Source organism: Adiantum capillus-veneris, chromosome 13 (assembly GCF_014529385.1).
Source record: "Adiantum capillus-veneris isolate H3 chromosome 13, ASM1452938v2, whole genome shotgun sequence".
NCBI classification, from domain to species: domain Eukaryota; kingdom Viridiplantae; phylum Streptophyta; class Polypodiopsida; order Polypodiales; family Pteridaceae; genus Adiantum; species Adiantum capillus-veneris.
This window is the reverse complement of record NC_140943.1, coordinates 153,655,337-153,727,425: the sequence shown is the minus strand read 5'-3', so window position 1 is coordinate 153,727,425 and position 72,089 is coordinate 153,655,337. Positions and strand designations below refer to the sequence as shown.

Below are 72,089 nucleotides of genomic sequence, written 5' to 3'. Positions count from 1 at the left end.
TGGGCATGGAAAGGGTTGTGTAGTACATGATAAAGATGCGTGAAAAACCATCATATTGACTTCCGACAATTGCATGGGAGGCAAGCAAAAAAGTTCAAAAGACACATGATTACTCCCAAGTGAATGAAGCTTTTCTACAATGCCAATGTATTACGGCTTGGGAGAAATCCGGTGCATCATGCTTCATACATTACACCACCCATATTGACCCCAACTACAAAACCATGTTCTTTGCTGAAAGAGGAAACCGTGCTCACCCTTACATGCTTCAACCTATCCCCTTGTCAGTGATACTCCCTATCGCAGTCATTCGGCTTAGATCCCACTCAATGCGAGATAGGGCGTTCGGACAATGAAGAAGAGTCAAATTGATTGTGCACATTATGCTCATTGCAAGTTCAAGAGTATGAGTACCACACACTACAAGAGTGCTCAGCTTTTGGTCACATTTGAACTTGCTTCCCTGACATTTTTAGCCGCCATGACATAGACCTACACACTTTCCTCTCCGAGCCACAATGTGGGCTCTCCTTTGCGACTCTCATCACCACAAATTTGGAGCATCGAGAATCACTCATCAGCCACACACATACTACATCACATGTAACTTTGGTCCCATAGGTCATATTTGACCTTTGAGGACAATAATAAAATCTCTCTCTCTCTCTCTCTCTCTCTCTCTCTCTCTCTATTTTTATCTCTTCATCTCTCTTAGTATCTCTCTATCTATCTCTTTCCCCTTTTCCCTCTCTCTCTCTCTCTCTCTCTCTCTCTCTCTCTCTCTCTCTCTCTCTCTCTCTCATGCTCATGTGAAAGTGGGCGCCGGGGATTAATATATACATAATTACCTAAAATTTTATGTGATCACAATGATATATTTAGATATTAACATCATCACAAACAAACCAGTTGAGAGCAACCTGAAAACCCATAAAAAGCTCGTCGGGCTCCCTTATTTTCCCTGCAAGCCCGCTAGGAAAATGAGAAAGCCCAACAAGCCTACAGGAAAAATAAGGAAGCCTGACGGGCCCACAACTAAATATAGACACATGCTCGATCGGTCCCATTGGGTGTTATTTTGTGAGCTACACACACACACACAGACACACACACACACACACACACACACACACACAGATGAACTCCTACGTAGGTACGTCGAGACTCTAGAGGAGAGAGGGAGCGAGGGAGGGAGGGGGTCGTGTGGGAGCGTGCTCTACGTCACAGTGCGCGGTAGTATAGCAGAGTACCTAACCACACAACTCGAGTGTGCGTGTTGTGTGTGCGTTGTGTGGTAGCGTCCCTTTTGTTGTATTGTGTGACAACAAGGTACCTTACCACACAATGTGAGTGTGTGCATAAGCTGTTCCACAGAAAAGTGCTTACCACGGGAACATCACCTCGGTTACGCGAAGAATATGATGCCCTTGTGATAAGTATTGGCTCACCGTTTGGGTACTACGTTGATAACGCGGCGATATTGGTATCCTTATGGTGAGTCAACTTCCCTTCCCCTTGTCAAAAAAATATATGGGCATCGGTCGATAACGCGGCCATATGATGCTAGTATGTAAACCATTATTGCTCTTTAGATTTGAGCGGCACTCGATCGGTAATACGGCTATAGAGTATCGTTTGTTAGAAGCATTTATTTTTGCATAAATGTGGCATTCATGTCGTTAACCCGGCTGTATAAACACCATATGATTTGTATGTGCACGTGCATTACATGTTTTTCAAGTATATGAAATGCTTGGTCGATAAGGCGGCCGTGATGAGTATTTCATATACAAATGTTTGAACTATTTGTTATTGTTATTTTTAAGTGTTCTTGTCAAAAGTTACACTATCTAATCATATTCAAAATAAAATGTTATTCATCAATCGTCGTTGCTTTATAAAAATGCTACATGCACAGAAGTCATACAAATTATAACATATATGATATCAGAACACTACACTAATGAATAACGTCTTTGCAAAACCAAGTCCTAAAGTTTCACTGAAATTCATAATGTGATGTTTTTCTATGTCTACAAATAGCTAACATACATTTAATTTAAACGGTATATGCACACTTTTTGGATGTAAGACGTTCTATTCAATTTATGAATTGTTTGTTAAAATTGCACCAAATTTTCATTTTAGTTGTGTGCTTTCACTCATAGCTCTGTTTTATTCACAAAATTATACATTATGAATATTTTAAGAAGAGCTAAAATGAGCTTGGCAATATGTACATTTCAAATCTTGATGTGAGATGTTATATTTAATTTATGAGATCTTCGATAAAGAAAAACCAAATTTTCATGATTTTTTCACCTTCATATTACTAATTGGGTTAAGGAGCCACTATATCATTTTAATTGTGGATTTCACCTTGTCACTAAAAATATGATGCACATGTCTTTTATTGTAACATTGTTTTCTGAAGTTGTAATGTGCAAAATGTGATCTCGCGTCTTATGGTATATCATAATATTTTGAAATGTTTAGGGTTTTTAACGTGTATTGTTCAATCTGGGTGGTTTTCTTAAGAGTTACTTTTTTTTAATACATTTTGCACGGTCAGACATAGCTTTTTAAACTGAAAATGGTTATCAATATGGGTTAATATAATCTTGCACAATTTTTTGAAGTCGTTAGGTCATGGTTATGGTTTGTATGAACTAGTGTAAGAGTGTCGGTTGCACCCTGAAACTGTATTTGATATGTTGTTTTTTATTGTCCAAGGCAAAAATGATGCCAGAGCAAAAGAAAATTATCATGCTTGCCATTCGAAAAGAGTGTATATTGGCAATATATTCATGTGCAGATTGCTAGATTGTCACATACAATAAATAAACAAAAGTGACGTCTTCATTAAAGATCTCACTAGCGCTATTTGGGAGAACACAAAGTGCAGATTGTGAGCCGAAGGCCAGTTGGTAGTATGAGTTGCTGATTCCTACAGGGATAAGAGAATTTGACACCCCCCCCACCACAAGATCAGGACGGTGTTGGGCAATATGAAAGTGTGTTGCAAAGACCTGAAAAGAAGATCTCCCTCCCACTTGCGATATGGTCAAAATACCGACGTGGGATAAACAATTGGATAAGAAGAAGATAAAGATAAAGTGAGTAAAAGCTCAAGATCAATCCACCTTACCTAAGCATCTGAAGAAGGCCCAAGAAGCGCAAACGGCCATAGGTGGTCGAGATCATATGCCAACGGTATCGGCACAATCATGCGCACATCATTGAATTCCACGTGTGCACATCCAATTGGAATTTCTCACATGAAGCCTTGGTGGAAGGTGTAAGGATTGGAGCAGGCTCTTTTGGTGTATGCACATTACACACCATTAAAAGAATTTCTTTCTTTCTAGAGCACATCACATATGTAGGGAAATGCTACAAGGGAGGGACTGAGGCAAAATTTGGTATCTTTTAGACAGAGCAAGGCATGCAAACACTTCACCCCTCCATTTTAAGATGTATTATCTTTATCACCGTGGCCCCCTGGATCACAATCTTCCCATACTACCATGGGGGTACCTTGGGAGAGATGATGTGTCGCGCCCAAGAAGCATCAGATGTTGCATGCACATGCTATAGTATGGATGGAGGAATTTTCCACCAGGAAATCAACACTTATTAGAGATAGAGACTACATGGCTCAAAGCAGTGATTGAATAGATGCCAGTAATTTTACACGCTCTTATTGATGGTGTTGCAGCAACTCACTCTGCTGATATAGTGCACAACGACTTACATCCCTACAACATAATGCTAGACTTTACTCGTGCAAGTAAACCCTACGTCGACATTATTGATTGGGGCATGATGCTTAGAACCCTAGCCAAGCGTGTATCAAATAACTTTTTGCATCCTGCAGCTCAATCGGACTTTGCAATTTTGGAGCCAAAGGAAGCCAGGGAACGAGAGGTCGCAAAGAGGCTGTGGATTGCTCCATAAATATATGCTCCACTTTGCACAAATGCATACTTTAAAGCTAGCGACATTTATGCATTATTGTTTCTATTCAACATGTTAATAGACTTTTGGAGTGCAGCTAGGAAAGTGTACTTCCCAAAAGAAGTATTTTACCACCTTGACCCAGATGCCATGAGAGTTGTTCAACAAAAAGTGGTAAATTGGATGAATTAAGAGAGCACAAAGCAAAAGAAATGCATTTGATACTTTCTATTATTTAAAGAGCATTTAAAGAGAGACCCTAATCTTGTTCAGCAAACCGCTCATTTAGCTTATGTCGTCTTTTTATCCGACTTGAATATTTTGTACTTTGCTATTGACTTGTCATCTGGGTATTTATTTGATCTAGATGTTGTAACTTGTGGTTCACATCACTTGAAATATATTTGGATTAGTTATCTTTAGTCAATTGTTAAATTATTGCTCACTTTCATTAAGTACATTTAGAGTTGCTATCTTTATTTAGTCAATTGTGATATTGTTTCTCACATCAATCGCAAAATATTTGAATAAAGTTTCTTTAGTCAATTGTGGTATCTTTAGGGATACCGAATCAAGAGAATAAATGTTTGTCAAAGATATTTAATATCTGTCTATTTGGACATTGCAGTTCATGATGCCATGACTGAAGAGCAAGCATGTGGTATGCAAACGGTGCCAGCAGAACAACAAAAAATGGTTGTTAACACTTTTCAGTGCATGAAATCTCTAGCGCACGGTATGTCGGTGCAACAAGCAACACACACATCTCATCAGCTCTGTCAAAATGGGCAAATCCAAACCACGTGCAATAAGAAGACATCAACAAAGAAGTGACAAAGGCTATTATTAAAATAATATGGCCATGTGAAGACGTGGAGATAAAGAAAGGACGGTGGAAGGTTTTGAAGTGCTTGCACCAAGAAATCAAAGACAACGCTGAGAGAATCTACTTGGAGGTTTTTGGCCATCCATTACGCAATGCAGATTGTGCGCTTTATTTTGTGAAAATGTTGTATGTACATTTTGTCCAGCAACGCCCAATAGACTTTTCCTTGAAGGAGACAACTATGGCCACCCATGATATTAGAGAGAGTTGTATCACATTCACATGGGAGGAGCTAGCATTGATAGTTGAAGTTACCGACCTACAATTAAAAAAGGATAAATATATTTTAATGACACAGCTAGCAAAGAAAGATGCAAAAATAACACGGTTGCTTGAAGCAACCCAAACACCTCAAGTGTCCTAGGCCCGAATGAAAAAAGTATTCATCGCCTAAGCTAGGATGTTTATAATTTGACACAACAAGTGAATCCTCCACCTATACAAGGGACACACATCAGTCACCTTGTTTTGTATCCAGAGTTAGTTTTTGCGTCACAATGAGATGCATCTTTGTCTACTCAGTGTCTAGTATGCTACACAAATTTTGATGGATGGAGTGAATATTATACATTGGCATGTGGCCGTTATTATCACATGGTGTGTTTAATTATTTTATTGCAAAACAATAGCCGATATGGAATTTGTTCACAAGACATTCCACAAGGGATATATTATATGTTTGGCATGAAAATGAGTGTATATTCAAGAAAGCCCACCAAGACACCCCTAACACGATTAAAAGTATATTTAGTGAGATGAAGATGCTGACTCTGAGCACAACAATTGATAATAGCAGATATTTTGATTTTGCTTCTATGGAGCATTGTATAAAAAGTGAACACGTTGGATACAAGCTCTTGAATTTCATAATTGCAATGTTCATTCTATTGTCAAGCTACGTTGAATTTGTGTAGGTGTTATCTTGTTCTGAGTCTGAGTATTGTGGGTCTTCCTATAATTGAACTTCCGCATCTATTGTCAAGTTCTCTACGATTTCTTCTATAGTGCATTGAGATACACCGCATTTAACTCTTCTTCATCTTTTTTTTGACAATCATACACCCAGATAGGAATTTATTCCTCGTAGCCACCACTTTCGATGTGATGCAATATCTTTTTGTTGCAAAACATGTAAATAAATTTTTTTGCTCTTATCTGCTAATAATCTGTTTTGAATAGTGCTATGGACATTCTTGTACATACCACATTTTCCCTTCGAGCTTGAGATTTGCTGCACATTGCACCAATACTTTCATTGCAAGAGGACATAAGGTCGAGTAATACTCTCCACCATTTATCATCCACCACTTCCATGCAGGTTGCTCTTTTGCCATCAATTGTACAAAAGCATTTGCAAAAGGTCCTTCTTTTAGTCTAAATACACTCATTTCTTTGATACAATCAATTCGATCTTGAATATTTGAGTAGAACGTATTGACCAAGTAATAGAAATTATTGACCACCTCTGTATTGGACATCATATCTAAATTCCAATACTCTGGATTGAGCTACAATGTAAGCCACACTATGGAGTGGACTATGAGCGCTCTTCCACCTTGCAAGAAAGTACTTGGCCAAAATTCTTCTTTGTTTTGAAGAGAATGGTAGTCGCCACTCCTTCTCCACTATAGACTCTTTTAACTCCTAGGATTTTTCAGACTTTGTTGAACTGACCACCAGGTCATCCACACTTTGTCCACATTTGGCACCTTCTGATCAAGGTTGCAAATTAGGAACATAACGGGCATCATTACATGGTATGCATCCATTACACTCCTCCACCAAGCAGTTTTGTTTATAGATCCACATAGACATGTAGTTTTCTCTTTCAATTTTTTGATCTGCTCAAGCTACCATTCATCAAACGTCGTGTAGTTGAAAGTGTCAATAACAACGCACTTATTGCGTAGAAATTATTCCAATGTATAAAAGTGTGTGCAAAATCAAGTTTCAACGGGTAATTTTTACGTAGTTGACATGATGTACAAATCGAGAACTCTTTGTCCTTTCAAGATGAATTTCACAACTTGTTGTGCTATGTCAGTAATTCTGGTGACCCATATTGTTTCTTCACTAGTATACTAATCCTTTCGCACCAAGTTTAAACTGTGCGTATTGCAAGCATTGACAAAGATGCATGGAAAACACTTTTTTTTAATTTGCTAGCATTTTTATAGTTCTTTACATTGTCCATGACTACTTGAACGATATGTTCAACCCCAATTTCTTTTATTACATTAATCAAGACCTCAACAATGTATTTGCCACAAGAACTATCAAAATTGCCTTTATGAACGTTTCTCCCCTTGGACAAACTAGCATCACATTGATCAGTGACCTTCTTTGAACATTAGACCAACCATCACTCATCTTGAAATTGATATATTTTTAAGTATTATTTTGGAAACATGTTCTTTGACTTTGATGTAACATTTGTCCAAGATATCATTTCGTATTGTGTGATACGAAGGGGCTAAAAATCCTTGGCCAAACTCACTGATTGTCTTTCATACATGTTTCCAATGATTTCTATCTACCATGACTAGAGAATTCCCAATGAAAAAAATTGCTTTGGCAAGTGCACTTTGTGCTTCTTCTAGAGATTGCATTCAAAAGCTTTGATGCAATGATTTTTGACGCATTGCCCAAGTCCACCTTCATTGTGGCGCTTAAAATGAACACTGCTTGGCATTTCCTCTCCTTGCACATGTTGTTCTATAGGGTTGGTTGGTGTCACCACAGGATTATGAGATTTGATATTAAATTATGCTGCTCTTTGAAGGAGATCGGAGAGCACCACAAACAAAGAGTGAGAGAGAGAAGGAGACACACAACACACAGATATAGGTGGGGAGACTCAAAGAGTGAGCATCCCCCTATACACTTATGCTATGTATAAGGTATACAAGTTAGTGGGCGCCCAGACTCTGGGCGGCCGGGCAAGGCACAGGCGCCTATACCCCAACAACCTCCCACTTAAAGGCGATTGTGCCTTTAAGGAAGGGAACCTAGTCTAAAGACTACAAAAGGCGAGAGGAAATCTCTCTCAACCGATGCCCACTGGCTGCCTGTGATCGTGTGCATCTGGCTGTCCTGCTCTCGTGTAAGTCCATACACCACCAGACGTACCGCACACGTACTGCAAGTATGTACACAATACCTGCATATCTCCCTCGTGCACTATGCCATCATCAGTCAACAAACGACTGACAAGCCCAACTGCAAATGCTCCCACTGCAGCTGCGATATCCGATCTCAAGATCAGTATCTCATACATGAGACCACCGAATGCCGATGCAATGCTAGCGGGCCCTGCTAGCTCTACAGAGCATGCATCAACATATATATCACTGGCAATAGGCATCTCTGACTGACAAGGTGTGTCAGCCACATGCATCTCCTGTCTGTCTGCAAAAGACGCATCGACCTGTCGTGCAACCTCAGAGCAAACCAGCTGCTCTAGGTGTATGCTGGAAGACATATCCTGCATAACTATATCCACATGCTCATCGTCAATCATAGAAAGGAATGATTGCATAATCGCTAACATCTCAGCCTCCTCTGCAATCATCCAATGCAAACATGACCACTCAATCTGTTGTGCCTCACTAGAGCTCTCATGCTCTAACTCCTTATGCATAGACTCTTGCACAACTTCCTCCTATCGTGACTCACTAGAGCAAGACCGCTCTACCTGTCTATCCTGCATAGAAGTATCGCACACAAGACTCTCTGCTTTGCTCAGTCTCTAGCAAAGCATGCATGTCTGACTCTGTCACCTCTCTGTGTGACTGCTCAAGTCGTGCCCCAACTGTGTGCACAACAAGTTCACTACTCTGCACTCCATGCAAAGCACCCTGCAACCCATGAGCAAAAGAGACTGTCCGGGTCTCTCGCTTTGTGCATGGCTGTAACAAGATTGAGACTCAACCATCACGCACTAGTACTATGTGCAATGGGTACCATGTGCCAACTCTAGCACCTCTCGCAATCACTAGCGAACCCAAATGCAACGCAAAAGATCGCTCAAGCAGCGATACCCGACATCCACTATCCCGTAACTGTATGACTGAGATCAAATCCCATCTGAGATTTGGCACATAACGCACATGATGCAGGGTAAATCTCATACCACTGGGCAAGGACAAACATACGTCTCCTGCACCCTCAATGTCATACACAACACCATCAGCCATGTGCACACAACCAAGTCTCCCACTAGAAAACGTGCTAAACCACTCACGATGCGACGTGACATGGAAAGTAGCATCTGAATCTAGTAACCAATGTGAAGACAATGTGCAATCCGTAGACATAAGATCGTCTGAAGACAAGCTAGATGTAAATGTGACATCGCCGTCACAAGCATACTTAGTAACCACCATACTGATCTCACTAGCATCTGTCATGCCCAAATCTGCATCACGCATCTGTCGCCTTTGTTGTCTCAAACGCCTAAAACATTGACGCCTAATGTGCCCTCTATGTCCACAATGCCAACATGTCAAATCTCTATGCTGTCGAGACTTGCGTGTGGGACCAATCTCTCCCATGGACATAGAAGTGGGACTAGAGTCCCCTGTAGACATGGATGTCGCGTACATAGCATGTAAACTCTGCCATAAAGCATGAGTTGTAGTCTCCCTCGAGACCTGCCAGTAAACAGACTCAACCAGATGCAAATGAATCGTAGGACATTGCTAACTCATCAAGATCCTGCCAATCATCATCACGCATAGACTTGGGCTTTGCCGATAAACCACGCAAGGGTTTATCCTGCCCCAAATCTGCCAATGCAATAAGCATATGCTCCTTGCAAGCAACAAAATCTGCACCATCAAACTGTGTCAGACCATAACGCTGGAAGTCAAATGAAAAATCAGCCATAATGCTCGCAAAAGAGCAACCAACAATAAGTAGCAAATGTCAACCAAATCAGCCCTAAACTGGCTCGAATCGCATCAACAAAAGTCTGCAAATATGGCTCAAAACTTGATGCAAAATTGCACCAATAACAGTGCAAAACCTTGCACAAAATCACAAGTCAATATGACTCGAATCCGGCTACCTAGCTTGTAGCCACACAAGCATACATCACAATATTCACTCCTGTGAGTGTGCCAAGATAACTGTACGCCTGTCAAACCGTGAGCTAATCACCAAGCCCACATTGTGCGGTATTGATGCATACACACGCACAAATCTCCCATCTGCAGAGAACACCGCACGCAAATGCTGAGTGAAACCAGCAATCTCTACCTAGATCGCATAAATGATGCGCATAAAACTCCTGGGAAAATTTCACCAGAGTTTCGACGCACAATGGCTATCAACACAAAATAACCATTGTCCTGCAAGCTCAATACAATGAGCAATCAATGCGCATCAAACTACACTCAACATACATGCATAAGCTCTGCGAACCTGTGTCCAACAAATGCTCACAAAGAGTACCACAGGTGACCATACATGTCATCCACAACCAACCTCTGCACTTGCTCACAAGATCTACTGCTCACCACATAAGCATACATAGAGCATTACCAGCTCAAAGACCATGTATGCAAGCCACAACATTGCAGAAGAACCACTCAAATGCAACTGGCAACTCCTGTGGGATTACTAGACTCAACCTGTACCTGAGAGTCAAACCCGATCTTGTAACACATGATATGTGTCTGCTACCTGCAGTGTGCACGGGTAAGCTGTCTGCAACAAAGAAAACAACAGAGCCCAAAACTGTCCTGAAAAACAGTCTCTGTGTTTTTAATTTCAGACCCACCTGCACTTCGAATCAAAAAATGATTCCTTATACAAAGTTGTAGAGATTGAAGCCAGCTCCGTTTTGAACCAAAAAGTTTTGGAATCAGAGCTTTGTAGCTCAAGTTATGAGCAAAACAGTAGACTGTTGTCAAACTGCCAAAAACTAAACGACTTTCTTCTATGCTTCTTTGAGCTTATAGAAAGGCTCAAACTCACTTCCCACCTCGATGCGTGAGCTGAATGCATCAATCTCACAATGATTCCATGTTTATGGAAACTCCAAGCTCCAATCTGTCGCCGATGTAGCCGTTGCAAAGCTTGCCGAGAAGAGGGAAGATGTTGTACACCGTGGGCTGATCTGTAGAGGAACTGTGGATTGATCTGTGAGCACTAGGAAGCTCGTGAGAGCTCTCCTACAAGCCTCTGTATGGCTGTCCACAAGCCTCCTCTATATCTTTGCTCAGATCTGTGACCTCTACGCCATAGCCGACGAGTTCATCGCGAAGCCGTCCATCTACGCTCTCACACCTGTCACTCTGATACCAATTGACGGGGATCGGAGAGCACCACAGATGGAGAGTGTGAGAGAGAAGGAGACACACAACACACAGATATAGGTGGGGAGACTCAAAGAGTGAGCAGCCCCCTATACACTTATGCTATGTATAAGGTATACAAGTTAGTGGGCGCCCAGACTCTGGGCGGCTGGGCAAGGCATAGACGCCTATACCCCAACACTCTTGACATGCATACATTACAGATTATGTACCCAATGTCTCTTGACACCCTTTTGGACGAGCTCTTCTCTTAAACGCTTTGCAATTGCAGGCGCTTGGGGATGATCACATTTCTTACAATTCTTTGTAAGGCTACCCAAAAATGGTCCCTAATAGGTAGTGCACCGCTTGATTTTGTGGTGAAGAAAAATTTACATTGCCACTCCATATATCGACCGCATATATTGTAAGCATAATCCCACTTTTTGTTAGGGGCTTTTTTATTTTTTTCCTTCTTTGTACTAGACGAATCCACAAGTATAATGAAAGAGTCAATCATAGACAAGTACTGTCAACGACCACCACATTTAAAAGATTTCACATTAGCAGACATTACAGCTGAATATAATTATGATCAATATTTTAAGAAAAGGAAAAAAGAAAAAGTAATTAGATCAATAAGATATAGCAAAGCACGAGATCCTGAGAACTACTATAGAGAAATGGCACTTATGCACTTACCTTTTCAAAACAATAAAAATACTCTTATGAATGGATATATGACATGGAAAGAAGTATTTGAATCTAATGAGAAGAAAATACAAGAAAATTATGATAAATATAACTATCGATTAAGTAATACAATACAAAACCAATGGAACAATATTGAAGAACTAAATAGAAATACAGAGAGTCATTCAGACTCTGATAATGATGAGAATACCTACATCAAAATTACGAATACAACGGACATAGAAACTGTCGATATCGACACCCAAATTGGAAAAATAGGATATAAAACATATAAAAAAGAGCAGCACCAAATACTAACAATTCCAGGTTCAACTCTTGAAACATCTCAACACCATATGCAGATACGAAATCTTAATGCACAACAACGACACTTCTTCGATGATATACAATACAGATTGCATTATGACTCTCAAAGCCAAATATTTGCTTTTGTAACAGGTGGAGCTGGAACAGGTAAAATAACTCTCTTGAGAGAAATCAGTGAAGAACTTGTTAGGTTTTATAATTCCAATAGTAATTGTGAATTGATGAAGCCAAAAGTCCTTAGACTAGCATACACGGGTAAAGCAGCATATAATATTGATGGAACTACAGTTCATTCAGCTCTGCATATACCAATAAACCAGAAAACTCTAACACAGATTCCAGACTTATATCTAGACAACCTGACTAAATCATATAACGAGTTGAAAGCTGTCATTATTGATGAAATTTCATTAATAGGAGCACTCATGTTTTCGTACATAAATAAACGTCTCCAAACAATCAAACATATTTACCATCTACCATTTGGAGGACTGCATATCTTTTGTTTCGGTGATCTATATCAGCTTTCTCCTGTAAGAGATAAATGGATATTCTTAGACACTAATCCACTTACACCAAATATCTGGAAAAATTACTTTTCGCAATATGAATTAACACAAGTTATGCGGCAAAATGACATGATCTTCATAGACATATTGAATAGAACCAGAATTAACCAGCAGACAGAAATCGATATCAAAATTTTGAACACATTGTGCTTAAAAAAAATTGAGCATGAGATTCATGTGCCTCATTTATACTATACACAACAAGAAACTAAAAAATATAATAATGATGTTCTTGAATTGACAGAAGGATCAACCTTTACTCTTGTCGCAGTAGACATACCCCCCATAACTAATCCTACAATTTTAACCAACGCAAACAAGACTACAGGACTACATACCATTATAAAAATAAAACCATCAATGTTAGTTGAGCTATGTGCAGGAAATTATGATGTTTCTGATGGTCTCGTAAATGGAGCAGATGGATATTTTAAAACTATTACAACATACAACGCCAAAAAAAATATATGGATTCAATTTTTAAACCCAAAAGTAGGACAAGAAACACGCACAAAGTATAAACTTCTTTATAACTCTACCATCGATCTTACATGGACATGCATATTTCCAACAACAAAAGAATTTCAGTTAGGATTAAACACTAGTAAACGAATATACAGAACACAGTTTCCAGTTCAACAAGCTTCTACTCGAACAGTGCATCGTTCCCAAGGACTCTCATTACATGCAATGGCATTTTCTCCAAAGAAATGTAACAAGCATGGATTAACCTACACGGCTTTGTCACGTGTACGAACACTGGAATACTTATATTTATTAGATCCTCTGTACGAGAGAAACTTTGTTTTGGACAAGTATCTCGCAAATGAAACCCATAGGCTTTCTACAGAAGCAAAATGGAATATGATAATTCCAAAATTGAACTCTCCAAACAAAAATAACATCATGGTAACAACATTAAACACTAAATCATTCTTTAAATATTATGATGATATACAATTACATCCTCTGCGACAATCAAGTGATATAATTTGTTTTCAAGAAGTCAACACAATGAATCTTGCTTTACCATTTTGGAGCAGAAAATTTAACTTGATCTCAACTGAAACTTTGCACAATACAACAATTATATATGATTCATCTATCATGCTCAATTCAAAAACTATATACACATCTACCTTTTATGACATTATCAAAGCAACATTTACAGTTAATGAAATAAGACACCTACATATAATAACAGTTTACCGATTTCCAAATACAAATATATAGCCATTTCTTAATACACTTGAGACAATTTTACTTACATTCCCTCATGATATGCAATTACTTATTCTCGGTGATTTCAATATCGACATGCTCAAACCATCTCATCAACGACTAAGCTTACAACAATTAATGAACAAGAATAATTTACAGATTGTAAACAAATTACCAACAACTACATATGTAAGCTTGCTTGATCACATATGGACTAAAAAAACACAAACAATACTCGAAACAAATAACTATCCTGTATATTGGTCGGATCATGATGCTGTTTATATATCAATGTAAAAACAAATCGCTTTCTTACACTAATTAAAATAATACAACAAGACAAAAAATATTTTTTTCATATTCTTACAACACAACATTTTTGAGAACAAAAAAGTCTTGATACATATCAAAATCACAAACATTTAACAATATGTATTCTGTCATATTATTAGAAAAAAAAAACAAGATCTTAGACTATCTTATCAACAGCCAAACTTACAACCGTTTAAGACTACAAATTACAGTGTTGTATACTGCCAACACAAAAGAAAGACCGTTTTTTAACACTACCTAAAACAGTACAAAACAAAAAGAATAATCCTTTTTTACTCTATGAGACACTGTATTTTTGTTTTTTTTATAAAAGTGTCTTCGATCAACTTACTAAACATATCAAAAGTTTTCGAAAAACAATAAGCAAGTCTTTTAAATATAATACAGACTAAGACAAATAGAAATAACACTCTTTTAAGCTACTACACAATAAACTTCTCGAGGTAAATACAACATTACTATTATAAAAAAGAAACTTTGAAATAAACTAAAAGAAAAAAGAAAATAGCTTCAATCAGAATACAACAAAACAACGAGTAATACTCCATTTTCCTTACTATATTGCTAGACAACCTTTGCACGACAAAAAAAACTCAAAAAAACATACATGCTACTTTATTCACTGATACAATATGTACAAACACCGTTCGTATCCCATCCTTACTTATCTTACTATTTCCATCCCAAGGTAAAATTACTTACTACTCTATATTTTATTTCTTCATTTGGATTTCAGATGTCTCAAAGCTACAATACTAACTATCATGTCCTTCCTATTTTAAAAATATTGCAGATAGATTCTTCTCAACTATGCATATTCATATGCATAGAGCCATGCAAAACGCAAAGTACACATTGTCCTCAGAAATATAAACAAAGACTCTCATAGTGACGTGCGGGTATACAAGTGGCTCCACCATTGAATTAGAACAACTACCTTCGTAATGTACCAATTACGAAGAGACAACAAAACGTAAGCATCAAAGAAAAGCCCATTCTCTTTTTTAAACATTCTCTCGATCGTGCTTTAAAGTGTTTACTACAATTCTCATGTAGAGTCTAATAATAAAATCCGTTTGTCTCATCATGCAAGGTTCGACTATCAAAACAAAGATGTCATCATCAATTAAATCACTTCCCAAGTAAAAACTTAATGGAGAACGCACAAGTGTTGATATTTGGCATGACAACTGGCCCCCATCAAAAAATCCATCTGCCATTTGAAATTGTATAGCCCAAGCGACCGAATGTGGAGGACTAACAAAAATTTCAGAAAGCCACCACGACCAAAAAATCTCCCTCAAGAGATTACCGATCTTACCATTGAGTCCATACTCAGAATCAAACTATCATCTGAAGATACAAAGCCTTGAATATTGGTGCCCCAAAAAAAAGCTTAGCTACTACAGCTCACTTTTTCCTCTACAAAACGTAGAAATAGTCTATGCAAAAAAGTCCTCAAACCTAAAAGAGGTATCACTTTTGAGGCACTTTCTTTGTCGCCAAAGAGAACAAACTATAAATAGCTTACGTATAGATATCTGATTTCCAAATTCCTTGTTATCCTACTAAAACAAAAATTTAAATATATTGTTTTTGTCAATTGATTTGCTACAATGCTTTTTGACAATGTCTTTTTGTTCATATCATTTAAAAAATAATTATTGACAAAATATAGTAGTTGGTTATATAATTTGTATTTTAAACTCTTTTCGTGAAAATTTTATGTAAATAGTAAAATAATCCAATGTCGCAGTTGACTATGTTGCATACTATATATGTCTAATTTTCCACAATATTGGAGATACATGACACATATTCTACAAAGTACATCGTTCATATTGACCACTCCTAGATATGTCAACCAATCCTGCGCTTGTAATACACTCAAACCTATAGCTACCCTTCTTTGATATGCCCTTAGCATTCAGAAATATTGATTCAGATCTTTGACTACCTTTTTCCTTGCATTACATTTTCCACATTTATATTACAATCCACATATCTTCCATGACCCAAAATTTAGTATTTTCCTAGATCACCATTTACATTACTTATTACCACAAGCTACCGAGCATAATTCAATAACATTTTGAACCAGCAATTTTGATTTTACTTTTAGGCAGTGAGGTTCGTATCCCATCCTTACTCGTCTTACTATTTCCATCCCAAGGTAAAATTACTTACTGCTCTATATTTTATTTCTTCATTTGGATTTCAGATGTCTCAATGCTACGATACTAACTATCATGTTCTTGCTATTTAAAAAATATTGCAAATGGATTCTTCTCAACTATGCATATTCATATGCATAGAGCAATGCAAAACTCAAAGTACACATTGCCCTCAGAAATATAAACAAAAACTCTCAGAGTGACGTGTAGCCTTGAGTATACAAGTGGCTCTACCATTGAAATGAGCACAACTACCTTCGTAATGTACCAATTATGAAGAGACAACAAAACGTAAGCATCAAAGAAAAGCCCATTCTCTTTTATTAACATTCTCTCGTACTTTAAAGTATTTACTACAATTCTCATGTAGAATCTAATAATAAAATCTGTTTGTCTCGTAATGCAAGGCTCGACTATCAAAACAAAGCTGTCACCATCAACTAAATCACTGCCCAAGTAAAAACTTAATGGAGAACGCACAATTGTTGATATTTGCCATGACAACTCGCCCCCAGCAAAAAATCCATCTGCCATTTGAAATTGTATAGCCCAAGCGACCGAATATGGAGGACTAACAGAAACTTCACAAAGCCGCCACGACCAAAACATCTCCCTCAAGAGGTTTCTGATCTTACCATTGAGTCCATACTCAAAATTAAACCATCATCTAAAAATACAAAGGCTTGAAGATTGGTGCCCCAAAAAAAAGCTTAGCTACTACAACTCACTTGTTCCTCTGCAAAAACATAGAAATAGTATATGCAGAAAAGTCCCTAGACCTAAAAGAGGCATCACTTTTGAGGCACTTTCTTTGTCACCAAAGAGAACAAACTATAAATAGCTTATGTATAGATGTCTAATTTCCAATTTCTCTCTTATCCTACAGGATTTTAAATATGTTGTTTTTGTCAATTGATTTGCTACAATGCTTTTTGACAATGTCTTTTTGTTCATATCATAATTTATTGACAAAACATAGTAATTGGTTATATAATTCGTATTTCGAACTCTTTTCATGAAAATTTTACGTAACCAATAAAATAATCCAATGTCTCATGCTGTATATGTCTAATTTTTCACAATATTGGAGATACATGATACATATTCTACAAAGTACAGCCTTCATATTGACCACTCCTAGATATATCAACCGATCCTGCGCTTGCAATACACTCAAACCTATAGCTACTCTCACTTTTCACATTTATATTACAACCTACATATCTTTCATGACCCAAAATTTAATATTTTCTTAGATCATTATTTATATTACTTATTACCACAAGCTATCGAGCATAATTCAATAAAATTTTGAACCAGCAATTTTAATTTTACTTTTAGGCAGTGCCCTCGTCTGCTGTAGACGACCTTGTTTATTATGGTATAAAAGAACTTTGAACCCACTGCCACCTCAGTAGCGCAGCTGTCATGCGAAATGGAAAGGGTGTCTGCGAAGGGTAGGCCGTTGGCAGCTCATTTGTCTGACGAGTTGGGCCTCACCTACTGCAGCGCCGTCGGCAGCGCTTGCAACATAGAAATGTAGAGCAACGAAAGCGAGGTCATATCCCCACAGTTACCGCTTGCATTTCTGACTTCTTAATGAAGTTTTCGGGCGTTGTTCCAAGGGAATCTCGTTAAGATGAATGCATGCAGCTGTTGGACAGGGCCTGATGCACGGGACACAGCCTCTTCGTGCAAAAATGCCCACTTTGGAGAATTAGCAGGACAAGGTTCTGCTTGATGTTTGCAGAATGGATATGCAAACAAGATCTCAGCAGACGTTCAAAGGCTTGCCCAGGCCTGCCAAAACTTCAGTTGGTGTTAAGCGTGTCTATCAGACTTGGAAGGGCAGCAATGTGAGTCTCGCTTCTGTTCGCTGCTTTTTGACTTTAGCTCTCTGTAACCTATGGTCTGCTATTTTATTTAACCCCTTGCAGAAATTCAAGCAGCATTGTCATTCTACAGAACCATTTTTTGCAGCCAATCTGGCTGCATTTTTCTTTCTGGACAAGGGCCTTACGGATTCTGTACTTTAGGTGTTAGGGATCTGCCATTAATCTGAGTCAAGAATTCTGGCTATTAGATCTTGTGCATAGAACCTTTACATATTTGTGCACGTGTGTGTGTATTTTCAAGGGCAAACTTGTCTCTACCAAGCGTGTTTGTCCAAGAAAAAGAACATAGTTATACTGGGAAAATTAGACTTAATTGCGGTGCTTAGGCTTGGGAGCATTCATGTCAGAGCTGTTGTGACGGGCTGTAGTGTTAGGGTTTATATCTGTATATCAATCAAGCAGCTGATCGCTGGCAGTGACCCCATTCCTAGCCCAATGCAAGGATTGTGTACCGGCCGTGCAACGACTTCCACTAGACACGATGTTCTCTCTTTAAATAAGGGCCGATTTTTCTATTCTAAAACATAGAGCTGAATCTATTTATCCAGAACATTTCTCCCCCTTGATTTTTGTGCTCAAAACGCATTTGTGAATTGTAATCCATCTGGCTGCTTTTTCTTTCAGCTTTATGTGAGTGCTTTTCTGGGTTTTGAATTGTACAAATATTTGGTAATGCCATTTGGCCTTGCGAATGCACTGGCTACATTCAACCGTATGATGGACAGAATTTTCAGAGAGTACCAATCATTTGTGGGCACTTTCTTTAAAGATATTATGTTTTTCTCCAAGAATGAAGTAGAACATAGACCCACCTATTTCAAGTCTTCCAGGCATTGCGGAAACATAGATTGATTATCAACACCAAAAAGTGCGAATTTTTCTTGCTTGAGATACACTTCTTGGGACACGTTGTCTCAACAGAATGGGTAAAGATGGATCTGGCCAAAGTTGCGACTATTCATGATTGGCCTGATTTGAAGAATGTTCACGAAGTTTGAAGCTTTTTGGGCTTGTGCTCTTACTACCGGCAGTATGTTTCATTCGGAAGTATGCAGAGATAGCTTCACCTTTGCATTTACTGACTCAAAAAGGAGTCCCTTTCACGTGGGGACAGACAAAGGTGATTGCTTTTCTCACTTTGAAAGAAAAATTGACTACTAGACCAATGTTGGCTTTGTCAAACTCGCGAAATCCATTGGAAGTCTATTGTGATGCTTGTGATCGTAGTCTTGGAGCAGTTTTGATGCAAGAAGGCCATGTCATTGCTTATGAAAGCACGATGTTTTCATGGTCAAAATTGGTAGCACAGATATATTAAAAGGAGCTTTTGGCAGTTATCCATGCTCTTACGCAATGGCGACACTATCTTCTTGTTTACACTCTTTACAAATCACCAGAGTTTACGCTACTTCTTGTCGCAAAAGCAGCTTTCGGAAAAGTAGATGCGGTGGGCGAATATCTTGTCATAGATTCACTTTCAGATAGTCCATGTTTTAAGGACAAAAAAACTTTGTGGCAGATGCGTTGTCTTGGAAGCCCTTGGTTCTTGCTATTTCCGCGATTCATCATAGAAGCCTCGAGGATATGGTTGACCAGTACGCCACAATCCTGACTTTGCTTACATTTTTACCAACATACAGAATGGGGGGATAATTTCAGGCTATTCCATAAGGGATGGCTATTTGATGTTGAAAACTATGTTGTGTGTTACACAGCCTTTGAGGGAATTTTATTTGACAGAGTGCTATTGTCGACCTTTTTCCGGCCACTGCGGTATAGATACGGTAAAGAAGACGGTTAAGCCCGATCATTTGGCGAAACTGTTTGTCTCACAGATTTTCCAAATATCTGGCATGCTTGAGTTCATTGCTTCGGACAGAGATCCCCGATTTACTAGTTTGTTTTGGAGGGCAATCTGGGAGAACATTGGCATGCGGTTGCAATTCCCGTTCTCATTCCAACCGTAGACAGATGGGCAATTTTAGATAGCCAATTCAATGGTTTTGGATTTATATTTCAGATCAAAAGACTTAATGGGAAAAGTATTTGCCCTTGGTGGAGTTTGCCTTCAACAACACACGGGGAATGCGTCATTCGAAGTATTCGAGGGTGCTAAGATTCCTGAATTTCTAAGCACCAAAGACAAGATTCCTTTTGAAGAAGATTTTTGACAAAGTCTAGAAGGCGTGGAATGTCACAAACCAGTGACATGGCATGCCCGGACACACTCTGCAACCTACAGGCCCGGAAATGCGGCGGCATGACACGTGGCAGTCCCGTGATTTGTGGCGCAAATTCTGCTGACCTGTTTGACGTGTATGGAAAAAGAAGCTTTTACGCTGGCTGATTTGCGTGGGCTGAAATTGGCAGCTTTTGGGGCTCAATTGCTTTATTTTTCAAGGCTTTTTACTGATTGCTTCTGGGGCTCTGCTTTTGGGCATCCCTTGTAATCTATAAATTAGTGGGTAGGGCCCTCACAACTCAAAGCATCTGGACGCAAAGACTGAGAGTGAGAACCCTCCCACTCTTGTACTTTGAACACAGATTAATACAAAAAGAAATACCGAAAGGGGCGCCAGTCTTTGGGGCCAATATCTCTAGGCACGGAACTTTGCCGGGCCGTGTCGAAACAATTGTGAACTGTGAATTGTTTTGAAGAGAATCTCTGCTGTGTCATGGTAGAATCTTGGGGATGCGGGAAGAGATCACGAAGAAGATTCTCACGAAGAGTATGGCCCACCTCGGCCTATTCAGGCGGAGATTGAGGAGATGGAACGTCGACAATTGGTTGACGATGCGACAAAGATGATGATCAACCTTGCGAAGGATCCGAAATTTGCTAAATTTTTGACTCAGACATCCTTCGACAAAGTTCACACCCAGTGGCAGAAAGCCACAGAGCCACCCCTCAAACCGGCTCTCAAGAAACCTCCTACTCCGAGGATGTTTACAGAGCAAGAATTGGAAGAGGTAGTTGGGATTACTCAGCTTTTTGACGCGAACAACAAAGCCAAAAAGCACGACAAAAAGCAGAAGAAAGGAACTGACTTCCTGGGTTATTTGGGTCCTCAATCTACTTTTGCCTCGGCAAGAAAGCAGAAGAAGCGTGTCCGATTTGAAGGAGTATCCAGTTCTTCTTCTTCTTCTTCTTCTTCTCCTGACAGTTCTTCTAGCTCTTCTGACTCGAGCGAAGAAGACAGGAAAGGGAAAAAGCGAAGCAAAAAGCAAAGCTTTGGAAAGGGCAAGAAAAAGGCAAAGAAGCCTAAGTTTCGCCCAGTTTTTGACAGTTCTACAGAGGACTCGTCTTCAGATAGTTTGGACTTCGACGATGACAGATTTTACGCAAAGAAGAAGCATTTCTATAAAGCCAATCAGTATGATACATATCAGTTAAGGACTGAGGGTCCATCGAGTGGTGTGAAAAAAAGATAAGGTGGGATGGGGGATGGACAAAAACCTAAGATGAGATATGTGAGGAGGGGGGAGCTGGTTTGGGAGTTCGAAACTCTTGGATGATGGCTTTACCTCCACTGCCCATTTCCCTGCTGTGCGTGCTTCGCGCATCTTTTGGAGTTCGGCCTTCTTCTGATTGAGTTGGGTGGGTGTGAGATCTTCAGCAAACCAAATTTTTGTGTCCTTGAGAAGCTTCGATTGCTCAAGGAGCTTGACTCGATCCGCTTTGGTCTTGAAGGTAAGAATTGCATGGTTGGTGCGATGCTCGTGAGCGAGAGTGGTGATTTGCGATGGATCCCATTGTATCATGGGGGTTGTTGTTTGGATGCGAGCAAAAGACTCGTGGAACTTGGGGTTCTCCTTTCCTTGCCAATCGCTTGGGAGCCCCCCAATGCGAACATTGAGACCAATGACCTCTTGTCGTTGTTGTTCGCGTAGCGTAGACGCCACACGGTCTTCTACTTTGCGGAGGATGACATCTTGCACTTTGGTCTTGACCTTCTCGGTGAGTGTAATTTCTGCCTCCGTATTGAGCTTGATTTCCTTTTGTTCCATCTTCTCCTTGTTGGAGTTCTCCGCTGTGGTGAGGCGAGACTCAATGGCTGTGAGTCTTTCCTTCAGAGCGTCGTTTTCCTTGCGAAGTTTTTCGACTTCATGTTGAAGCCGGGCTATACTGTCCACTTGTGAGGGTGTTGCCATGACACCGGCGAATGTGAGCTTCCCGCGAGATGAAGCCCGAGTGGCCATGGTGGGCACTCAGTCCAGGAAGCAAATTCAAAATGAAGGCTTGGGCTTCGTTTAATTAAAAGCTACTTGTGTGTGGCACGTCGAGAGCAGCAAAGCGAGCATCGCGAGAGTAGCAAAGCAAGCCTTTGTCCGAGTCTACAGAGACCGAGTCTGGGCGCAATCAGGCAGAGGTCAAGTCATCAGAGCCTGAGCTTGGGTGGCTAGGGCCGGGGCAAAGACGATCAGCATCGTACACAGCTTCGAAGGGGATCTCACTGTTGAGGGGGGTTGAGCTGAGGCTTAACGCCTCCCCCAAGGGCAACCCCTCGCCCAGGGGGGGCTGAGGAGGACGTTGGAGCTAGGTGCTAGGGTTACGAGCTCTGAGAGAGAGAGAGAGAGAGAGAGAGAGAGAGAGAGAGAGAGAGAGAGAGAGAGAGAGAGAGAGAGAGAGAGAGAGAGAGAGAGAGAGAGAGAGAGAGAGAGAGAGAGAGAGTCACGAGGCTAGCCTACAGAGTGTTGTTGTCTGCTTGGTAGCACTCTAGCTGCCAAGCCGTGCTTTGTTTGAATTGTTAATTCTAGTCCCAATTTTATTCCTGAGGTTTTCCTCTGTGTCGTAAAGTCAAGTAAAGTGATCATGTAAAGAATCAGGTGAAAGCTAAAATCCTACCGCCCTACAGGCCGGTTTGAGAGAGAGAGAGAGAGAGAGTCCCTTGCCCTAAGCCTAAGCGCTGCTCTTGCTGCTTCCCGTGTCTGCTTGCATTGCACTGTCTGCACCTGCTTCACTCCATCGTGACCCTCGTTCTTGCTTGCCGTAGCTGTTTCGTCATTTGCGCTGCCCACCTGCCCGCGTCTTTGCCCGCGCTTCCCCTTCCCTGCTTGCCTTGCCCCCGCCCTGCCTAGCCTACCAATGTTGTACCCCTGTTGTGCCCAGACGACCTGCACTATCTCCAGTTGCCCAAGCCACCAGAGCCGCAGAAAGCCTCTGTGTTTGCCTCTCTCACACACACTCTCATTCATTCGGTGCAGATCGTCATACCCCTAAGCACACACTCCAATTCTTACCACATTCCAACTAGCCATACTTATTTTGGGTTGAAGATTGGTTATTAATTTCATCGCCTCTCTCAAGTATCATGGCACCTACTATGGTTATTTCAGAAGATCTACAACGCAAGATTGGTGATCGAATTGAAGCTCTCTCATAGAGGGGATGTTGGCCGCTTGGTGGGGTGTATCTATGCTCGTGTCAACATCCGGAAGTGGCTCATGTGCACTCTAGCTAGTTCACATGAAGGCAAAGTGGAGGATATTATCGTGCTCGACAGAGGTACTTTCATTGCTATTTTCTCATCAAAGGAACTTGCCTCTAGAGTCATCAGCTGCACTCCTCGGCTTCAATGGAAAGCTAGTGACTCAAAGCAATGGTAGAGTGCGAAGCTACCACTATGTCATTGGGACAGGGTTCACACGCAGGCAATACATGTGTCGACGAGGTGTTGAATACACTAGGGTTGACAATGAGCATGTATGTGTCGTACATGTGTCGACAAGTGTTAAATGCATCAGTGTTGACTGTAAGCATGTATGACATAGATGCAAACGAGGACGTTTGAGATTTCAAGAGGGGGGTATGTCACCAGCGTGTGACTACTGTCTATCTTTTTTGTTGATTTCTTTCTTATTATTTATTTACTTTCACTTTTTGGAAACACCCCTCGGGAAATCCAACTGCCCTGCATTGCATAGCTAGTGTGAAACTGTCCAGAGGGAGTCCAGGCCTGAGGGCAAGAGAGCACTAAGGTTGGACAAGGACTATGGTTAGCCAAACTGGGGTCATTGACTAGCCAAAGTGGAATCCTTTGCTACAGAGGCTACATTTCAGTTATGGGTGTGGCTGCAGTGTACAAAGGGGGTCAAATGACCTAGAAAGATACAATGGCAGCATCTCCTAAAATTTAGGGAACTGCTATTTTGGGACCTGAAAATGTCTTCACGTCATTACGTGCAGTTTGACATGGGGATCATTTTGTTACTCTGTGGCCAAGTCAACAGAGGCTGCAGGTGAGATATTTTTAGACTCGAGGGTCTAAAGCGGGAAAATGCACAAATGAGTGACACTTGGCACTCTGTGGCCAGTTTACTACTTATAGAGAAGGCAAAAACGTGATTTTCAGCTGAGAGCTCATTTTCAAGTTTCCTGTCACAGGTTAAGAGCTATGGAGTGCTTGCTTTCCCTCCTATGTACAGTGCGGTGCCAGTAGTGATGCCCTGCACGCTACGCACTGCCCTCTCTCTCCCCTATGGCAGTATGTTATGCCCCTCTAGTGGGCTTTTCAATTGACCAATGTACAGTTGTGTGGGTTCATGCGCGATTGCCGAGGCAAGAGCCTCTTGCACAGGTACTGGATTAGCTAATAGCTAATCCCCCCGCAGGTACAGGTGAATTCGGAGAGGTTTCACGCCAGAAATCTCGTCCGATTCAAAGGGCAAGTAGCCCTACAGGTGCGGGAGCTCGAGGACTTGCTACGGATGCGACCGGCACGCGAAACGGAGCCCGAAACAGTGAATTACAGCCTGCTGTGTATTTTTGCAGGTTTAGGGTTTTGCCCCTAAACGGTCCCTAATACCCCCAGGAGGTTCGGGGACGCGAGAGGACCGCTGTACAGGTGATCTGGCGCATTTTCGGGGCTGAAAACAGAGAATTCAGCGTGCTGCAGATTCTCACCAGGTTTTGCAAAGTGCCCGTATGCGTCAGGAAAGTCGTTCAATGCGTTGGAATACTGACTGTGAAGGGTCCTAGTACAGTTATGCTGCCGAAATCGGGCCGGAACAATTGAAATTCAGCCAAGCTTGTGCGGGGCAGCTTATAGGGAACCACAACGTTTATTCCCTCTTTTAAGCAATAAAGAAATACCGAAAGGGGCGCCTAAGTTAGGGGCCAATCTGGTGTTGGTCTACTCATACAGGTGCAATCTAGTTGCCTGTATCCCTCTCCCCTTTGTTGTGTCTTGAAAGTACAGGTAAAGTGGGCGACAAAATAAATGGGTGAAAGCAAATAAGGTTTAAGGCTAGAGTCTACCGCCCTTTTTGGATTGAACATGCCGGTTTCATGTTTCCATCCCCGGGATTAAATCACTTTTTCCCATAGAAGTGAGCCTTGGTCAGGTTGGGCTTGAAGACACAAGGGACCATAGACACAGGGAATTGCAATTATGGCTGACAAACCAGATGATGTGACTGAAGAGGTTTCCTCTTCACAGGGTCAACAGACACATGAAGTGGGTGAGTCTTCAAGACCACCACAGACGGATGATTATATATTCAAGACCGAGTTGGCTACTGCTGTGGCTATGTTTACACAAGTAATGCAGAACCCGAGGTTTTTAGGCTTTCTGCAACCTCCTCTTCCGTCTCAGCAAGTTGGGTCACTGGATCATATTCAAAAGCCTGTCAAGGCTCAAGCACAAGTGATTCATACTGCACAGTCAATGGAAACACCTGTACACTTGACGGAGAACATGCAGTCTCCACAACCTGTGCCTAAGGTGCAAGAACAGGTGGTTGAGATGCCAGTCTTTCAAGCTATATCAGTTCAGCTAGCCACTTTTCAGCAGCCTATAGCTGGTTCTAATGGGCAGGGAAGCAACCTACAGGCTATGCAACAAGTCTTCCCACCACCTTCAGTACACCCTGGCTATTTTGGAGGTGGATCGGTATTCCAGAGCATGGCTGGTCATGCACTTGGAAATCAGTTTTACACGCCAGGAACAGTGTTTGGGGGTGCTCAAACGATGATGCCTAACCCCATGTATGCTGTCACGGGCATGCTACCAGGGTTTCAAAGCACTCAGGGCCAATTTGGGATGCCACGGGCAAATTTTGGTATGGCTGGAATTACAAATCAGCAGCCAAATATGGCATTTCCAGGTCAACTTAATTGCGGTCAGGGAACACAAATGAACTTTAACAGTGTTCCCATGTTTCGGTCACTTCCATATGACAATTTAACGCCGCTAGAGAGGCCAACTCCGTACAAAGAAGGTGACAAAGGTGACATTCACGACCTTTACAAGGTTTGATGACAGGAAGAAGGCTCTCTCATTCCTCCAGCAGTTTGACAAGGCCTATGCAGGGGGAAATTTTACAGAGGCTTCAAAGGTCCGCAAGGCAGCCACTTTCTTGACAGGGAATGCGGGACAATGGTGGACAACTTTATTGCTTCAAGGGCAAGCTCCGTCCACATGGATTTACTTCAAGCAAATTTTTGCAACAGCATGGTTATCTGATGACTTTGAAGCAGATGTCATGACGAAATGGCACCAGCTTAATGCTGCTACTTGCAAGAATCTGGATGACTACAATCGGAAGTTTTGGAAAGCTCTACTTCCAATAACTTCCTATAGGTTTGTGCCACTGACAGAACAGATTGAAAAATACTGTTGTGGCCTACCCAAAGGATTGAGAAAGTATTGTACGAAGACTAAAGTCACTACTTTGACGCAACTCATCGAGGTAGCAAACACTGGCAATGGTTTGCTCAAGGGAGAAGATTGTGAATTCAATACTGGCGTCAAGGAAGGATCAGCCAAGAAAAATTCAGCGAAGAAGCACGTTCCCAATGAGGCTCCAAAAGGGACTCAGGAGCCAGCCAACGCAGGGAAAGGCAAAGCTTCGGCTGAATCAGAAAAGGGACCAGTAAAGAAATGGAAAAGACGTTTTCCTCGCAAGTCGAAAGAGCAAAAGAAGGTCCTGAGGTCAGAAAACAAATGCTTCATCTGTGAGCAGCCTGGCCACATTGCTTACAACTGTCCTACAAAGAAAAGGCCAGCTGATTCTGAAGACAAGGAAGACAAGAAAGGAAAGAAGCCCATTGCTGGTCTAGTGCCAGATATGGTGGGCGACAAGCCAAATTCAGATGCAAGTGAGCTTTGCAGAGCATGGGGAAAGGTCAGGGATCAAACAGTTCTTATCTTCTTTGATCCAGGTGCCAAAGCCAACTTCATTTCCCCAGAATTGGCTTCCAAGTTGGGAATCAGACCTGAAGAGATGGGGTATACAACAGAGGCAGGTTTGGCATGTCCTGGCCATACAGAGGCTGTGACACCCATCATTGGAAAGTTGCGCCTACATATCCAATCCTATGTAGATGCTGAAGAATTTTACATCATGCCACTGGACGGATGTGATGTGTTGTTAGGTATTCCTTGGTTGTTTCGTGTACAGGGAATCATGGATACCTACAACAAAAAGATCACTGTACAGAGCAGGGGAAAGACTCACATTTTGGATGTAAAGCTTAAAGGGGAGTCTATTCCCACTGTATCAGCTTCTGCTATTACTTCTGTAATGAAAAAGCATCTTTCTGCGTACTTGGTTTTTGCACATGAAGTGTCAGATTGTGATGAATCAAATTTATCTGTGCTAGATAAAGAAAGGTCAATGTTTTTACAACAGTATAGTGACTGTTTTTCCGATTCATTACCATCTCAATTACCGCCAGAGAGACCCGAGGACCATGCGATAGATTTGGTGCCAGGCAGTAGCCCACCAAATAAGCCTCCGTACAGGGTTAGTGCGGCTCAGCAGAAAGAGATAATGGGCCAAGTACAAGAGCTGTTAGAAAAGGGGCTGATTCAGCCCAATTCATCCCCATTCTGTTCTCCAGTGTTGTTGGTGCAGAAAAAGGATGGCTCATGGCGTATGTGCATCGACTACTGTGCACTGAACAAGAATACCATCAAGAATAGGTTCCCTATACCTAGAATTGATGATATTCTAGACAAATTAGAAGGAGCAGCTATGTTTAGCAGGATAGATCTAAAGAGTAGGTACCATCAAAACCGCATTAGATCAGAGGATGTGCACAAGACTGCTTTTAGAACGACGTTTGGCCTTTACGAATTTTTAGTGATGCCCTTTGGTCTCACAAATGCTCCTGCTACGTTCAGTAGGATGATGGACAGAATTTTCCATCCACACCAGCAATTTGTTGGTACATTCTTTGATGATATGATAGTCTACTCAAAGAATGAAGAGGAGCATAGGCATCACTTGGCCATTGTGTTCAAAGAGCTACGCAGTCATAGGTTGCTCATCAATGCAAAGAAAAGTGAATTTTTTTTGGAAGAGATTCACTTTCTGGGACACATTGTCTCAAAGGATGGTGTCAGAATGGATCCTGCAAAAGTTGAAGCGATCAAGTCATGGCCAGATTTGAAGACGGTGCACAATGTCCGAAGTTTCTTGGGACTATGTTCCTATTACAGAAGGTTTATCCGAAATTTCACTGAGATTTCTTCACCTTTACATGCTCTTCAAAAGAAGGTAGTCACCTTTAAATGGACACGGAAAGAGATTTCAACTTTTAATCTCTTAAAGGAAAAGATGACTTCAAATCCAGTCATTGTGTTGCCAGATCTTAAGAAGTCATTTGTGGTCCAGTGCGACGCCTGTGGTAGTAGCATTGGTGCAGTGCTAATGCAAGATGGCAGGGTAGTAGCCTATGAGAGCAGAATTTTGCAAGGGCCAGAGATGACCATGCAGGTCTATGAGAAAGAGTTACTGGCTATGATTCATGCGCTCTTAAGCTGGAAACACTACCTGCTAGGTGCAGACTTTGTTGTCCAAACGGACCATCAGAGCTTGCGATACTTCTTGACACAGACAAAGTTATCTGAGAAGCATATGCGATGGGCAAATATCTTGTCCATGTTCCATTTTCAGATTGTGCATGTGGAAGGCAAGAAGAACGTTGTAGCTGATGCCTTGTCAAGGAAGCCACAAATTCCAGCTGTGTCAATTCCTTATCATCATGCACTTGATGATATCAGGGAACAGTATGAAAATGATGAAGATTTTGCAAGGGTCTTTGAGCAACTAATGGATGGACAACGTCATGAACACTATCTTCTCAAAGATAGGTTCATGATGATGCATGGCAGATTGTGTGTCACAAAGCCATTGCGACGCAAAGTTATAGAAGAGAGTCATGTCTCACTGTATGCAGGGCATCGTGGTATCGATGCTATAGTTAAAGCGGTTGAGACATTCTTCTATTGGCCTACATTGAGAAGAGATGTGGATGCCTTTGTGCGAGAATGCCTAATTTGCCAGAAGGTCAAATTTGACAAGCAAAAGGCACCAGGGTTATTGCAACCACTACCTATTCCGGATAAACCATGGGAAAGTATTGCTATGGATTTTATCTTTGATCTTCCGAGAACGTAGATAGGAAACGATGGTATTTGGACCATCATTTGCAGATTCAGCAAGCAGGCTCATTTTATTCCTGTCAGGAAGAAGATAAAACCATATCAGATGGCACGTTTGTTTATGAGCAATATTTTCAAGTATCATGGCATGCCACAGTCGATTGTTAGCGACCGTGATCCACGCATGACAAGTTTGTTCTGGAGAGGCTTGTTTGAGAATATGGGCACAACGCTCAAATTCTCTTCGTCATTTCATCCTCAAACAGATGGGCAGTCAGAAGAGGCAAATTCTACTGTCCTAGATCTGCTGAAGTGTTATGTGTCAGAGCATAAAGGAAAGTGGGAGCAATATTTGCCATTGGTGGAGTATGCATACAATAATACAGTGCATTCATCAACTGGCAAGGCACCTTTTGAGATAATTGAAGGTGGCAAGAAAGTTCCTCCCATATTGCATACAAAGGACAAGATATTTGAAGCAGATAAGTATGTTCAGGACATGGATGAAATGTACAAGAAGGTCAAAGTGGCCTTAGAAAAGACTCAGGCAAAGCAAAAGAAAGCAGCTGATCGTCACCGTCGTGAAGTGGTATATTCACTTGGTGATTGGGTGCTTTTACGCTTTGAAAAGGCAAGGTTAAAGAAGATGAAGGGCAAGGAAAGACTGTTTCCAAAGCTCAGCATGCGTTACTATGGGCCTTTTCAAGTGTGCGACATAATCAGTGATGTTGCATATAGGCTGAAATTGCCTGACAGTTGGAAGATTCACAATGCGTTTCATGTGAGTCTTCTCAGACCCTATGTGGGTGATGTGCCAGAAGATATGCCAGCTGAAGATCAGCCGGAAGTCGAGGAACTTGATAAGATCTTGGTCCTCGAACAGATTTTGGCACATAAAGAAAGAAAAGTGAAAGGCAAGGTTGCTAGGCGTTACTTGGTAAAGTTCAGAAACTATCCACCAATGGATGCTAAGTGGATGGAAGAAGGTGAACTTACAGAGTCACCAACTGTGTTATCACTTTACCTTGAAGCCTTCGATTTGCAACCTACCTTGACCCCTTGAGTTTCAAAGCTACATGGATTGTCAGTGTGACAATGGCTTTTGAAACAAATGATGTATATGGTATTTAAAGTGAGCTCAAATGAAATATCTGTTACATGAATGTTAGAGCTATACAGATTGTCAGTTTGGCAATTGCTCTTATGGAATGTCCAAAAGTTTCGTTAGTGCTATAGAAGTGAGTATTTCTTGTCAATTTGTCAAGGATACAGTAATTGCTTCTATTAAAGGGTACATGTGTAGCTGCATTCTTAAACTGTTGATTTGGGTATGCTCGAAAGTGTTACTGGGCCCAACGTGTACTATAAGACAGTGGCAAAATGTGTAGCTACCATTTTGTCATTGGAAAGCTAGTGACTCAAAGCAATGGTAGAGTGCGAAGCTACCACTATGTCATTGGGACAGGGTTCACACGCAGGCAATACATGTGTCGACGAGGTGTTGAATACACTAGGGTTGACAATGAGCATGTATGTGTCGACACGTGTTAAATGTATCAGTGTTGACTGTAAGCATGTACGACATAGATGCAAACGAGGACGTTTGAGATTTCAAGAGGGGGGTACGTCACCAGCGTGTGACTACTATCTATCCTTTTTGTTGATTTCTTTCTTATTATTTATTTACTTTCACTTTTTGGAAACACCCCTCGGGAAATCTAACTACCCTGCATTGCATAGCTAGTGTGGAAGTGTCCAGAGGGAGTCCAGGCCTGAGGGCAAGAGAGCACTAAGGTTGGACAAGGACTATGGTTAGCCAAACTGGGGTCATTGACTAGCCAAAGTGGAATCCTTTGCTACAGAGGCTACATTTCAGTTATGGGTGTGGCTGCAGTGTACAAAGGGGGTCAAATGACCTAGAAAGATACAATGGCAGCATCTCCTAAAATTTAGGGAACTGCTATTTTGGGACCTGAAAATGTCTTCGCGTCATTACGTGCAGTTTGACATGGGGATCATTTTGTTACTTTGTGGCCAAGTCAACAGAGGCTGCAGGTGAGATATTTTTAGACCCGAGGGTCTAAAGCGGGAAAATGCACAAATGAGTGACACTTGGCACTCTGAGGCCAGTTTACTACTTATAGAGAAGGCAAAAACGTGATTTTCAGTTGTGAGCTCATTTTCAAGTTCCCTGTCACAGGTTAAGAGCTATGGAGTACTTGCTTTCCCTCCTATGTACAGTGCGGTGCCAGGAGTGATGCCCTGCACGCTAGGCACTGCCCTCTCTCTCCCCTATGGCAGTATGTTATGCCCCTCTAGTGGGCTTTTCAATTGACCAATGTACAGTTGTGTGGGTTCATGCGCGATTGCCGAGGCAAGAGCCTCTTGCACAGGTACTGGATTAGCTAATAGCTAATCCCCCCGCAGGTACAGGTGAATTCGGAGAGGTTTCACACCAGAAATCTCGTCCGATTCAAAGGGCAAGTAGCCCTACAGGTGCGGGAGCTCGAGGACTTGCTACGGATGCGACCGGCACGCGAAACGGAGCCCAAAACAGTGAATTACAGCCTACTGTGTATTTTTGCAAGTTTAGGGTTTTGCCCCTAAACGGTCCCTAATACCCCCAGGAGGTTCGAGGACGCGAGGGGACCGCTGTACAGGTGATCTGGCGCATTTTCGGGGCTGAAAACAGAGAATTCAGTGTGCTGCAGATTCTCACCAGGTTTTGCAAAGTGCCCGTATGCGTCAGGAAAGTCGTTCAATGCGTTGGAATACTGACTGTGAAGGGTCCTAGTACAGTTATGCTACCGAAATCGGGCCAGAACAGTTGAAATTCAGCCAAGCTTGTGCGGGGCAGCTTATAGGGAACCACAGCGTTTATTCCCTCTTTTAAGCAATAAAGAAATACCGAAAGGGGCGCCTAAGTTAGGGGCCAATCTGGTGTCGATCTACTCATACAGGTGCAATCTAGCAGCCTATATCCCTCTCCCCTTTGTTGTGTCTTGAAAGTACAGGTAAAGTGGGCGACAAATTAAATGGGTGAAAGCAAATAAGGTTTAAGTCTAGAGTCTACCGCCCTTTTTGGATTGAACAGGCCGGTTTCAGACAGATTGGTTTTTCTGCATCTGTGGTACGAGGATTTTACATTAGCTACTAGGACAGATGTCAGGTCCCAAAGTATCCAGTAGAAATAGCTTTACCAAAGCTGCCCGCACAATTTTGGTTGCCAAACATGTTGAGGCAGATGGGTTCTAGCATACCATTCATGCGTTCAATGCAGATCCAGAATGTGTGCCATCTATAAAGGTGGCTACTACCCCTTCCATAGTTTTTCCAGATACCATCACTTTTGAATGGAAGTGGTTGCTACATGGGCAAAGGATTGCGGTTACAGGTAGACCGAACCAGTGTCTTAGATGTCATGAGATTGAACACTTTGTGAGGGATTTCCCTAGAGGGCGACATCAGAGATAGATTTGTCAAAGGAGTAGACAACTCTCATAGGCACAACAGTTCCAGTCGAGCTCCGCACGGCAGGAGGGCCCTGCGCAGAGTCAGCAGCTGCAGAGTCTTCAATAGTAGCACAATCTTGAGCAGACACAGAGACAAAGATATGCAGATAGACAAGTTCAAACACAACCTATCCTTCTTTACAAATAGGTTGTGACTTAGGTTGGTAGAGGTGAGTTAGGTTGGTAGAGGCAGAGCAGCCCCAATACAAATCTCCAGAGGACAGGTTCTCAGATGAGGATCGACGAGAGGAGGTACTAGGGCAGTTGGACTGAGGGATAGAGTGTTGAGTGGACAGAGAGACAGAGACAGACAGATAAACAAGTTAAGGCACAACCTATCCTTGTTTACAGACGGGTAGTGAGACAGAGATTGGCAGAGGAAGAGCATCCCCCATACAGACCTCCGCAGGACAAGTTACCAGATCAGGATCGAGAGGAGGTACCAGGGCAGTTAGACAGAGGGATAGAGGAGGACCAAAAGTTGATGGCAGTCCAAGAGCAGCCTAAGTTTCCACAGGATAGGCCAGTCCAATAGACTTTAGATCTCTTGGAGATCCAATCGCAAGTGCCTCTCACACCAGGCATTGTTTAGGGGGAGCTGGAGAGTGAGTCTTCGTAGTTTGGAGAGGATTTTGACTATTCGGCAGGCTTCGCATCTCCAACAAATATCTTGTTTCTAAGATCTTGCCCACTCAATTCTTTGCAGTTGCCTTATAGAGATCTCTAGATGTTTCTTTGAGGAGTGGGCCACATGTTTTTCCTACAGTTGTCTGAAGTACGTTACATTTTCCTCGGTCCAGAGAGAGCTCCCATGATCAAATTCAGAGTGCAAGTTTTACATGATGACTCCTTTCGGATGAGAGAGGTTGTCTTAGCGCTGTCTATGATACCACACATGAGCAGACAATGGTTGAGGCCAATTACACTATGGATATCAGGGAGTTTGCAGATTTGTTTGAGAGTCAGTTAAGAGAGGCCTTAGGGAAGTTGGGTTGGTTAGAGAGACATGCATCTTGGAACCTTCCCTTGGCTTTTGAGGTGGACAACGAGTGGGTCCCTTCTGCCTCTCTTACAGCTTGGTTGTGCCGTAGATCGGCATCCTTTTGGAGTACATCGTTAGGAAGTGGTAAGAGTGGATGCGGATGATTTTGGAGGCCCGACCTAGGGGTCTCACAGTCCCTTGGCTTTTGTGAGTTGCTATAGGAGGTTTTTACAACGGGTGCTCTGTATCGGTTAGATATCCAACACTGGATTTTGTTTTGCTACATCGCCTTTGGTAGACAGAGCTTCGGGCAGATTTGTGTAGACTTGATCACTATCTGGATAGCTATCCTTCACCACTTGATTAGAGTATCTTTATCCATAATTATTTTTTGTGGTTTGATTTGGGATTTTTTTCCATGATCTCCTTGTATACCTTTCAAGGTTTTCCCCAATTTGGTGTATATGGCCCTATGGTTGATGCAAAGGGTCAAAGCCCCATATTATTGCACGAGAGAGAGAGAGAGAGAGAGAGAGAGAGAGAGAGAGAGAGAGAGAGAGAGAGAGAGAGAGAGAGAGAGAGAGAGAGATGTGAAATGAAATGTTATATTAACGTCTTCAAAAGGCCAGAATGACCTATGAGACCAGAAAGTTACAATGTGGTGGATCTGATATAAGTCAGAGTAACAAAAATGACAAAATAAAATGCTATGGAATCTGAAACAGCTAGGTGTGATCTAAGCAGCTAAGTGGGATAGCTAAATCACAGATCACAAAAGATCCAGCATCGGTCGTCGCTGGCGGATCTCATCAATCTCCCCCATGGTCAATAGCCTGATCAGGCGTCGTGCATGTCGGGCCAAAGTGATCCGAATCCTCTAATGCAGCCTCCGTCGATGTTGTGTAGTCCTCCGCAGTCGTGGGCGTCTAGATCTCCCTAGCTCGGTCGCTCGGTGTGCCCCTGGTGTGAGGCGGCGAGCTCTCCTGTGGTAGTAGCTTCTTCAGGTGTCCATTGTCTGCTCTAAAGAAGTCTGTGATCCGACTCTAAGACTGGCTGGCCTCTCTCTCTTCCTTCATCAGGCTCTCTCTGTGTCTGCGCAGCTCGAGCAAAAATAGACCCAAGCATCTCTGATCCTCGTACCACATGACTCTGGAGAGTGGTCCGAAGCCCTCTCTGAACAAGCAGTGGAAGCGGCCGCATATCTCGTAGTAGACGGGGCAGTGGCATGTGTAGTGCAACTCTGTCTCAGGCTCCAGGTCACACAGGAGGCATGTCCTGGCCTTTGTTGGTACTCTGCTGTATCTCCCAGTCTCGATCCGCAACTGGTGCGAAGATGTGCGTATCTGGCCAATAGCACATCGTATCCCATGAGACAAGTGGGTGTCCATGTATTTGGGTCTCATCACAAAACCGTCCTCCGTAAGCTCCTGTGCTGGCTCTATCCATGTCCTCCTAGTGTCTAGCTGGGTCAAGTCCTGGCGGATGAGCCTGGTGATTTTGAACTGTGTGAGAGTCAGAGGATGCATCCAGTGAGTACTAGAAGGGGGGCAGTCTGTCTATGTTGAACCCATGCGCCTGAAACCATGATGTCATCTCCCCATACCAGCATGTTGTATCTCCCTGCTGGCTAACTGTCAAGAGGACTCAAGTGCAAGGCGGGCATATCTGTTTCTGGGAAGTTCCCACATGCGGTGTATGAAGGAGACAGACCTGGTGAGCGCCTCAACCACTAGTGGGGGGGGGCAGCTAGCTCTGCTCGGATGATGGCACGTGGTACTGAAGCCTTGGCTCTAATGAGCCGTGAGATCATAGAGACTAGTGGCTTCTCCATGTCCCCCCATCAGTGCGACTTGTCCTCCCATGATGGTCCAATGAAGGTCCCCAAATCTCAGCTCCACCAGGGTGTCAAAGAGCCAGAGCTTCGTCCGAGGCTCCTAAAACTAAACATGTGAACACATCCTCTCCAATCTACCCAATGCTGCATGGGCTCTGGTCAATCTAGTCTCTGCTGCTCTTCTCAATGAAAATGCTGGTCCACTAAAAACCACTCCAAGGTAGGTGTAAGCATTTGTATACTCCACTGTCTCCTGGCCATATGTGAATGCGGGGGCTGACCTCCTGATCCACTGTGGGGTGGTATTAAATACCATGACCTTGGTTTTACCAAGGTTGACAGACTAACCACTTTCATGGGCAAACCTATGCAAACCATCCAAGTGACGTTGCATCCCCTCCGGAGAGTCGGAGATCAACAAAATATCATCAGCATATAACAATAGTGCAATCCATGTTCCTGCCAATCGTGCACCTCTATCACCATCTCTCTCAATGTAGTCAGAAACCTCATCCACATACATACCAAACAGAGTAGGAGAGCAGGCAGCCGTGCTTCAACCCAATAGTGGAATGAACCACTGTAGATAGGCCATTTGAGGTGCGTACATGCCCCACTACTGACCTGTATAGTGCCATGACCCCCCAAATGAGCTCTATGGGTACTCCTATCTCCTGTAATCTGCGCATCAATCTAGCTCTGGGTACTGTGTCAAATGCTTTGCGGAAGTCCACAAAGCTGCAAATAGATCCGTGTCCCATGTGATCTGCCCTCCTCAATGATGGCTCTGAGTTTCAAGATATGGTCAAGAGTAGAAAACCTCTCCTGAATCTTGCCTACCTGGCTGCGCGTATCCCCTCCCTCTCTGCCCATCTACTCAGCTGTTGCTCAAGAATGGATGTGTACAACCGAGCCAATGTGTGTCCGATCATGATAGTGCGATAATTCCCAGGCTCCATAGGGTCTCCTGACTTGAAGATAGGTACAATAGTAGATAGGCTCCAAGTATCAGGCAAGCCCTCACACATGGCACAATTAAACATAAATGCTAGGAGTTCTGCTAGTAGATCTCTGGCATGCATGAAGTGCTCAGCCACTAAGCCATCATGATCATATGCTCTCCCAGTCCTCATCCTGTCAATGGCCTTCCTCACTATCTCGGCGGTGAAAAAAGCACATGTGTGGGGGCATGGATCGGGGGGGTCGGGAAGGAGCAGCTGCCCAGGAACTGTGTACAAAGATGACGCGTACTGGCCCCAAGCCGTTGTAGAGGTAATGGAAGGCGGGGGGGGGGGAGGGGGGGGAGTGCTCATGAAAGAGCCGCCATGCCTCGCGTGAGTCCTGACTTAAGAATAGCTGGTATAGATCCTGCTCTAGGCGAGCCAAAAATGCCCTCTTCTTCCGCCGCACTAGGCGTCGGAAGTCAATCTGTGACTGTCTGTGAGTGATGTCCCCCAAAAGCACCTCCCTCTGAAGTCTAGCTCTAGTCTCGCGGCATTCCTCATCATACCAGCTATTCTGGGACATGCTCCCAGAACGGCGTCTCTGCTGAGGTTGTGTGTGTGGGTATGCCTCTACTGCTGCATCATGTAACGTCTGCGTCAGTATAGTAGTAAGCTCCTCCAAAGGTCGCCTTGGCTCTTCTGTACACAAGCGTCTGTAGATCCCATATATGTATACAGAGTCCGTCTCCTGCGTGAAGGTGTAGCGAGTAGGAGCTACTGCACGTGGCTTGTGTGCTACACTAAACTCGAAAGAGCTGGTCAGCGACACCAAGAGCATTGTCCACTGCCACACCAACAGGTCTGGGTCCAAACATGAGGTCCTGGATACTAGAGATGAGACTCGGCTGTGCCATGACATAATCCATTGTGCTAGCTCCATGTCTGTGTGGAAAGCATGTAAAACCCCCCGCACCGGGAAATCTCTGTAGGCCATTCAAGATGACCAATCCATGTGCAGTCCCCATGTCTATCAAGTGTCGTCCATATTCAGTATGCTCCCCATCCAGTGATAGTCTAGATAGGCCCGTCTCCTGCAACATCTAGCTCTCTCAGCATCTCCTCTGAAGTATCATAAAAAACTGTCTGATGATGGACAGTCCTAGCATTGAAATCCCCTAGAATGATGATGTCACCATCTCTAGAGAACTCCCAGATGTGTCATCATCCAAAATAGAAAAGGGGGACTGTCCTCTGGGTGGTGCATACACTGACGTACTCGGGGGAAAGTAGCAAATAGCAATGTAAAGATATCTACTCTCAGTCTCACCCACATGTGCCTAGCTTGCTCATCCCTACGAGCTATATGTATCAATGGCTGCAACTCCTCCCTAAATAACACTGCCACTCCACCTGAGCCCCGCCCTCTGTGCTATGATCGTGTCTCCTGTCTACATGCGGTCTCCCATCTGTATCCACTAATGTGAGGCATAGACTGCCCAGGGGCTTGACGTGTCTCAGAGTAGAAGATGATTTCTCTCCCACTAAAACTTTCCTCAAAAGCATCCACACCTAGACGCATAGATCCATTACAATTCCAAGTAGCAACTTTGAGTGTGGTCCCATAGGTCTCACACTGTCATGTGGAGCGTGGCTCCAATATCACCACTCTTCCATCTCGGTAAAAAGCAATCTTACCTTTTTCCCTTGCCGCTCTAATCTCTGGCATTACCTCCTGCATATGAGCTATCTGTGAGAGGGTAAGGTCATCCCCGAGGAAGATGCCCGTTTTCTTAAGAGTTGGTCTCTTCTTCAAAAAGTCTTTCGCTTCCATGGAGGGAAAACGAAGGATGAGTGCCCTTTCTTTCGAGGTTTTCCCCTTGCTCCCATTTTTCTTGTTGCCCACTCTCCAAGCTCTTGAGTGCATCGGCTCATAAACCCCCATCAAAGCCATGAGTTCTTTTACCTCTTCGTCCACATTATCTTTGTCTTTAAGACCACAAATCCTCACATGTAGAGAGCGCACACGCCTTCTTTGCTCCTCTTCAAGTGTCAGGTTAATGATGGTATAGAGAGAGAGAGAGAGAGAGAGAGAGAGAGAGAGAGAGAGAGAGAGAGAGAGATAGATGAAATGAAATGAAACAAAATGTTATAATGTCTTCAAAAGGACAAAATGACGTATGAGACCAAAAGGTTACATCCATGTGCAACTCTGGTCCAGTGTTTGGGGAACATAAAGATAAAAATAAGTGAGGGTACCTAGAATGGGTAGGTATGTAAGCCTAACCTACATTCTCATCACATAATACATCATCTCAAAACATTGGGGGAGGGGTACAATCACATGAGGGCTAATGAGGTGCACAATGGACAAAGTAGACCATGGTGATCATCCCATGAACTCTCTCATGGGTCTCTACAGTATGGTCTCAATGTCCTCCATGGTCAACTATCAGGAGGGGGGGGGCGGGGGGGGGGGGGGGTGTGCTCCATGTTGCTCAATGATGCTCTGTAGCCTCCGATGTAGACATCGTCTACAACGTGAAGATCCTCGCATCCTCGGGTGTTACGAGCGGCCAAGCCGGATGGCTCGATCAAGAAGGATGCCCCAATGAGGGTGTGACTTGGTAACCTCTGGTCATAGTAATCCATGATCCCAAATAAAGTGCCAAAGCCCTCTCTGAATAAGCAATGAAAACGCGAGTGGATCTCATAGTATGTTGTGCATCAGAAAATATAGTGCTCCTCTATATCTGGCTCTCTTTGGTAAACATGGCATATCTGACTCTCTTTGGCAAACATGGCATAATCTCTCCTTTGGGGTTATACCTTTGAATCAACCAGTCTCTATCTCCAAGTGGTGAGATGAGTTGTGTAGCTGACCGATAAAACATCTAATGCCATGAGATAGGTGGGTGTCCATATACCTGGGGCGTGAGATAAACCCATCATCTATCGTGCCGAGAAGATAGTCTCGATAAAAAGCCATCTTCATCCCCAATTCATACCTTCATCCCGAGCTCATGTGATGGAGATAGCCAAACCCTCCTAGTAGTCAATTGAATGAGATCATGTGTGATAATCCCGCTAATCTCTGAATGTGTGAATGTGAGGGATGGTGCATCTAGGAAATATTGAAAAGGGGGCAGCTTGTCCATACTAAATCCATGTAGTTCAAACCAAGATGCTATCTGTGCAAACCAACATGGAGAGAGAGAGAGAGAGAGAGAGAGAGAGAGAGAGAGAGAGCTCTTTCCCCCCTACGTAGACCAAGCGTTCCCACTTGTGTGGCTGTTTGCAGCAGTTGCAACATGAAGTCGCTTTTGTTACTTTTCAGCTGCTACTTCTTAAGCCTCTGCAACCAAATTTTCTCGTTTTTATTTTTCTTGCTTGTAGCCACAAGTTCACTCGCAATCACAAGCCCCACCCGCACTCATACACCATCCACTCTCTTTCATGCACTTCCGGTTTCAGGGGTGAGGACGGGAAAGGTCAAGGTTTCGACCTGGGGTGTTATCTTGATCGTCTCTCTCTCAAGTATTATGGCATCCTCCATGGTTGATTCAGAAGATCTACAGCGCAAGAGTCCACAAGACAGTTTTTTTCTCACCCGTGAGGAAAGTCAACGGGCTTCCGGGCACGTCCGCGTGAGGATGACGTGAGAAAAGTTTTTTCTCACTTGGTAGGGATTTTCACATGTAGGCATTTTTTTGCCCCAAATATGAGCTTGGGTCATTATGAGTCAGGGTGCATGTGAGAATTTGAACCTGTTCACACGATTGTAGCCCTGTATTCCCTCAAGCTTCACATTGCATGCCTCACCTCCTCTTTTCACCCACAAGCCGCTTCGATCCTGCCTCTCGCTAGACTCTAGTCATTTGGAGTCATTTGAGTCTATAGTCTTGTTGCATTTAAAGGCTCCATATTTTGCCATCTCTTGCTTTGCTCTAGTATCTATTGACCTTTGTCCCGACTCCCGACTCCTTGATTCGGCTAGATTCTACATTTTTTATGATGTTTTAATGCATTCTATGGTTTTGTGTTGCTCTCTAGTGTTTTAATTGCAAATTATTATATATATATATATATAAACTATTTTTTAGGGCGCCGTATGGTATTCCACGTATGGAATCTTCGGAGGGTTTGAATCGGGGCTTCCATACCCGTCCGAGTGAGACGCATGGTTGACGTATGGAAAAACTATGGTGCAAGATTGGTGATCATATTGAGGCTCTCTCTCAAAGAGGAGCTGCTGGCAGCTTGGTGGGGTGCTCCTATGCTCCTAGCAATATCCGGGAGCGGCTCATGTGCACTCTAGCTGGTTCGGATGAAGGCAAAGTGGAGGACATGATACATCATCTTGCTAGGCAGAGGTATTTTCATTACTATTTTTACTTCAAAGGAACTTGCCTCTAGTGTCATCAACCGCACTCCTTTCAGCTTCGAGAACAGCTTGGTTTTTCTGCATCCTTGGTACGAGGATTTTACATTAGCTGTTTTTGAGGACAAATGTCACATCTCCAAGTATCACGTAAAAATAGCTTTTCTAGACTTGCCTGCATAGTTTAGGTTGCAAAACATGTTGAGACAAATGGGTTCTATCTTTGGCATACCATTCATGCGTTTAGTGCAGATCCAGACATCTGTGCCGTCTATAAAGGTGGCTACTATCCCTTCCTTAGTCTTTCTAGGTACTATCACTTTTGAGTGGAAAGGGGTGCTACACTTGTAGAGGATTGTGGTTACGGGCAGACCGAACCAGTGTCTTAGATGTCATGAACTGGGGAACTTGGTGAAGAATTTCCCTAGAGGGCGACAGGAGAGAGATACCGTCGCAAGAGGAGACAACCCTCGTAGCCACAACAAACCTAACTTTGTTCAACAGTAGGGCTTTTGCAGAGTCAGTAGCAGCATAGTGTTGAGAAGAAACAGAGACGGAAAAAGGAAGATAAGAGAGATTCAGGCACAACCTATCCTTGTTAATAAACGGGTAGTGAGACAGAGGTTGGCAGAGGTAGAGCAGTCTCCACATAGATCTCCAGAGGACATGTTACATTGTTACCATAGCAAAATTGAGAGGAGGTACCCGGGTAGTTGGACAGAGGGATAGAGGAGGACCAAAAGTCGATGGCAATCCAAGAGCAGCCTGATTTGCCACAGGATAGGCCGGTCCAGTACACTTTGGATCTCTTGGAGATACAGTCTCAGGTGTCTCTCATACTAGGCACTGTCTAGGGGGAGCAAGAGAGTGAGTCTTCGCAGTTTGCAAAGGATTTGATTATTCAGCAAGCTTCGCATCTGGAGCAGATGTCCCAGTTTCTAACATCTTGCCTACTCAGTTCTTTGCAGTTGGCCCATGGAGATCTCTAGATGTTTTTTTGAGGAGTGGGCCACTATGTGTCGACATGTTTTTCATGCAATTGTGAGGAGCTGGTCACATTTTCCACGGTCCAAAGAGAGCTCCCATGATCATGTTTGAAGTGCCTGCAGGTTTTACATGATGACTCCTTTTGGATGAGAGAGGTTGTCTATGATACCATACACGAGCAGACAATGGTTGAGGCCAATTACTTTATGGATATCAGACAATTTGCAGATTTGTTTGAAAATCAGCTTAAATAGGCTGCAGGGAAGTTGGTTTGGTCAAAGAGATATGCATCTTGGTACCTTCCCTTTGCTTTTGAGGTGGACAACGAGTGGGTCCCTCCTGCCTCTTTTACAGTTTGGTTGTGTCCTAGATCGCATCCTTTTTTGGGGTACATCATCAAGAAATGCTAGAGTGGATGCGGATGATTTTGGAGGCAAGGCCTAGGGGTTTCACAGTCCCTTGGTTTTTGTGAGTTGCTACAGGAGCCTGTTACAACAGATGCTTTGTATCAATCAGATCCTCAACACTAGAATTTGTCGCTACATCGACTGAGGGGGACAAAGCTTCGAGCAGATTTGTGTAGACTTGATCATTATCCAAATAGCTATACTTCACCACCTAGTTAGAGTATCTTTATCCCTAGATGTATCCTGTGGTTTGATTTGGGATTTTCCCCCATGATCTCCTTGTATACCTTCCACGGGTTTTTCCCATTTTCTTGTATATGGACCTATGGTTGATTTTATGTAATGCGGTGTCAAAGCCCCACATCTATCTAGCTCCATCCAATGCCATAATATGGCTATAGTATGTGGTGCATGGGAGGGTCGCGGATGAGAAGCCCTCAGAGTATGGCTGCAAGATTTTCGATCACTCTCTTCCACGCCGCCGATATGGCCTGATAGTGCCGAGTTTGGATCTCCTAGTGGTAATGTCTCTGGGCTCTGTATCTTGGAGCTCTGGGTATCTGTCTCGCTCTCACCTCTTCTGCCTGTTGAAGTGTCACCCCTCGTGGTAAGGCGGGTAGTGCGGTGGTGTCCTGTTGGAAGGAATTTGTGAGGTGTGACTATTTCCCCTTGATTGCGGCTATGGTGGTAGGTTTTTGTAGAAGGCGCTCTCTGAGTCTCTGTGCCTCTAGTAAGGACTGTCCCAGTTGGCGCTGGTCTCCGGACTCCATGATCTCTCTCAGCGTCGGCTGTCCTGAGAACAAAGGCTTGTATCTCGTTGTGATCCCCTCAAATGTTGTGCATCTGGATTCTGCATACATGGTGCTCCTCACTCTCTATCTCCTCTGAGCATAGTCTGCATGTCCTCTCCTCTTGTGGGATGTGTGTAGCCCAGCCTGTCTCTAGCTCAAGCGTGTGTGATGAGATTCTGATATGGCCAATTGCCACTCGTGAGCTATGTGGCATGTAGATGTCCATGTACCGCAGCTGCTGGATGAACATATCTGCTAGTATGGTCAGGAATTGCTTTTTATAGTACATCTTCATGGGAAGAGGCTGTCTAGGTGTGACCCAAGTCTCTATAATGTGGACTTTCCACAAGTCTTGTCTGAGTACTCTAATATGTGTGAGTCGGATGAATGGGGAATGTGGATCATACTAAAAGAGGGGTAGTCTACTGTCTATCCCATGTAGCTCAAACCACCAGGTCACCTGTGAGTGCCATGTGCATGCATGTCTCCCCAATGTCTGAGAGTTGTCTGGAGGCCTCAAAAACCCCACGTGCGAGCCTGTCTGTTGCAGGTATCTCTTTGAATGAAGCATATAGTTTGGAACAAGCCCTCTACTAGCATAGGTAGGGTTGCCATCTCTGTTCGAACAATATCATGTGGTATTGTACGAATGCTTCGGATCATCCGAGATAGCATACAAATCTGGGGTCTCTCTATCTAGGTCCAAGCGTCTGCCATACTGCAGCAGTGAACATCATAGCCGATGTCATCAAAGTGTCGAAGAGCCAGAACGTGTGTTGAGTGGCATCTCCGCCGTTGACACAATTGATGTATGCCTGTAAGGTTTCAGGTTCCCCTTTGTTTTTCACATGGATTTATGTAGTCACTTGGAACGTCAATGGATTGCATCACACTAGCATCAGTGTCCCAAGACAGAATTTTCTTCGCAGAGATTTGCGCTCTGATGTAGATCGAGATGTGGAGATACTTTTTGTGCAGGAGCGCAAGCTATGTATGGATGCTTACCGTAGAAGTGGCAAGTTGTGACCCGGGGATTCTCTCGCACATTTTGAGAAATTCGACTGGCCAGCAATATTCTAGCAGTGGTGTATGCATTTCTATGGGACCCTGGTGGCGTCATTGTGTCCACGACCATGGTACATTGGTACATGGTAGAGCGATGTGGATCACTCTACACAGATCCATGCGATATGCAGCCCAACACAGGCAATCAATCACCTTATGTGTGAACACATTGTATCAACCTATGTATGGCCCCAAAAACCTAATGATAATTCCTTTTTCTTTTGTGCTTCACTCGAGCAATCTTATCTTCTCTGTCTTTAGACAGGGCTTTGGGCAGTGTAAAGGGAGTAGACACTGCCCCAACCAACAAGATATGAGGCCGGAGGCAAGACCTTCCCTATTGACCTATGCTTGTGTGACACATTTGTATCCAAGAGAACCGTGAGTGATGAATCCGTTGAGACTCGCCACGATGTATCCCGGAAGTGCTAAATCCAGTGAGCAATCACACTATGTGTGAACACATTGTATTAGCCTATATATGGCCCCAAAAACCTAATGATAATTCCTTTTTCTTTTGTGCTTCACTCGTGCAATCTTATCCTCTCTCTTGTGTGATCCGGGAAGCAGTAGCTTACCCCCTTTCAGTCCCCCACTTCGGCTCTGGAGAGAGCCGAGTTTTGGCAGCAGATTGTGAATGTATTGCCTGTTGTGGATTTGTGGGTTATTGGAAGTGATTTCAACAATGTAGAGACCTCTAAGGACTGGCAAGTTGTTCAACTTCCTTTCTCTACCATTTGTAGCACCATGCGAGAGCGATGCTTGGGACAGATTCCTTTATACAGTTTCTGGCCTAGATGCCTGGCATATCCCATCTATGACTCGTAGTATTCGTGGGGTTTCAAGAGGCAGTCAAGTCGTTTGGTAGAGCGACTAGATAGATTTTACATTGGCGCCTGGGCAACATCTCATGGTGAGACAATTACGATCTGGCTTGCTACAGTGCTCTCTGATCATGCCCTAGTTTCTTTGCATTTGAGATTCGAGACTTCCTATATGCCTAAATGATGATCATGCATACTTGACTTGGTGTTACAGGATGCTTCATTGTATCAAATTATTAAGGATGTTTGGAATAATGATCACAAAGTACAACTGTCAAGGAGCATCTCCTCTGCAATTTGCGCATTATAGACTGCCAGAAATGGCCCCCAAGGTTCATATTTTAAGGCCCAAGGCCAAAAAGCATTAGACACCCACATGGAAATCCCTAAAAATTCAGGATTCTCATAAAATTTGCTGTGAATTTTGGATGTCCAAGCAACATGCCACGTCATCAATTTTTAAGAGAAGATTGGTTCTAGTCAATTTCGGCCACTTTCGGGCTCTTAAACAGGTCCTTTCAAGTTGAAATGCCACGTCATCACATTTGTGACACCTTGCTCCCCTTCTTGCTCCACTGGGTCTCCTACCTCTGCATGTGCTGTCTGGATATCTCTCACCATTGGTTGTATCGTGCAATGTATCTGTTAAGCTGTTTTACCATAGGCAGAGTTTGCATCTTTGTAATATTCTATTTTGTAATATCAACAGGGTACAAGCCCTATTTTTATATGAGAGAGAGAGAGAGAGAGAGAGTTTTTATGATATTTCAGACGACTTATGAAAACTTCCGCTATCGCTATGACAAGAAAGCAAATCCTTATGATCAAGGAGTTTTTCGCAACATCAGGGACATTCTTTGCTCGAGTATTGGAATTTCCAAGATAAATTTTCGTGCACAAGTTGAAGCAAAGGCAACAGATTTTGGGATGCTTCAGACAAAACCGAAGGAAGTTGATGATGCTTTTGACCCTGGTAGCGAGAAAAGTTATAACAACATTGAGATTAGGGCGAAAGTCCCCTGGATGCCTACTGCTCTTGATGCTTTTGTTCAAGAAAGGGGTGCTATTCATCAGACCAGTTCTAGTAAAGAAATAAGGTACAGATATGAGGATGATTTTATAAAAAGTCGGGATCATTCTTCCCACAGTTGTATGGAAGAAGGTGGTGCTCTCGCTTATTCTATGGAGGCAATACCTGAAATACTAGTACCTGTTCCAGGAGTAAGAGGACAAGGCAATCACAGATTGCCACCTGCTATTCAGGCAAGAACACACATTGATACATCAGTTTCATAGCCAGTTAAATTTGTATGTACTCTGTAAGAAGGGGATTCAAATCTGATGTTATGGACACAGGCTCGACAACGACAATTTTTCTTCTCCCCTTGTGACTAGGGCTAGCTCATTCTTGGTTGTTTCTGACCCCTATATCCTGACCCTTGCCTGCAAGTGGATCAACACCAATGGACACTCCATAAATTGGTTAGGCATTAGGCCATGCTTGTGAGTAGTTGAAACGTTCGTCTTTCTAAACTTCTACAGCCCACATGTTAGGGTTATTTGTGAACAGTTGGATGTGCAACTTAGATCTAAAGAGGGAAGGAAAGACATTGCGTTTCAAAAACTTTAAACTTGAGGGGGGGCTTTTACCCTTGTGTAGCCCCTCATGCTTGCTTTGCTTGTGTTATTGTAAGAATTTGTACGCTACTAGAAGCTTGTCGTCTTTCAAGTGACCGAGGACTTCTTATCCTCGTTAGAAGAGATTTTCCTCCCCATACTGGCCTACTAACGGCCTTGCCACCTTTTGAACAAAGGTTGTGGGAAGAGGATTAGTTGATGCTTCGGCTAGATCTTCAAGGTCTCTTGGGATAGTTTCCTACGACGTTAAAACTCTCTTCTTCTCGGGTGTGTAGGTGGGTGGGTGTGTGTGTACGCGCGCACTTAAAAAAAAGGAAAACGGTATAACCTTTCTATCACCCTTGTGTGGTAGATTGGTTATGCCATTTGCCTCTTGAATAACAGGTCTTGAGTACAACTCCTCATCGGCTAGATCTTTAAGGTCTGTTGGGATAGTTTCTTACGACGTTAAAACTCTCTTCGTCTTCTCTCTCTCCTCTTTTTTATTCAAGACTTCATGGTGGTTTTCTTTTGTTTTTTCCTCCCCTTTATGAGGTGTCTTCCAATGGTAGAGAGAAAAGGCCATCCTCTCTCTCTCTCTCTCTCTCTCATTTTGGGAATAGCAGGGTGCAAGGAGTCAGTGATCATTATTCAAATACGATATATGGTAGCAATCGAAAGATAATCAAAGCATGAATGGCCAATAAGGCCATAGGGGAGAGGTAGAGGAAACGTGCAAAGCTTTCACCATCCAATAGTCACCATCACATAACTTTGATTGTTGACATTTCAAGTCATTTCAAACAAAACTCAAGTCTCACACCATATAATTTAGTTGATTGTTCACATTATGGCTTGCTTAATAAAATATTTGAATACTTATTTACTCATTCGAACATTTTCATTATGAAAGTGTGTGTGTGCACATGCATTGCATCTCTCTCTCCCCCTATCTAGGGCAATATATTTTCCCTAACCAGTGAAAGTAGAAGTAGACTTAAAATTCTCGCCCATAATTACACTAAAACTTGTATAAATTTTTCGGTTTTTGTAAAGGCAAGCTCAAAATCTAACCAAGATTTTGCAATTTCAATCGTTTAAAATACACTGGACCTCGGTTTTTTCTAACGTTCTCTCTCTCTCTCTCTCTCTCTCTCTCTCTCTCTCTCTCTCCATTAAAGTGTTTTCAAGTTTCTTCACTATTTTTTTTCTATTTTAGGACGGAATTTCTCCTTTTGCCTTAGCTCTCAACCGGCATTTTTTAAATTCAAAATGGTACAATATTAGGCTGAGACACATTTTTCTCGAACAATGCTCCATTAACATGTCAAATGTGTTCTAATAATCACTCAATTTATTACAACAAAAAATGTTGCCTTCTTGAGGCCATTGTGAAGTTTTCACCTTGTTTAGAATCCATTGCACTTGTCAATCGTGATTGAAAGGCTACATTCCATTGAAAGGGTGGTAGTATACATGAATAGTTTATGCCATCTTTTAAACATTTGTAAAAGAACGAGAGAGAAGCATTATGTGTTCTTTCCCCAAAAAGAAAACCATACGTATGTGTGGTGGTGAGGTGGCACCATCCTCGCCTAGTTTTCTAAACCATGAAGAGGTATGCTCCTCATGTATGCTTGGCGTCTCATGTAGTGTTGATGGGATCATGATATGCTTCTGTTCTAGTGTTAAATTTTGGATTTGTGGTGCCTTAGAAGGAATCTAGTATGTTTCCTTCTTATATCATAATCCTTAGCATAGGCCTTCAGTTTAGCGCATGCCTCTAGTGATGTCACAAAAGAAGCGTTCGTTGCTTTCTAGCCCTCATCATTCTCTTCCTCCTCATGTTTGACTTCTTTTATTAGTTTTTCACGGGCTTTGGAGTTGCTTTTGTATGTTTTTCAGGGGTTACCACTTTCATAAAATGTAATAGAGCGTCTTTGACAAATATTGAACAGATACACTTGTTCAATTGGGCTTTGTCAAACACATTGCTCCAAATTACAACAACAGACTCCATATGAGTTGGATAGAAGACTCGTTGATTTTCTATCATACCAAAATCCCATCAATGCAAGAGACAGATTTCGAGTCGGCTTAGAGATAGATGGAGCACTATATTTAAAGATAAAAACACATCCTTCTTTCTCGTAGTGATTATAAAATTAATTTGTTGCTTCCATCACATCCTCTAGTGTGCAAACAGGTAAATCCTCCATGAAAGCTTACAAAGAGAAAAAGGGATCAATGTTATTGAGACTATTGAGTAAGCTCTAGTGGCCTTCATGGCTTCATTACAACCCTCACCAACATCACCATAGCCACACACAATGGTAACCTACCCAACAATCATGACATCGGATGACCTAATGAGCCCATCAGGAAAGGACGGGTGGCAATGATAGAGTGTGCCAAATTGCATGAACAAGAATTGCAGTAAGATACCAACAACAAATTTATGAACTTTTCCGCTTGTGGATGTCAAGTATACCAAGCAACAAATTTAAAAACTTCTTCACTTGCCACAATCTAACAACTACATCTTGGTTGCTTCTAAGCACCATTTCTACATCCGGGTTGCTTCCAAATGCCATTTCCCAATTCTCTTGCACTCAACATTTTGTGCCTCATCCTACATGATAGATAATTGCATAAATGTTACTCATTATTCCATATGTTACAACGTCCTATTTATTTAATTATATTGCACACTCGGAGGGGAATTGTCCAAGCTCCACAAATTTTCATTTTTGACAAGCGTCTAGAAGATCGCGTCAAACCATACAACAACCAAATATGTTATAACATCCTATTTATTTGATTCTACCACATACTCGAAGGGAGAATTGTCCAACCTCCACAATTTTTCATTTTTGACAAGCATCTAGAAGAGTGCACCAAACCAAGCAACAATCAAATAATGGTAACTTTGTCATTACCCCCATTGCTGTGCATATTTTGCACGCCTAGAAAGATCAACCATGCAATTGTGGTGCTCAGTAAGAAAAATATTATCAATTTTTTTGTCAATAATATCATCTCTTTGAGCTCGTTGATTGTCGGATTTACCCAACAAGGTTGTAGCAAGGAAGCTTTAGGCTGTTTTCATAGATATTAAGTGAAGGCATTAGCCAAATGCAATCACCATTGATTGCACCTTGAAGGCCTATGGCATTGCATAAAATATTGGCATTGGAGAGAAAATTTATGATGAGATTGCTAGTCAGAGGTTGTTGTAAAAGCATATCTTGCTTAGCGACGTTTTGGCCGACACATATGCCAAATGGGATGTCCTTAGGGATGCACAAAAAATTCTTGGTCAACTTCCTATCCAAGATGTCTCTTGGAGCACATTGATTGTAGGGTATGTCCAATATGGTTGTGGCAAGAAAACTCTAAGCTCTTTTCAACAGATGCAAAGCGAAAACCTTTTCTCAAATGCAATCACCTATGTATGCACCTTGAAGACCTGTCACATTGCACAAGACGTTGACATGGGCAAGAGAATTCACTCAAACACAAACAAGCACATGGAACTTTAATTAGATAGAATGAATGGATAATTGCCCATAGATCTAGACTCTACGGGTGCACACACACACACACAGGTAAATCACATATGCAAAGAAAGCACAAGATAAATGAGTACTCATAGAGAAGAGATGGAGATTATTTACTAATTAGACACTATTTACACAACCAAATCAAGGCATCATTCACACATGTAAATGAGAGAATCAAGAGAAAGACTTAGCTTTCCATTTGTATGAAAATGTCAAATCCCAAATGATGCGAGGAGGATCAACTTCATAGCCATCTCCATCCCTATCTCTCTAATCTACTCTTAGCTAAAGGCCTTGTGTATGGGATTTAGCCTATGACATCCTTTATGATATGATTACCCATGACATGATTACATACAATGTGCATGAACTTCCTCTATCCTAGAGAGCATGAGAATTATGTGAGTGCAATTATGAGCCATCACATGGAAGCATGGAGAGTGTCTAAGGAGGAGGTGAGAACCATGTCTCTATGCCTATAAATGAAGGCCTTGTAATCTTATTTCGTAATGCATTATCAAGAGTTTCATTAGAGTGAGTGTCTATTCTCTCTCTCTCTCTCTCTCTCTCTCTCTCTCTCTCTCTCTCTCTCTCACACACACACACACACACACACACACAATCATTATTCTATTGCTAGTATTTACTTTATCTAGTTAGCACTTATATTTTTGAGCTACCTTTACTTATGTCCCTTTTGATACAATAGCAGTCTGTATTTTCTTGGAAATCAAAAGAATTGGGTTTCTCTAAGATACAAGTTTCCTACAAATGGATTACTCACAACTTGTTAAGTGTACACCTTTACACTGGAACCTGTGCTTTGACTCTCAATTTTACTTGGTAACTACCTCCTTGTAGAAAAACTTGGAATTGTTTCACTCGATCTTTGTCCTTTCAAGGTTTTTCTATAATTTAGTCTTAAATTGGCCTAGAAACTAGAATCTTTTGACTCACGTATTCTTGGAAGTCAGCTTATCTCCGAAATTCTAGCTCCTCTTGGTTCAAATAGGGTATTTGAACCCTACATTGATAAATTCAACCTTTAAAGTATTGAATTTCTCCCCGATTTCTCAAGCATTTATCACATAGGTTCTAGTATTACTTACTTTTTACCTCTTCTCTTGGCTTTGCTATCTTTTTGGTCTTAGCTTTGCTTAAACTTGGCATTTCATAATTTCTTATGATGCTTTAAGTATTCTCTACTTGGGTTCCTCTTCTTACATAACTAACCCTTTGGATTCAATGGAGCCTTGATCTCTTCTCTCTTAGCCTCTTACTTAAACTTTTTCCCAATTGTTTAAAGGATTTCTCTAATATGATGGGATATTCCCCTTATGTTTCATGCACCTAAACTTATTGATCTTTGGGAAGGCAATATTAATTGCCTTCCTCGTTGTGTGGTCTTGCTTTTGCTCCTTTCCCTCTGTCTCCTTCTCTATCACAAATGCATTGCGGTGACTTCCCTTGGAAGTTATCCCCCTCTCTTCCCTATGTAGACAAGATTATTTACATTCTCCCTCAACCAACAAGCTCATTCTTCCTTTCCTTGATTTGAGTGTCGCTTGTAGAGGTTTTAAAATTGCCACCTTGAGTATGTTGTGCATCACCTCTCTTGCCATTGCATATAGATGCCCACTCTTTTAGAACATTACTGGGATGTATGACTTTGATCTTGTACACCTCCACTGATGGACTTATGGATAGAGGATGTTGCATGCATTGTTTCATGCTTGAAATCGGACATACCAAGTACATACACTCTCTCTCGCATATAGGATTCTCCAAGTTGAGCTAGGTTTGCTTGTGATATACACATCGTCTCTATTACTACTATGAAGGTAGGCCTTTTTGGTCCCTTGTAAGCTTTTATTGATCATGCCTTTAGCTCACGTGCATTGTGTCTTTTCTAACCTAGTACAATTTTGGATGATTCACTGCTCTATGCTTATTTGTTACCATATACATGTGGTAGTGATGTGTGTGAACACACTTAGGACCGCCGGGGCATTTTTTCCCTCTTTAGGAGGTTTTTTCTCCCGTGCATTGTATATATGCTCATCACTCTAGGGCTATCTATCTTTCCATTGCACACTAAGTAATACACTCTCTGTTGTGTGCCTTGAGCTTCCTTCATCTTCTCCAAGCTCTGTGTGTTTTCTTGCAACCCTAATTCCAACAATTGGTATCAAAGCAGGTTGCGTCCTCCCGGGCTTAGTCACCAGCAGCTCCAGCACACACCTACTCACTTTCTCCGATTTCAATGAGCTTTGGCGAGCATTTGCAGGTCGACAAAAATTTTGGGTAAGCTCGTAGAGTGTAGGCTACTCAGATTTTTGATTCGGGCTAATTTTGGCCTCCGTTTCCACTACAGGCAGTATTCACATGCTATTTCCTCATTTTGTGCAGAATTTCTGCAAATACCGTTTTTGCATGATAGGTCCCTTACAGTCTTCTATGGTTTGTGCTATATAGCACGTGTTGTTCCCGCTTTCTTTTTCCTCTTTTCGAGCAGTTTTCACATCAGGTGCAGCATTTACCATGGCTGACAACAACACAGATGTGTTCAAGATGTTTGCTGTTGAGGAAAGATTGGATGGGGACAATTATCCTATGTGGGCTTACATAATGCAACATGTTCTTGTGTCACAGGGCATCTGGAATATTGTGCAAGGCATTGATGTACGTCCTGGTTTTGAGGATGTAGGCGATGTTGAGGATGTTGCAGGTCTTGCTGCAAGGATTGTTGTTGTTAGAGTTGTTTTGCCTACGGCAGAACAAGCTCATTGGGATGTAAAGGATGTGCAGGCTCATGCGTTGATTGTGTTGTCTGTGAAGCACACCATTACTCCTCACATTCGTTCAACAAAATCTGCAAAACAAGCTTGGGATATTCTGGCTAGTCATTATGCAAGCCGCAATGAGGCAAAAATTGCATTGCTGTGTAAAGAGATGGAGTCGAAGATTATGCATGAGGAAGATGAAATGGACACTTTCCTTGCTGGTGTCAAGGATGTTAATGAACAACTAATATCTGCAATAGAAGTCATTTCTGACAGTTCACTTGTGCAGACTATTCTTGATGCTTTGCCAGATTCTTACCATATTTTTGCTAGTACTTGGAGACTTATAACCACAAGGAAATCTTGAAGTTGTCAAGTTTGATGCATTATGCACATTGCTATTGCAAGAGTCACTTTCTAGAAAAAATAGGACTGGGCAGTGTGCAGTTGAACGGGCTTTTATTGCAACTCAAAGAAAAGGTGGGAACAGCAATGTAACCACTTCTTATGGTTCTTCTGCGAGTGGAAAAGATTTTGTTCCTAATGCTTCTGCTGGCAGCACTTTGTCTGGCAATTCTGGTGATAAGGGCAAAAAGAAGATGCGTTGCCATTATTGTAAAGCTGATTATCACTTGATCAAGCAATGCCCAAAATTGAAGGCAAAAGAGGCTAAGAAGAAAGAGGTTGGATCCACTACAAGGTCCAAAACAAGTGCAGCGATTGTGGAGTCTTCTGTCAAAGGAGATTGTGATGTTGATGTTGATGCAGAATGGAAATTTAGTCCAGAGTGCACTTATGATCATATTGTCCATGATGCATGTATGTCAATTGCTGCAGATTCACATGTGTGGTGTTTTGACAGTGGTGCTACAAAGCACATTACCTCACATCGTGATTTTCTTACCTCTATTGAATCTGCCCTCATGGAAATACGGTGACTTGTGCCAACAATGCCTCTTATCATGTTCAAGGAGTTGGAAAGATTGTTCTTACTACTGCAAATGCTAGTTCCTTCACACTTGTAGATGCACTTTATGTACATGGGATCAAGAAGAATATTTTGTCTGTATCTGCACTTGTTAGACTTGGACGTGTAGTCAAATTTGTGGATGACAGATGTACAATTCATGATCTCAACTTTGGTGAGATGAAATTGTTGCATCTGGCCTTTTGTACCGTGGGCTGTATAAGCTCACCTTGTATGACAAGTGTGGACAAAATTTTGCAAAGGCAGTTGCAGGTTCAAGGGTTGTTTCAAATGCAAAACTCTAGCATGCACATTTTGGGCATCTGGATTTTTCCAGTTTGCTGCGTTTCAGAAATCTGATATGGTTGCTTCTTTGCCGCCTCTTGAAGCACCTATCAAACATGTTTGTGAAGGCTCTATTTTGGGTAAAATGCAGCGTGCTAAGTTTTTAAAGGATGGGGTCATTTCGTGCTACGTGCAAATTGCAAATTGTGCATAGTGATGTTTGTGGGCCAATGCAAACTCCGTCCTTGGGAAATTACTTATACTTTGTGACTTTCATTGATGACTACTCTAGGCATGCATGGGTATATCCATTGAAAGCTAAGTCCGAAGTTTTCATGTGCTTCAAGAAATTTATTGCTATGGCCGAAAATGTCTCGAAATGTACTATAGGCACCCTCCGTTATGATTGAGGGGGGGAGTATACGTCTCATGAATTTAATGCATTTCTCGCTAGTCGTGGGATAAAACACCAATCTATAGTGCCGTATACTCCTCAACAAAATGGTGTTGTTGAGAGGAAAAACAGGTCTCTCACGGAAATGGCAAGATGTATGGTCAAGAGTCAAGCTTTACCACATTCATTTTGGCTCGAAGCTATCATGTGTGCCACTTATATACTCAACAGGCATCCTACAAAAGTGTTGCAGTCTATGACTCCATATGAAGCATGGCATGATAGAAAGCCCTCTATTGAGCATATGCGTGTTTTTGGTTGTTTGGTTTATGGTTTAGTACCACAAGCGCAACGCAGAAAATTGCACGATAAGGCTATCAAATGTAATTTTGTTGGCTATAGTGTTGAAAGCAAAGGTTACAGGTTGCACCATCCACAAACAAAGTGTATTTTGGTCTCACGTGATGTTCTGTTTGTGGAAGATTCTCTTCAGCCTTTTCTCTCATGTACTAGAGATAGTATTCTAAGCTCACATGACATTTATGACACTTTGTTGCCTCTTTTTAGTGGTGGAAGTACGAATGTAAATTCCAATGAGAAAATGTACAACCTATTGAGGGTTTCTGAAAATGTTACAGATCAGCCTATTATTAATGTAGATGTACATGATGTACTTGATGAGGAAACGGCTGAAAATGTCCAGACTAGAGGTATGCCAAAATGGCTGGTGCACACTTTGCGTGACTGTAAATTGGATGCACCTTTGTCTAGTCGTACTCGTTCAGGTTCTCACCATGCCTCTTATGCATCAAATTGTTATGCTTTGGCTGTGTCTAGCTTACATGATGTTGAGGAACCTCTGGCCTTTGATGAAGCACATAATTCAAAAAATTGATTGGCTTCCATGCAATCAGATGATGATGCACTTATAGAAAATGACACATGGACTTTATGTGATTTGCCTCCTCGCAAAAAGGCCATTACGACAGTGGGTTTACAAGTTTAAACGCAAGCCGGATGGTGGGGTTGATCGTCATAAGGCTCGACTTGTTGCAAAAGGCTATGCACATCAGAAAGGCATAAATTATGAAGAAAATTTTGCTCCCACTTGTCATATGACTACTGGGTGTTTTCTATGTGCATTGGTAGCTCATTTTGGTTAGGATGTACATCAATGAGACATTGTTACTCCTTTCTTGAATGGTTACATATTTGAGGAAGTTTATGTAACGCAGCCTCGCGGTTTTGTCAAGAAAGGACAACAGGGCAAAGTGTGCAGATGTAAGAAGGCTTTGTATGGGTTGAAGCAATCTCCTCGTGCTTGGTATGAGAAAGTTGACACTCATTTGGTCAAATGAGGCCTTGGTAACAGTCCAACAGAAAGCACATTGTATGTCAAGAGTGAGGGCGATGTACTTCTCATTGTTTTTTCTTTATGTGGATGATTTGTTGATCACCGGTCCCAATGAGGCACATATTGCTGAATTTAAGGCTGATTTGAATGCTACTTTCAAGATGAAAGATTTGGGGTTGTTGCATCAGTACTTGGGCATACAGTTTAAGGAGTGTGATGGTGGTATTGCCTTGTGTCAAAAAAGTTACATAGAGACATTGCTATGTAAGTTTTGACTTGAGGATTGCAAACCTATTGCCACTCCCATGGAAACAGGTTTGAAGTTGAGTCTACATGATGTTGGTGATCCTGCTGATGTCACTCTTTACCAAACTGTTGTTGGCTGCCTCATTTATGTATGCAACACGAGGCCATATATTCAGTTTGCAGTCTCATAGGTCAGCAAATTTATGCATAGCCTAGGGTCTAAGCATTGGTAGGTTGTCAAGAGGATTTCCCACTACTTGAGTGACACTTTACATCTTGGCTTGTTTTAGCCCAAGGGGGATCATTTCCGCCAGACTTACGTGCTTTTTCAAACTCGGTTGTTTTGACATGCGAGTGTCCATGAGTGGTTTTTGCTTCATGCTTGGCAGTTCATGTATATCATGGTTGAGAAAGAAGCAACCTACTACGGCCACTTCGAGTTGTGAGGCTGAGTACAGGGCAATCTTCACAGCTACGGTTGAGTGTGTATGGGTCAGATGCCTTATGACTAATTTGGGTGTTGGACAGAACAATGCAAACACTATCTACACTGACAGTCAGAGTGCATTGACAGTTGCGAGGAACCCGGTTTTTCATGCTCGCACAAAGCACATTGAGGTGCATTACCACTATGTCAGGGAGAGGCTCTCAACATGAGAGACCAGCTTGGCTTATGTGCCAACCCAGTACAACCTTGCAGATCTTTTCACAAAGGCATTGTCTCGTGAGAAGTTTGAATCTTTCCGCAAAGCTTTGGGCTACTCCCCTTTGTGGACTGATCATGTCCTCAGGGCATGACACTTCTCTTTACTCATGTGACAGCTCTTGTTCACCGTATCACTCCGGGGGGGATTTGTTCCCATATACATGTGGTAGTGATGTGTGTGAACACACTTAGGACCGTCGGGGCATTTGATGTTTACCATTGGTATAATTTGTGCTCGCGACTATCGCAACACTCTAAAATGGTCCAATTGATATGATTTTTTTTTAAATAAAGAGGAATTTCTTGAATCACGTGATTATGTTTCTGGTTGGGATATCTTATTGCATGGATCATGTCGGTCACTTAGGTTTAACTCAAAAACTGGTGGTCACTTTGGTGTAATTATTCCTCTTAACATTGTTAGTACTTTCTTTTGATCTTAGTGTCTGAAATGAGTTGAACACTTGTGACAACTATTCCATGTGGTAGGTAGAGTTAGTTCATATCACCTTAGAACTTCAGATCAGACAAGACTGGAAAGAAATGTAAAACTCGAACTGAAACATAGACTAAACTAGAAATGAGACTGAACACTGAAAATGGAGACTGGAACTTGAATGTATTCATATCAGTATAGACAAGTACAACAATGGATCCTAAGTCTACTCTTTGCTTGATTAGAAATCATCATCATTGTCAGCTCTAGTGGCATACCCTTGGTCCTGGTCATCCTCCTTTTCTTCCTTATCAGCATCAGAATCCTGGTTCTTAATGTACTCTACTAGCACCTGATTTACTAGGGATCCTGTATATTGCTTAGATTTTTCCTTTGAGTCAATTTCTCAGTGATAGCTTGCTTCAAGGTATGATGATTGGCCATTAAGGATTTCAGAGCAGTCCTCTTTTCTCCTAACCTCCCCTGAATCTCTCTTTTGTGAACTGCTTCTCCTCAGTTAACCTTTGGTTGTTGTTTTTCAGTGTCTCTATGATCTTTTGCTGGGAAGCCATGATCCTTGCATCATTGTTGTGCTCAATAGAGAGTTTCAATAGTTGGCCCTTAGTTGCTCTATCTCCCACCTTGCCTTCTACAACTGAGTTTTGGTCTCCTGAAATTCAGTGTGTAGAGCAGTAACTATCGAGCTAGGAACCTTCTATTGGGCCTCTACCAGCTGCCCCATAGCATCCACAATTGTGTTCCATGACCCAGACATCATGGTGGCTATGCATCCATCTGTAATAAAATCCACATCAGTCGGAGATATTTCATATGCAATCAAAGGAGTGGGGTATGGAATCAACACCTTGTCTGCCTCCTCAACCACCATCTCCTATGAAGGGGTTTCTTCTGAAGCCTTTGTAATCTATCCAGGTGTGTTCGTTGTACTGCAGGGGCAATCAAAGCTAGTTGGGGCTGTGAAGCACCTTTGCTCCCAGTATCAGCTGGTGGGGCCTCCCCTCAGTAGTCTTCATTTTCACTACTGTTGCTGGCAGGGTTTGGACCAAATCAATGGGCTTGTCTGCTGATGCCCATTTACCCTTTTCTTCAATAGGCTTTGCTGTAGATATATGTTTGTTTCAATTTTAGATGACTGAGAAGAGCAGATGTCTTTTGTTTCTTTTTTGGTGGCCTAGTAGTGTCATTGGTACTGGCTCTCATTGTGTTGTTGTTCTCTTTGTTCCTGTGCTTACTATAGCCAAATCAGTGGCTTCATTTGCAGTGTCTTATTCCATTTGTTGTTCAGCAGAATCCTGTTATGCAATAACCTGGCTAGTTTCAGCCCTTTCCCCGCAACCTTATCCCAAACCTTGTTTGCATTGGGGTGTGTTGAAATGCATGTGGCCCAATACAAAACTTGCCATGTATTCCAGGCTTTCAACACATGCTAATGCTAAGGTTTTGACTTTAGTTGTTTGCCGAATCATACTATTATGCAAGAATGTCGCCAGATTGATTTTTGCCTTGGAATCTTTCAGTCTAAGCAGCAACATGCCAAACAACTTTTCAGCAACATAGGTGGGGTTGTTCTTTAAGCTGATGGCCTCAACGATGAATTTATATATTGGCCATATTGTAAGGCGGCCACTGGAACTCCCTGAGCTCCCCTCTTCCTTTACTTAGTTGCCTCAACATCTTCTTTCATATGTCTACTAACCTCTTTAGTTGAGCAGGGTTTAGCTTTGACACTGTATGACATTCCGAGCACATGGACCAGAGATGCTACTGTAGCCTAGACTTCCCTGCCATTAAATTCTGCAGAACCTCAAATGTGTCCATGACCTGCAGAATAATGCCTGCATCAGTGGCCTCTAACACTACTTCTAAATCCCACATCTTCAAGAGTGCTCGTTTTTTTTGGTGGAGAACATATTTACCAATGTTGTTGTAAGGCAGTGAGTAGCTCAACTTGTTGTTCTGTAAATTATGTGGCCTCATCGACGGTTTCCTGCATCTTCTTTGAAACCTCTTAGTCTTTGCCATGGCTATGTCCTCTGAATAGTCCTATGAAGGTGAAGCTGTAGCGCTTACTATAGGCTATGTAGGCAGTGAAGGCACATAAGTCTTTGCAGGGAGAGAAGCAAGTTGTGCAATCGCTTGAGAAATAATTGTAGGATCATGCACCCTTCACATAGTTATCTTTATACATGCCATGAATACTCCACGCTCCTGCTCTGGTGGTTTTAGGGCCGCCGTCACATTTCTTTAATCTATGGGTTGATCCAAGAGGGAGGAAAAAACATGAGAGAGAGAGAGAGAGAGAGAGAGAGAGAGACTTCCATGCATGTTGAGAGAGGGAGAGAGAAAGGAGTTGAGCCATATATATACAAATATATATCCACCTATAAAATAAAAGTTTCATGGTCATAATAACAAACTTGGACATTGCTAGCACGGAGCTTCATAATCACCCACCTCAAGGGAGAGCCTCCAAGTAGACCTCCCCACCCTTCCTCAATGTGCACATCAAATAAAGGAATCAAGCCATAGTGGTAGCCATACATCTCCTTGACTCATGAGGTAGACAGAAGCCCATTGCCAACTCCTATAAGAGAGTCTAGAACATTAAGCAGTACTAAAACATTGCATGTCTAGATAGAAGTGCTCACATTAAGAATGATTACTTACAAAATCATGTTGCAATGTGTTTTAGCAACCACTCTTGAGATGTGAAGGCACTTCACATTTTCTAAAACCAGCCCAAAGCTTTTTGGCCCTGCACAAGTTGGGCATATCCCGCAATTAGTGCATTCCAAAAGATGACATCCCGGATAGGAAGCTCCTCAAGCACTTTTTGTGCTTTATGAAGTGCACACATCTTGCATACATGTCAACCAAGGTAGTACCAAGTACGACGTTATCTTTCATTGACTAACAATATCATCGTGAATTCTTTTGGCAATATTATCATCTTGGGTACCAGCCACAATCAGTGCATTCCAAAAGAAGACAAGTGTTTGTGATTGCATTTGCAGAGATGCCCTCACTCTGCATCTATTGAAAACAATCCATAGCTTACTCATCCTGACCCTTGCCTTCAAGATGCAAGCTCTAAAGAGGTATTTAAGCCACTCAAGGAACCTACATGGCCACCCTATGGCCCTAGGGCCATAGAATCTTTCATTAGATTAGAGAGCACCCGATGGCCCTAAGGCCATAGGGTGCTAATGTAGAATCTCCACAGGGGCATTTATGCCACTCAAGGGCACCTACATGGGAAGCATGTCCATAGGATCTCTCATTAGATTAGAGGGCACCTTGTTACCCTGGGGCCATAGTGTGCAAATGTAAAAGCTCTAGAGGGTCATTTAAGCCACTCAAGGGCACCTACTTCCTCAGCTTGTAGTCAATCTGAATTATTGGAACCTCATCATCTTTGATGGATTCCAAGTCCACAGATCTTGCTTCGTCTTCAGCCTTCCTCTTTTGTCTTATGAAGTTTGCAGATTTAGGTAATGTGCGTCAAATATCATTTAGTACTTTTGTGAAAATTTGAATCCTTTCACATACCTTCATATATATATTTTCATGTTCCTTATCAGAGCTACAATCTAAATTGGAAGTTTGCTCCTCTTAGTTATCTTTACAGTTCCACGTGGCTGACAATCCTTGTATGATTACTAATTGAACCTGTGATGGACCCTCTGACTAGTCCTTCATTAGTTCAGTGGCTCCAGCTTCGGCCAAGTCTCATATGGCTTGTTGTACTTCTTCAATGAGATTGTAAACTACAGTTATCATGGACTCATTCAGTCCAGATACTGCCTTCTCTCCTTAGTGCTCCTCCAAAGCCCCTAAAGACTGAGGTGGTAGTTTCTAAGTCTTGCAAGCCTTAGAACACTCTGGCTGTTCTGGCTTCTTTGCCAAACTTTTTGTAATTTTAGTTGCTAGCTCTCATTGCTCTTTCCATTCATCCACTACCTTTTCTTTGCCTTTTGCCTTTCATACATCTCTCTAGTGTTCCCACTACTTGGTTTCAATAGTTTGCTTTTTCTCAGTTTCATCTGAGATTTCTTCAATGAAAACCCCTTTACTTCTCGTCTCACAACTCTCACTGGCACTGATTCTGCCTCTAGTTTGGCAGCTCTCAATTTAAGCTTATTATTGCAAAGTCACCTCTACCCCTGCCCCGGCCAGTACCATCTTGGTATCTTTCCCTACCAGTACCAATACTTGTACAGGTCTCGATTTCTTTGGAGCCACTTGCCATGTTTGCTTTCACTGCTTTATGGTTGGTTAGTGAAATCATTGATAAATCCTTTCCCTTGTTGAAGTGATGAATCTTGATGCCACAGTTATTCCAAACATGTACATAGGCCTTACAATAGATACATTGTGAGCATTCATCAGACCTATGGTCTCTTGATCTGCACTTTGAGAACCAGATTTCCATCTTCTTGATTGAGGGTCTTGTCTTGGCTATTTGAGCAATTCGCTTTGACATCTCTTCTAGTTTTCTAGTCCATGACCCCTTTTTCTTGGCTTTGACTTTTCATCTGAGTCACTCTCAAATGAGCTAGAAGTAAAGCTGGATTCTGACTCCTCAAATGATGACTCACTGTCACTCGATTGTCTCTTTTTGTGTCCCTTCTGCTTCTTGGCTTGTTGCTGCAATTTCAGTGTCTTTTGCACTTCTTTGTAGGTGTTGAAACCTTCATTCCTTTTTTTTGAAACCATGCCAGGTTTGTTTTTCTGATGGAGGCTCTTGCAGTTGTCTAGTCAATTCCTTAATCTTTTCCATGTAGCTCTTGACTGACAACTTGCCCCATTTGATCTTATCTAGCTCACATAGTTTGTCCTCGTCTCCCCTATTTTTGGATATTCCAATCGAAAAGCCTTAGTGAGCTTATTGTAGGACCTGAGCTATATGCTTTTGACGCCATGTATGGCAGTCTGTTAGCAGTGACAAGGTTAGTTTTTTTTATGCCCAAGTAATGCAGTTGGCACATTCTATGCATTTTTTGAGTTGAGTTTTGACTCCTCATCCAAACATTAGGGAAAATTTGGACTCAAATTTGGTCCTTTTAGCACTAGAGAGAGAATGCAACATGACCAATGGATGGCAGGCTACCGTAACGGTAGCTCGGATTTTCTATGTTTTTATCTCAAATTTCAGCATTTTCAAAAAACAAACTTTAGTTGCATAAAAAACTTTAACACTAACATACGTTGTGATTTGCTCGAATCTTTCTTGTCAGGACCAAATATAGGACAAATATACCATAACTCACACTCAATGCAGTTGTGGGCACTTTTTTTATAGGAGAGACTTCATAGTGTTCTCGATCATTCTCATTCATTTATGCTCAACTAACTATTTTTCTCGCATTTGATTGTATTGTGCTTGCCCTCAGAAACACTCCCCCTCTCACATTTGCATCTTTCCATAGAAGAATCACTAATGGAGAACAGAAGACCTTGACGACCATCTGTAAGTATTAAGTCTGTCAAAATTTTCAACAGCTTCGATTTGGACAACGAACAATGGCTTTCCACCACCATTACAATTGGAAGATGGGCTCTCCTATAGACCAGGAAGAGAAAGTGCACGGGCAATGAGTTTGTGAACAGTTATAAAGCTAGGGTGAAAAACTTTCGCTTGTCACAAACAGGCAAAACAGTCAAAGAGGTTCTCATTGAACACGCATATATGCACTCAGAGTTGCATCTACGAGCAACACCGACAGGATTTCCAACAAACCGATCAAATTGTAAGTTTTCTTATATCCACAATAGATTTTACTCTTCACTCGTGTATTTTGTGTTTAATCTGCCAATTGTAGATATTTATCCTTTCGACAAAGAAGACTGGCAGCTGGTGGATTGCATTATTGAAAATTTTGATGCATTCCATGCAACTATGGGAGAGCTACTCTATAACACTAGCACTAGAAGAGCGTTGGCTGAAAGGGGGGTTTTCTTCTTTGACCACTTTTATAATGCTATGCGTTTTGCCCTTGGCTTCAACACTCTAGAATATCTCTCACTTCCTTTGAAGGACAGTCTATAGTTGCCAGTCCCTTCATCTGAGACCGCTGAGTGTTTCAGACTAAAGCTCCATTAGGAAATGCAAAAGTGCTTAAGACCAAATATTGCTAGTCAGCTGGTACGTGTTTCAATCTTCATGCCCATGCATGTGTTCATCGACCTTTTCCATGATGAAGAGATTAGGAAGACTGGAATTATGCTACTCTGCAAGAGACAAAGAAATGCCTCGATTCTCTGGATGAATTTTGGAATGTCCATGATTTTGATAGAATCTTATGCAAGGTAAATCAGAAGTCTATTGTGTGTAAGTGCATGATAGCTTCTCAAAATTTCATAGCTTCCTTCCACTACATAAGGTGGCATCGAGTGAATGGTCATCTGGTAGCTTTGGACCAAGATTTAACTGATGATCTGAACCATCCTTTTAGAATTCTTGAGGTATGGTGTGGACCTGATTTGCTAACTGATATGAGCATTCGAGACAATGTGACACTACAACAAGTGCGCGAGGATTTGGAGAACGAGGTTTTGTCTCCAAAATATTTTTTCCAGTGCAACATGCAAAAGGTAGTATGTTTTGTATGTAAACATTAATGCAATGTTAGTTATTTCCCTGCTGGTTATCATCACCAGATATTGGTCTAATCTAACTGTTCGATTAACTGTCGTACAGGTGCCTCAAAGAAAGGAGAAGAAGACATTGTGTGCAGAGATAAAGGATGACCGATTTTTTCTAGTGTAATGCAACTCTTGATTGAAGAAGACGGCTCACAGAGTATATCACATTGCTCTGAACTACGAATATCAAAGAAAGCTGTTGACAACAAGCTTGCAATCTATATTCATGCAAAAATGAATTGTTAAGGAATTTCTCACAAGTAAAGTCTGAGAACATTTATCTTTTCAAAATTGACTCAAGTTGTCTTTATATTGGTTTTAATAATGTGCACATCAATGTCCAATTAAATCCATTATAGAGTAGCTCTCATTTACAATTGAGGGGAGCTCTCCAGGGTTTGATTATCATGAGGGGAATGTAAAGGCTCAGGAGACGGTCTGGGGGTTGGGTGAGGGGTTTGGGATTGAGGAAAAGATTGTGCAATGGCCTCGTCTTCCTCAGTAAAATCGGGTATCACAAAAAAGACTAGAGGTTGAGTGGCCAGAAACGCGAGGGGAGGCAGGTCCAGGCGCTTGGTTTGTCGTTGGTTGAGGTGCTGCTTCATACCTCCGAGGTGAAGGCCGAGGTTGTGATCGTGACGGTACGACAAATGCATCGGCGGCTCCTAGAGGATGAGTCTCCACAAGATTGATCATATTCTAGATCATCCTCGTCCTGAATGCCTCCACATGGACGTTCAAATAATCTGCCAGGTTCCTTGCCTGCAAATGAATTCCCTAGCTTTTATCTGTAATTCAAAGATATCATGTGTGCAAGAATTACAAAAGAAAAACATTGCACTTACACTTCTAGGCTCCTTAGCATAAATACATTCCAGAAGAAGCTCCACATTTGCAAGAACTCTTCATCCACACAAGAATGCCCGTCGTCTTGTTTTGGGACCTTGCAACTCAAAATCAGCATATCTTCCCAAACACTGTCTTGGGCCAATGCTTCCCATGCAGTGACAAGTTTTTGAACAGACTTGCAAGACATAGCATATGGTGACTACACGTTGCATCAAAATCGCAGAATCAAGAAACAAGTAACTACGTACCTTCATACATTCCCATGCGCAGAATTTGCAAGGTAGCACCGCTTGCGCTCAATGTTTAGTTCAACAAGGCTCCAATGTGAACTGATTGCACAAAACAAGGAAACAAATTGCTATTCATAGTATACAAAATATTTAAGAATAGCAAGATAAAAAAATTCCGTTGTAAGCTAAACTTTTTCCTTGTCCATGTTGACTCGTTGAAACCAATCAACGACTTCTATTAGGGAAGTGGTCTCCGAGAGGTAAGCACGACTGACACTTGTGAATCCAAAATGGCTGCCTCAAATTGTTGAGTCCATGAAAGGTTGGAAACCAGCATGCTGCAAATTGAGAAAATTAATTGATAAGGATCTCCAATAAGCCAGAATCAAATAAATACCTCTGCAAAAATAATATAACATATTAGAGACCAAAATTTATAATTTGGTATGTAAGCTCCCTCTCACTATTTCAAAAAACAGCTATCTCGTGAGGGCCGAAACAAAAATACAAATTTTGGTCCCATACCAAAAGTGCTACATCGAAAGTTGGGCCAAGGAAACCTAGGGTCTTAGTGTTAGCTTGGTCAATTGCTGCTAACATCTCCCGTTCATTTGACTCGACTAAAGGCTCTTCCACAAGTAGCTCTTGGGCCCGCTCCACATTCAAACGTGTGGCATACGTGTGCTGTGTGGTGCTCACATCGTACACCTTCACTTTGGTGACTCGAGGGATTGTCAAAATGTTGTCCATCTGTTATCATATAGATGGACTGGTGCAAGTGTTTTGTCGTACCTGAAGCGTAACAGCCTAAGATAATTGATATCCTAGGACATCACTGTCACTTTGTGAGCATGAGCTATGAGGACGTAGCTGTCTTGGAACAGCTCAATCAGAAAGTCCTCGGCTACCTCGTGGAGGCAACCCATCGCACTTTAGACCCACAAATAATCCAAATTTGTGTAGAGATCAAACAGTAGTGGGGTATATGAAAATAGAAACGTTATATAAGCACCAAAGACATCATCATCATTACTAAACGTGGAATATGCATGTGGCAACGGCCACACTTAATTGAGGTGCTCATCTTCATTGGGTTGGGAAAGGTGCATCCCCACATGGAGGACACGTGGCATACTGCATGTCGACTATGTGGTTGTTGCGGCACAACGTGATATGGGATGGGCCTTGATCAACCATACCCCTCCTTGCGTTGTGTCATGACAAAGAAAAATATAGTAGCACAACGCAAGAAGGGAGAGTGTACCACACTCAGAACTCCTTATCGCGTTGTGGCGCGATATTTTTTATGGCACGCAACAACGCGATAAAGAGTGTCGCGCCACAACATGATAAGGACCACCCATATCATGGATGCGCCTCCCTATCGCATTGTGACGCGACATTTGGATGTCGCCTCACAGCGCGATAGGAACCACCCATATTGTGGATGCGACTCCCTATCGCGTTGTTGCGCGACATTTGGTTGTGGCATCACAACGCGATAGGGACCACCCATATCGTGAAGAGAGCTCCCTATCGCATTGTGGTGCGATATTCTTCTATCGCTGGAGAGTACGAGCATATCAACAGTTGTGTGAGATAAACCTCCCACTCGGATTGTGGTGTGACACATTGACACATTTTGATAAAAACTCTTCTTTCATAATCACTAACCAAAGAAAGAAACAAAGAGACAGAGACAAAGTGCAAGATGTTTGGACATTTGCATTATCATCAAGGACTCCATTACACAAGAATAAGAGGTAATTATTCTTCTTCCTTCTTTATCGTTGGTGGTTTACTGTCCTCGATCTTTGTAGTGCTGGTTTTCCCAACCTTTGCCTTCTGGTTTCCTTTGTTTTTCTTCTTCAGCTCCTTTCGAAGAGCTTTTGCCTCAGCTATCATTTTCTCGACCTCCTTTATTATTCACCGTCATCTTTTGGGAAGCTTCGCCTTTCCTCTCTTCTTGTCCTCCATACCTAAGCTGTATAGATGTGAGCGAGTTCTGGAGTGCACAGTCAAGGTGCTTTATATAGCTACGGTACTCACCCAACTGGGACACGTGTCATAGGGATGGTCGATTCGGTCTTTGTGTTGCATTCATTGCATCGTTTCGAATGCAATCATAAGGGTGGCTATAATGACCTAGTCGAGTTCCTGAGGAGTCTATATATAGAAGGCTCATCAGTCCCCCTCTCCATACTCCCTATTGTTAGCCGGTGCCTTCCTACCTTTTCCCTAACCAACAACCCAAGTTTTCTTACCTATCTCCACAAATGGATCCCTTTCAGATTGAGATAGAGGAGGAGCTGCCTCGCTCTAACGAGGCACCCAAAGACAAGCTATACCATTTTCTCTATAGAATTGGGCTTCAGCAGTGGAAGCAAGAACTCAAGCCTATTTTCAACCCTACCTTCTCATTGCAAGAGTTTTTGGCTTCTGCATCACATTTCCTTACAAAGTTTCATCAGACATACGAGCAACAAATGATCAGTGGTACATTTGAGTTTGAAGGTTGTCGATATGTCCATATGAAGAATATCATTTCTAATTGTTCAAAGAAAGATATTTTCTATAGGAGCAGCCTCAAGTTGCCATTGTAGTCCCGCAAGAATGACATCAGATGTCCTGTACATAATTGAAAGTGTCAAGTTGCAGAATACTATGTTGGGTTTCTACTCTTTTTGAATGTTAATCTGGACGATCACCGGGACACAGTAAAGGAGGCTGAGAGCGATCACCGTTCGGTCACTGATGATGAGTTGGTGCAACCACCAAGTGGTACTTTGTGTGTTTCAGAAGGTGTTCACTTGCCAGAGGGAGCTTTGCCAACAAATGTGTCCCTACCGTCCCCATCGGTCATCATCATTATGTAATGCTTAATGACATCATGGAACAGTTTGACTTGAGAGAGGACTACTGCCTTGCTATAGTTGCTCAAAATCTACAAGAGGATGACAGTATAATCGACCCTGCCGATTACAAGTATTCTGTCATGGATGCTCATGTAACAGCGGTTGAGTTTATCAAACCAAAAGAGACACTAGCAATGATCTACAAGGATGCAGCCGCATGTGCCACGACGCTTCCAACGGAGTCAGAGTTCAGGGCGGTATAGAAAAGTCTTGGAATTAGAGAGATGGAGAGAATTGCTCCATCAACAACACTGACGCCTTCCTCATCCTTTGCAAACGAGAGTACACTCGACTTATGGAATGTTGCATTACTCGAAGAAGATGAAAATCATAAGGTATACTGTTGTGTAAAAAATTTTTTGCTTCCCCGTATAAGAGTTTTATGTGTATATACCAACACTTGGCTTTTATTTCTTGTAGCTCATAGTCTATGATGATAAGTTCATTCCTTGTCCCCGTGGACGAGGTATAGGAGGCTTGGGAAAGAATTCCTCCCATGGTTAGTACTTGGATAATTTGAACACACCAAACTTCCTCTGCTTCCATTCCAGCTTCTCCGAGGACAAGGCTGAATTCCCTCTTTTTGTATTGAAGACACTCTCAAGATATCTAGGAGGCATGGCCATCATATGGAATGCCTCCTAGACAAGGTGATGCTGCTAGACAAGCAAGCACCAGTCTCAATTTTTGGTGTAGGTCCTGGCATGTATGGCCTGCGCAGTTGCTACTTTACGTCACATGCTACGTATGGTCTAGCTTGTGGAATCACAGACCCATGCTAGTTTCCACAATATGGAAAATATGATCTGCTAAAACAAAAGCAACCAATCATTTAACTTATAGAAGAGGCCCCGCAAGTTGAGGCATCTGAATTGCTCAACCTCAACGTGCTTGCAATGGATGTTGATGATGAAACGCGTCATTCAAAGAGACCAAGGCACGAGGACGAGGGTCCTTTAGATAAGGGCAAGAGACCAAAATTTTTTGTATCATTTCCAGATGACTAAAAATAAATAGAATTTATTTTTTTATGCATTGAAGTTAGATTGATTATGTAACAGTGTCTTGCAATGTACTTTTTTTGTTGCAACCATCATTCACATTATGAAAAGTTAAAATGATAAGAGTATCAATGTCTTGCCGCATTTTTAATTTTGTTGCAACCATCATTCACAATCTGAAAAGTTGAAATTACATCGATTCTTTAGATACATTAAGTTTGGTATTTGGATCTTTCTATGGCTGAGAGTTATGGCATAACTTGCAACAATGTTGTCCAAACCCTTCCCACACGCTAATTTTGTAGCCGCCAATCCGCATGTTGTCTACCCGCAGACAATAACTCCCATATCTTTTTTCTTCGCCGTTTTTGGCTAATCTCATCGCATGGCCAATCTAACTTTGTTTGACTTGTTCCTTGCGATGTGACCTATGCATTAATTTCTGATACGTCCATTGGTGTAGCTCCTCTAAGCTATTTTCTTTGTCCGCACCACCTCCATGTGGAGTGCAACTGAAATAACCAATATGATCTTGGTAGTGAGTTTTTTCCATGCCCTGTGTAGACCAAACACCCAAGCTGCCATATTGCCTTGCAAACCAAGGCATGTGATTACAGATAATGTACTGCACACAAAGCATGAAGAAATTATAAGGATGAGTATTTGCAATTAAAAATTTCATCATGTCATCAAACCAATTGCGGTACCATGCAATGAGTAATATGTTGATTTGTCCACGCACTTATGAATGTCTTGTGGAAGGTCTCCACAGCTTCTTGGAATTTTGTATAGTCGCCATCAGTCCATGAGTTCAATTCATAGAACTTGAATATTGCGTCCAAGGTTTTCCATACCTTTGCTTTGCAAGTCCTTGCTGCACCATTGTCTGCATGGTCAACTACAGCATTGTGCAGATTTTTTCCGCCTGTTGTATCGTAATGCTTGTCTTTCTTGTGAACTTTGGCTTTTGCATTATTGTCCAGTTGTGGGCAGTGAAAGGAAGAGCCGGGATTTCACACCACCAATGGACCACTTCTTTGAAACATCCCTGCCATTTTTCGATCTCTTCTCATCTTGCTCTATCTTGACATGTCCTCCATGCAAACCCATTTCTGAGAAGGCCGTCTCTAAGGTTGAGATTGCCCTTTGCTTCACAGAAAGAGGTCAAGTGGTCCAGGCAAAACAGATATAGAAAAACATTAGTTTTTCTATTATTCTACAAAGTGCATGCATTGTGCATATGTGTACTCTAGATAGTGGGATATCCAAGATGGGTCGAAAGTTAGGGTCGCGCAAATGCCTATTTGGAGCTCTTCTCCAAAATGGTTTGTCAAGGATGTGAACCCCTCCCATGAAATACAAGCAAGGGCTTTTGCTTGTTGCTCCTTGGAAACATTGTACATGCATTTCAAGGTTTTTAGGTCTCCAAGCATGTGCCACTCTACATTGTAGGATCCCATGCCCTCCACCTCCAATCTCTTTCCATTTCTCTGTTCACTTATTGTTTCTGGTATGTTTGTTTGATGAAAAACCCAATTCAATATATCAAAGTTCTCAGTGGGCACCTGAAAAGATAATTTTGTACTTATTATAATACACATTCGAAATCATTCAACTGAAACATAATGATAAATTATCTTAAACATAATTTCTACGCACCTTGAACGTCGTAAGAAGGAAAATGTTGTGCTCAGATTGCACACTAAAGTTTCGAGAATATCTGGTCCAATTCTTGCATCAAGAGATCTATTCATAAGTGTGATTGTGACTCGCTCAACCTTTGTCTCCTTTACAAGCTCGTACTCATCTAGCTTGATGACAAACTTCAGGACATCGTTGCACTCTTCAAGAGTAATATCAAACAATTGCACAATGTATACTGCAGTGCGATCATATCATTAAAAATATTATTATAATTGTCATAGAACATTTCTTCTCCTTTTGGCAATCTGTATGTCAATTCAATGTGGAAAGAACTTCCTAGCTTTTGAAGCCCCTCCTCGTTGACTTCATGTATTGTTTTTTGAATAGAGAAAGTGTTTGGAAGTAGCGTATGCTTGATGGGAACTTTTTGCCTTGTCTTTGCAGAGACTTGAGTAAGAGGAGTTAGAAATCAAAACCCTTTTCTAGTGGAACAGTACTGCAAATGATGCAAAATCCTTTTCTAGTGGAACAACACTGTAATTGATGATACATACTTGAAAATAGTAGCATATCCCTTATTGGATATACCAGCTTCATCCAAAATTGATTGAACGTCCCGTGCAGAGAGTTGATTCTCCTGTAAAAGGCTATCAAGCTATTTAGCAACGATCTTACCATAGCACAGTAAGAGATGTGAGAGTTTATAAACGTAAGAAGGATAGATGCATTCACTTGATGGCTTGCACTCTTTTCTTGATTCCTCACGAGCCAACTTTCAAGTCCTCGATGTCTCTTAGTTTTCTTTCTCTTTGGCAAAGACCTAGCGCTGTTTTTTTTCTCTAAGTTGTTGTGTAAGCTCCTTGATGGTCTCCTTGCTGCCTTCAACCTGTTTAGCACATTGCATGACTTTGGTGTAAGCGAACACTCTCGCTGTATAAAATATCTCTCTCTTATTGCAGAACGTC

At 42.1% G+C, this 72,089-nt stretch overlaps 1 protein-coding gene across 1 annotated transcript; it reads left to right on the top strand.

The window, feature by feature from the left end:
• Positions 1-43,189: 43,189 nt before the first annotated feature.
• Positions 43,190-46,213, top strand: LOC147445115 (uncharacterized). The gene has a single exon (XM_086528003.1). It carries the CDS (start codon positions 44,535-44,537, stop codon positions 45,027-45,029), a length of 495 nt encoding a protein of 164 aa, XP_086384129.1. The 5' UTR covers positions 43,190-44,534; the 3' UTR covers positions 45,030-46,213.
• The last annotated feature ends 25,876 nt before the right edge of the window (positions 46,214-72,089 follow it).

Bases quoted from the DNA above. Each gene is read 5' to 3' on its own strand.
- LOC147445115 (XM_086528003.1), top strand. From the start codon at position 44,535: ATGTGGAGATACTTTTTGTGCAGGAGCGCAAGCTATGTATGGATGCTT.